The sequence below is a fragment of the Ixodes scapularis genome, unplaced genomic scaffold, assembly GCF_016920785.2.
Source record: "Ixodes scapularis isolate PalLabHiFi unplaced genomic scaffold, ASM1692078v2 PGA_scaffold3__209_contigs__length_174095766, whole genome shotgun sequence".
NCBI classification, from domain to species: domain Eukaryota; kingdom Metazoa; phylum Arthropoda; class Arachnida; order Ixodida; family Ixodidae; genus Ixodes; species Ixodes scapularis.
The window spans coordinates 21,479,516-21,551,127 of record NW_024609868.1 but is presented as its reverse complement, the minus strand read 5'-3'; the positions used below and the strand labels follow the sequence as shown (position 1 = coordinate 21,551,127).

At 46.9% G+C, this 71,612-nt stretch overlaps 2 protein-coding genes across 6 annotated transcripts; both read left to right on the top strand.

Annotated features, from left to right (window-relative positions):
• The first annotated feature begins 11,738 nt into the window (after positions 1–11,738).
• LOC115325720 (indolethylamine N-methyltransferase) lies at positions 11,739–26,158 on the top strand. The gene is made up of 5 exons (XM_040220487.3): positions 11,739–11,766; positions 17,556–17,673; positions 19,660–19,820; positions 22,166–22,367; positions 25,732–26,158. Exons 1-5 carry the CDS (start codon positions 11,739–11,741, stop codon positions 26,156–26,158), a joined length of 936 nt encoding a protein of 311 aa, XP_040076421.1.
• A 12,302-nt stretch (positions 26,159–38,460) lies between these two features.
• Positions 38,461–62,188, top strand: LOC120836046. Of its 5 annotated transcripts, XM_040220481.3 has the most exons (8): positions 38,461–38,675; positions 40,508–40,543; positions 40,627–40,747; positions 41,028–41,186; positions 41,331–41,446; positions 44,415–44,502; positions 60,056–60,145; positions 61,864–61,931. In XM_040220481.3, the coding sequence occupies exons 4-8, from the start codon at positions 41,074–41,076 to the stop codon at positions 61,901–61,903; spliced, it is 447 nt and encodes a 148-aa protein (XP_040076415.1). In that variant the 5' UTR covers positions 38,461–38,675; positions 40,508–40,543; positions 40,627–40,747; positions 41,028–41,073; the 3' UTR covers positions 61,904–61,931. The 5 variants fall into 5 exon arrangements, 4 of the variants coding, with proteins under 4 accessions (XP_040076415.1, XP_040076414.1, XP_040076413.1 ...); XM_040220480.3 differs by lacking the exons at positions 40,508–40,543; positions 61,864–61,931 and adding an exon at positions 62,053–62,107; XM_040220479.3 differs by lacking the exon at positions 40,508–40,543.
• Positions 62,189–71,612: the final 9,424 nt, after the last annotated feature.

The window sequence follows — 71,612 nt, the reverse complement described above, 5'->3', positions numbered from 1 at the left end:
TCGGAGGCCGTGTGAGTGTCACGTGACTTTAGAGAGGGGGCACAGCGACGCGCGGAAAGCGTATCACGGGCCACGTCCACAGAACGGGATTGGCTAAGCTAGCTCGTCCGTCCCTACTCCGCAAGCTACCGTCGCCGTGGCAGCTGGGGCAACAGTAATCTTCACCGGGAACGTATGCGATGAGCGCTACGTGCTTCGCATTGTTTTCAGGAACTCCTTTATCATTCATTATATGGTTAGGATGCTTGTTTTGTGCTTATTCTTTATTGAAACGAATGTTGTGCTGTATGTTGTAGGCGTGGTGTTTGTACTTTTCGCTTCAATCTTCTGAAGTCTTTTTTTCTTTGAGAACGCCGACACGAAAACACACGCGGGGAGAAGGAACGTGCTTCGCATTGTTCGCAGGCACCGTTATCATCCATTAAGCGGTTTGCACTTCACACGAGGGCTTCGAATGAGGTAAAGCTTTTTCGAAGCAGCTGCAAACCTGACGTTTACCGGAACGCGTCGGAGGGTGTTCCCATTGCTCACATTCGCCTTATCATCCATCATGTGGTTTTGATGCTTGTTTTGTGGTTTTGCTTGTTGTTTTCTTTATTAAAACAGATACTGAGCTGTATGCTGTACGCCTGATTTCAAAGGATATATGCTGTTTTGCCTTCAATTGTTCGCCGGGAGTTTTTTTGCTTACAACGCCAACGACACGAAAATTCCCTTGGCTGGTAGAGGTATACAGCTTCGCTGTGAAAATAGGCTCGATGTACACCTAAGCACTTAAGCAACTACGCCACACGAGAGCCAATCGGAGCCTAGTTCCCTGATGCTCCCATTGGCGCCAGCCAATGGGAGCATAGTCCATCAGAAATCGGCTTCACTTGGGAAAGGGGATTTAAGGTGTCGTTTGGCCAACCTTTGGCGTGGTTTCAAAGCTGATGACGTCGGTTCGCTCCATGAAACAGTTAATGCTTTCACACGAAAAAAAAAAACAGAAAAAAAAAACGGAAGCAGCTGGGAGTTTGAGAAAATCGTTTTTGCAACTCGGTACGCTCAAGACGCGGCTCTCTAGTTTTGGGAAATCGCCAACAAATCCGTTCTACTTCTTTCAGAAGCTGGCAGTCACGCTGGCAGTTACGCTGGCGAAAAAAGGTCACAGAGTCAAGCAATACATTTGTTGACAAATTATGCAAGCACCACGAATAATGCTGGAGTATCGGTACAGGCGCCCCACACGCTCGTCTTATCTGAAGGAACTCGCCATTTGTTTTCGATTTTCTTTAGAAAAATTACTGTTGCATACGCCAACACCTTTTAATACTCTTGTAGCATGTATATGCTCTTTTGTCCTTAAGTAATTTAGCAAAATAGGTATGTACCATTCCAGAAAAGAGCTTCTGATGGGTGCAGTTTTTAGCGTACGTGCTTGTGGCGCCAACTTTGCTGGCCCTCCCTAACACATGTAGACCGTGACTGTCGTAAAATGCATAAAAAGGAAAGGGAGGCATTTGTGCAGGCCAGATGGCGTTTTTCTGCTGATGAAGGTCGCGCTATAATGAAAATAAAAAAGAACTCCGCAACTAACAAGCAAACATGAGGTGCAATGAAAGGCGTATAAAATGCACAGATACTATTGATTTTCAAATACAAATGTTTGATTAAAGATACAATAGTGTGTAAAGTACAGAAATGCACGCTAAGATTATTACAAAAGTTAAGCAAAAAATATTTGTCGTCATTTCTTTTTTTATTTTTTTTTTATTTTTTGCTGTTAGTGTAGAATGCAACGCGCTCAAACACACATCCACGAGTCCACATAGAAAGGGGAAAAGGGGTATTTATATAAAGGTTTTATATTAAGCCGAATAAAGTCTTGGTTTTGCACAGCCTCCATCAGCTGTACATTTACGTGCCTTCCCTCAACGACATTAATATTTTCATGATTTTAAAAACTTTACAGCCCTATAAAACATTTCGCCGAAATAAAATTAATAAAGACGTATCCACCACCTCTTCAGGGAGTGAATATTGCAGGCCAACCATTTGACAAGCCGGGCAAGGCTATGTCGTATAATAATGAAGCTAAACACCTGCTCTGTAAACCTCTATAATACCAGACACGAAAAGCAATTAGTCTAAAGTCATATGTCTCAACTTAGACTTGAACTTATTTTATACGTTTCACTTCTCGTCTTCAACAGATCGGCAGCGTGAGGGGAACTCCGAGAGTAGCCCGAGCAACATTCAATATCCGAAACAGATATAGTGTTTATAAAAATAAAATAAAAAAAAAATCAATGAAGCAATTGCGAACAACCAATGTGACTGTGCGAAATTTCGACTATAATTCTAGAATGTGCACTCTTTTTCTCGATATTATTAGCGCTCCTCTTTGGACGGATGTCGTGTGGTCACAGCCGGCTTATGTCTGCGATTGCCGTTCTTGAAGCCGTTCCAGCTGCAGAAGGGTACTCCAACTGGCAGCACGCTGCTATAAAGTATTGCGAGCTTAAATGAGAATGTTTCATGTCATACTACATCTCTCGTCTCGCAGCTCGCGCACAAACACCTTGACGTGGCTGGCCTCCAACGTCGCCGAGGAGTGAATTTTTTTCTCCCAAGAAAACAAGGGTAAAAAAAGCTTTTCCCGTCACTGTTACAGTCTACCCCGGAGCACTAATTGCTTCCCATTGCAAAAGAACTTCCAACCTTGAAGCTGTGAAAAAATAATCTCGATCGCTGGTGCCTGAAAAGCCGTCTCTTGGCTGCCCGGATCGGTCGTCCGCCTGCCCGCCGGTGACGTACACGGGTAGGGAAAAGTAGGGATTTTTCATTGTTGCCAGTAGAGAGACACCTTCCGTAACCCTCGCGGCCGGCGTAACTCGAAAATTCAATAACTTCAAGGAAAAATATCTTTTTTATGAAATATTTTGGCTATCAGCTGTGAGAGGATTATTGATGTGGTCTGCCAACTTTCAGCCAAATCGAAGACTATCGAAAAATTGGCGGAGTTCCCCTTAACTGCAGTAATACACAAGGCCAGGACTGAATACAAGTGCTTCCAGAGGGGGGAAGTTGAAATGTGCAAAACACTTCCGCCCCCCCCCCCCTTTTTTTTTTTTCTCACCGCTCTTAATTTTAGAGATATGGAATTCAAGAGTAGAGTCCGGACATCCGGACTCCGCCTCTTAATTCGCCACTGAAACAGGTGCATGCCTCATGTAGCCCTTGAGAACGTCATGGCGGTGCAGCCTCGTATGTACGCTGAGCTAAAGCGCTGGATAACCTGACTTATCCAAGTACCGCCATCGTCTGATCGCGCCGCGGGTGCTCCTATTTGATGCCGGTGACGCGTCGCTATTTTGGGCTATTGACGTATTCCACATCCAAACGCGCACGCTTTAATTGGTCTGCTCTGGCTGCCGGTGACGCGCCGCACATTTGCAAGCACCCGCCTATTGGTCTACTGTAGATGCCGTCGCCGCGCCGCCTTGAAAAAACTAGATTGGCGGCGACGCTCCGCCATTTTTGGCTCAAGTGCGTCCCAGCATGCACCAGCTTGGCGGTACTTGTACTCTGAGCAAGCGAGGCGCGCTCTTTCTGAAAATGGCACGAAGCTGTACCGGCCGAACGCCAAGGGTTTCTTTCTCGTCCCGAATCCCGTAAGAGACGAGTGCTCTACGTATACTAATATAGACACAGCCGGCTTTTATTTTTCCTCCTCAAAAGTCACATACGTAACGTCTGTGTCCCAACTTTTCCAACTCGTTTGAGAGTTAGTGGGTGAAGGGAAGGACTTCGTGTATCTGCCTGGTTTACTTACTTTCTGTTTAGTGGCTCGGTCAGCTTCCTCCCAGGGTAGTGGGTATGTCCGATTTTCTAACCTTCGTGAACACAGACACATTATGCGTTATTAACTCGATTTTTTTTTGTAGTGGATTACGTAAGATTTTGTTTTTCTGCAAATTTGTTATAATACTTTTTTATTCTCGGGGTGATGTCTGCTTTATTTGTAAGTTCGCAACTAATAGTCTCCTCTACACTAATAAAAAAAATACTGTTTTAAGTAAAAAAAAAAAGTGGAAGCCATTTACAAATCCCTGTAACGCCGAATTGGAGCGCAGCTCTTGAGGAGGAGGAGTGAAGGGTACTGAGGGGAGGGTAGACCCCTCCCCCTTCTCCTCCTCCTCCCCTCATTCTTTAATATGCTCCGGGGGGGGGGGGGTGTCACGTGACTTCGGGGAGGGGGTCACGTGACCTCGGGGAGGCGTGACCTGGGGGTGACCTCAAGGCCACGTGACCCCAAAGGTGACCCCCACGTGACCTTGGGGTCACGTGACCTGGAGGGGTCACGTGACCTCGGGGGGTCACGTGACCTCAGAGGGGTCACGTGACCTGGGGGTCACGTGGGGTCACGTGACCTTGAGATGACCTCGGGGGTCACGTGACCTTGGGGAGGCGACCACGTGACCTCGGGGGTCACGTGACCTCAGAGGGGTCACGTGACTTGGGGGTCACGTGACCTTCAAAGGGTCACGTGGGGTCATCTTGGGGTCACGTGACCTTGAGATGACCTTGGAAGGGGTCACGTGACCTCGAGGGGTCACGTGACCTTCAGGGGGTCACGTGGGGTCACGTGACCTTGAGATGACCTTGGGAGGGGTCACGTGACCTTGGGGGTCACGTGACCTTGGGATGACCTTGGTTACGCCGACGGCGACGCCGACGCCGACGGCGACGCCGCTCAAGCCGGGAACGGGCCCCTAAGAGCTGCGCTCTAAAAACAGCAACGTACTTTTTCTAGATGCTACTGCGTTTAGTCGTGCATCTGATTCCCAATCTCGGGGTTTAGATGGATTCCAATGTTTGCGGTGTACAAGAACGAGATTGCACCGGCCGCTGGTCCTCACAGTCACCTCAGTTGCTTTGTTTGTAGAGCCCCCTTGGCCACGTTACCCATTTCTGTCGCTGGAACTAGGTCACGTGACTCCGGAAAAGCTTATATAGTAAGTCAACGGGCCAATTTCACCGCTCTCATTGGCGCGTTTTTGTGAACGTCATATCGCCAGGTTTACGGGAAGAAAGAAGAACCCTCCCCCCCTCCCTCCTTTTAATTATTCACGCGCCAGCCTTTAACCAGCTCCCACGTTTGGTTACCCGATAACGGTGGTGAAATCTGGGAGCCGGTAAAAGGCTAAAGCGCCGTTCACATATATGCGACCGAGTAAAGGCCCGTTCACACTCTTGCGACCGAGTGCGACTGAGAGAGACGAGAAAACTTCTTAAATGTTTCTAGAATGAGGGAACACACTGGCATGGTGGCGCCATCTATGCAGTGACCCTGGAACTGCATTTCACAAGAGCGAAGGTTTTGCGGGATTTCCGAGGTCAAATGTGCGTAATACCCATAGAAAGACTCGTTTATAACATTGACAAAAGTTTTTCGAGCCAAGAAAGAAAGGAAAATGCGCGAGCAATAAAAAAAAAATATATGCCGGACCGCCGAGTTTACACTGCTTCCCAATAGATGGCGCCAGTGTGTTCTCTGGTTTAAGAAGTTTTAAGGAACCCAGGTTTAAGAGGTCGCAAGAGTGTGAACGGGCCATAAGACCGAGAGAGACCAGACCGGTTTTTAAGCCTTTTGCGACTTGTTAGGACCGGATGCGCTGCAGCGGAGCTGGTCCTAAGAAGTCGCAAGAGGCTTAAAAAGCGATCTGGTCTCTCTCGGTCTTCCTCGGTCACAAGAGTGTGAACCGACCTTAAGGCGCGACTCGAGTTCACTTAACTTTGTCCTCCTCCCCCTTCCCCTCCTCTCTCTTTCCCCATGAGCCAGGCTTCGTGACATCCTCAAGAACGCGTCCGTCAGGCTACCGCAATTTGCCAGTCAACGTACTTTACAAGCTTTTCCGAACACGCCATCCGTTCCTCGTGGATTTCTCCCTGTCTTCCGACACAACTTCCCCGCTTCCCCCACCGAACAGACCTTAAGTGCTTTAAACCTGCAAGGTGTCGCACGCCAAAGTAAAAAAGCAGGGCCGAAGACCCTGACTGCATGCTCCTTAAACCTAAAAAAGCCCCCCGTGCAACAACTATCAAATGAAGAAACATACGCGCTCGTCACACGACCAAGACAAAGAAACCTTCTTCGCGTAAACCCCGCAGCAAGAGTCCTAGCCCTTTTGACCATTGTGACAATCGCGAGTTCGGAGAAGGACGGAGAAAAAGAAGGAATGCGATACTGAGGCCAAGGGACTGCATGACGAACGCCTACCACACAACAGCCACGAACGGGGTAGCCGTCTTCCGGAGCCGACGCAGCAGCAACACGTATTACCCGGTCGACACTTGGCTCTTAATTAACGTTTTGATTAGTGAAACGAAACAAATAGTTGCAATTAGAAATTTGCTGAGCGTCATCGAAAACCGCATGACGCAAGAGCCGCGCCCATTATTTCCACGTGTCTCAAATCTTTCTATAATTAACCAATTTAGCAGACAAATAGTTGCAATTTATAATTGCAACTATTTGTCTCCTTTCACTTATTAAAACGTTAATTAAAATGTATTAGCTCATTATCCTACTTATCATGATAATTAGCCACCACAGAACGTTGCTTATATATTATTCCACATCTGGTACCTGTCTCGCGCGTGATTCGGCACAAAAAAAAAAAAAAGAAAACCACGGGGCTTTTGCATACAGCTTTCCGCCGGATGCAGAAAGAGTATGGCTCCTCGCTGGCTCCGTACAGGTAAAGACGCTGTGCTGCGCCGCCATGGCGTTCCCTAGGGCCGGATGCGGCGCATGCCTCGCGTACTGTCGCAGCTGGCGATTCAACGCAGTGGAATGAGCGACCGAAATCATCCTCGATAAAGCAGGTTCTCTGCGCCCATAAAACGCTAGAATCCAATCCGCGGCGAATCCCATTCCCAGGAGAAGTCAATTAACCCTGCGATCTCCTTTGATCCAATGTGAGCGAATTTCGGTTCTTGTTTCTCATTTGCTCGACCGTTTGGGGTGTTTCCGTTGTGCGCACGATGATGTGTTCACTTTATTTTTAGGGTGTTTGTACGAAGAATCGCTTGTGTAATCTACATATAGAATAGCGATGAACTGACATAAACGATATTTGTTGATTCATCAAGAATACAATGATACAAATCATTAATACAATATTTATACCATAGAAGCAACGCTAAGTATGTTTCAACTTGTGTGTGCAAATATTCATAGCTCTCGATGTCATGTGTTAGCGCACATGATGCACAGGATATCGAAATTTCGACGCATTAAATTCATCCAGTAAGCCGGCCAGACAATCCTGCGTCAAAAACAAAAACAAAAACGAAATCTTTATATACATTTTAGGCGTGCTGCTCTAGACGATTCAAACACTCCAAGGGGAGCCATATAAAAGATAGAGCTCTGTAATTTTATTTCAATTATGCCGGAAATCTCTGGCTTTAAGGAGACCACCCTCGTTGTATAGGAAGCCCTAAAGAGGGCGTGCCGCTCCGCCTTGGCAGCTTGAAACTCCCTTGAAACTTCGTTTTACAAGTAACGACAGCCAATACAAACGACAAAGCACATTCCGCTGGAACAAAACAAAACAATCTTCTGCTGTGCGCCGCCATTCGCTTCCTAAAGGCTCCATCGCCACGGAGTCGGCGCTTCAAAGAATGTCACAACTTGTAGGAAGCTGTTATCTAGGGACTTCATCTTGCCAGCTGTTCGGCAGCATCACCAACGACAGCGTCCGCGTTACGTCACATAGGCTCTGTTCGAAATCACACCCAAATAGATGTGAGTAAACTCCGGTGGGTCTTGTTACATGACAACACAGAACAAGACTGGACGCGGGTAGGATTTCGGACGCCAATGTGCAAAACTTTTACCCTGGAGCATGATCGAGTAAAGTTTGGAACACGGCGACGGTGAAGCCCTGCCCGCATCGATCTCTTCTGATTCGCACATAGAGTTACGACATTGTACCATCGGGTTCGAATGAGAGGCGAAGAGTGACGGAACTTTGAGCCCACTACTGGAGCATGTTTCCAAACTGGGGTTGTGCTCGGCGAAGTTCATGAGCATCCGAGAAGTGCACTGCGAAATTGCGCGTCCTACTCCCATGTGTCTTAACATCGCCAAGCACGACCCAAGCTTAGAAAGGTTCAACTAGCGCTAGTGTCTACGCGACTTCCGGGATGCAAAATGAAGCAAACAGAATCAGTCTACTTTTGCGGTACTCCTCTGCATTCCTATGGGAAGACGCGCGTACATTTTGTCTTTTCGCCGGAAAAGGACATGGATCACGTTTGTTATTTGTGCCATACTGACACAAATCCAAACCTGGGTTCCAAAGAAGGTCTGTAAACACGGGCGACGAATCTATGAAAAATAACAATCGAAAGGAATGTAGAATGTGTTCATGTTTCGCTAGCATTTCGATGACGTTTATACATATATCGCTAACATGCCAGTCCCGTCACACATATTAAATAGACCCTGTCGTGCACCTTTACGAGCGGTTAAAACATTCAAAACGAAATGTACTAAGTACGTGGGATGAGAAAGGTGTTTATTTTTATTATTTTTTATACCGGGTAGCTTTCATCGGGCACTTGTTTTTTTTTTATTCTTTCTATTTTTAAAACACTTGAGTGTGCGGGTTGTATCTTGAACGCAGAAAAAGAATATTCGTACATATGCTCGATCAGAGAGAATAAAGCACTGTGGAGCTCAAGTTCGTCTGCTTCTTTTGCAGAGGTTGTGGTGACGTCAGAACTGCCGAGCTCCGATAGGTTCTGAATGAAGGATAGTGGGTAGACCTCAAGGCAGCCTGCTTTGAGGTCTACCCACTATTCTTCAATCGGAGCCAATCAGAGCTCGGTCTCTTTCTGACGTCACCACAACTCCTGAGCAAGAACCAAACGACTTGCTCTCCACATACTTAATTATGGCAAACTGGACTATATTAACTCGGTCTTCACTTTATTTTGATCGACTGCATGGACAGGGAGTTACTGATGGAGCGTTACTGCGTAGTTCTTGCAATCTCTTAGTTTTCCTCATTATCCTCCATTCGCTTCGTACATAAATCCTCCATGCAGAAAAGCGCCGACACCGTGTCCGCGCTAATACTGCCCACCAGTGCATATAAATGCATCTATAAAGCTGTTTTACCACTGTGTTAATATAAGATGAATATGAGAACAAAAAAAAAAAAAAGCGATGTAACTGACCAATACTTTTATATGCGTTATTGAGAAATGTCCCCAACTATTTACTACGTTATAATTATTCGCAATATTTATTCTTAAAATGAAGCGCAGGGGGAAAATGCACCCGCTTTTCCTCGTACAACTGAATTAACGGAAGTCAAATTTCGACTGGTTGCTGTTTGCTTCAATTTGTATTCCGGGATTCTTAGCAGGACACAACTGGAAAATTGTGAAATGTTTGCATATAAACAAAATATTTCTAAAATTTAATTTTTTAGAACTACTTCGTGATGCGTACGAACGCTCTTTTCCAAGTGGTGAAACTTCCTCCAGCTTTGGGCTGTGCTCGGAGCTAAGCTGAAACCAAGTGCAGCGCCAGTTGAACCTCTAGATTACATTCTAATAACTATACGAGTGGTACCACCGGAGACCATTGCTTGACACCAGCAAATTCATTGAACTTTAAGGGAAAAAGAATAACATGTGAATTTTCTTTCATTTGTATTATAATTTGGAGGACCAAACTTCAATTAATTTTTCTAGGAGTGGTAAGAAATTTTTGGTGTTGTGGTGTTAATACTTCTTACAGTGAAGTTTTAGGGAAAACATACTTTTACATCCTCAGTTGACTCCCACGAGCAGCCAGTGGGAGCCACGCTGGCAATCAAGAGGTCAGAAAGGTTTGCTTCGATACCATGCTTACTGGTTGCAGATTGCGTTTGGGGTATCGTTTTTGTTGCGAAATCGGAGCAGACGATGTCTGATGACGAACAAACTCTTGCTCTTCAAAGTAACTTTCAGTTTGAAAACATTCTCTTAAAAATTTATGTTCGTATTGCCAGTTATTTTAAGCAAAAATTAGGATTTTCAGGCATGACAACAACGATTCGGAACAATCGAGCTGACAAATTCCGTCGATGACAGCAGAAGACGGAGATTGGTACACTGTTTGTGTAATTTACTAACCTTCTCAACAGTTACTGACGACTGCGAATTTTGTCTTACTATTTCTGCGAAACCTCATAAAAGTTTTTGGCGCGCAGCTTGCAAGCATTCGTTTCCGGCTTGAGCGGCGTCGTTGGCGCCGGCGGTAATGCGCCTTGCATTATGGGACATTTCCCATAATGACGTCACAGGTAACTTACGTTTGACGACACGAGTGTTAATTTCGTGATCGTCACGAGGGTTACGAGGGTCACGAGCATAACGTCACGACGTTACCCCCATGACGTCACGCGTGTGAGGTCATTATAGGAAACACGTGACGTGTGACATCACGCGCCTCTAACATTGTCAATATTCCCGCTAAATTTAGCGGGGACATTTTTCCGCTAAATATGGAGGAAAAATATTTCCGCTAAATTTATCGTCGTGGTGTTATGTGCGACGAAACGTGTGACGTCGCACGTGACATCTCGAGTAACGTCACGATGTAAAACTTTCCCTCTAAATATAACAGAAAAATTTCCCCGGGAAGGAAGAGGGACATGCCCTCCCCTCCTCCTCTTCCTCAAGAGCTGCGCTTCAATTCGGCGTTACAGAAAATTATAAACGGCTTTCATTTCTTACAAGACGCTTCACAGAAGCTTCAAAAAGTAAATTTTTATTAATTCCTCCCATAGATTTCCATGTATCGCCTTGTGTCAAGCAAATAGCTACTGGTGGTGCCTCCGTCGGACTCCCGATCCGCGATCCAGCCTACTACAATAGAGATCAGTGGTCCGCCCCTTCAGGCGGCCTTTCGTGTTTCTCGTTCTCGCTCAGGAGGTTTGGCACCTTGCCATTTGAACTCGTGTTCATGTCCAGCGTTTCCCTGTATGTGTTATCGCGGCATTCGACCAGTTGAAGCTGCTCACAGCTCGGGCTCACTCGTGTCCCCCGCAGTCGTAAGGGGCAACAACGTCAACAAACCGCTCGTCTTTTTTTTTTTTTTTTTATTTAACTGCGTTGGAAAATGCCTCTCCGAAGCACTTGTGTATTCGGCGGTCCAAAAATAACTCTGGGGTGACATTTATCAGTGCCACTATTTGAAAGCACCCACATGAAAACAATTTTTCGCTACCTTCATTATCAGATTGCTCTTCGCCGCTGGCGAATCAAGTAGATGTACTGGGATTCAGATAATCGCGGCTGTTTTCGCCAACGCATGTAGGAGATCTGCGTGCTCATTATCCGAGTCTAGTGTAAAAAAAAATTAGCGCCAGCTGTGACTCCGAACGTTCTGTATTGCGCTGTGCTTAGGCAAAGTGATATTCACTCGGAAACTAATTAAGATTGGCTGCTAAACACGAGCCTCATGCGAAAAGGAGCCGTGCTGTGGTGCCACTCTCTTGTCCCACGCATCCTATCAGAGTGTAAGGGCGGTGATAACAAAATGCTACGGACTTCTAAACCGAAATAAATGTAATCTAAATTTTCAAAATGCTTTTAAAGTTATTTACACCAAACTGTTTTTCCCTACTAACGCACTGTTAGCACGGCTTCTGGAAGGAATATAGTCTACAGTACCAGTCGTTTTAATAATGAATGCTATCAAAACAAACAGCGCACGTAAGAAATATACACGTCGATGTTTCTAAATCATTTGGTTAATTGAGCTAATCCCCAGTATTCTTTCCGAAAACAAAATGTAATGTTATGGTAGGCGGGACAATCCACTTAATTATGTTTAGTGTATATACAGTGCGAGAGACGAGACCTAATATAGCGTAAAAAAAAACTACATTCAGAGCACGCATTGTATATATGCGGAATATGTATCATAGTTTAGTTCACTATACTACCGATCCTGACAGCTATCTTCCCATCTAATGTAGCCGAGCCCGGTAAACATTCAATGGAGAGGGCAATGTAGACGGCAGTAGGTTGTATAGAAAAGTGCAACGCTCGAATGCGAGAAAAAAGAATTACACGCAGGCTGAAGCAACATAAATTATGCATAAGCCGTAACAGGCAAAACGCGTAAGCTTCCAGAGCATAGGAGGCATTACGAGTCATAACGATTCAAACACGAGCATAGCTAGGAACACATAATCGAAACCTGAGTTATTCACCATGGAGTTCAGCAGGAATCGAACTCCGGACCATGGCATTCATAGTCCGACATATTTTCTCGGTGTCACGAGTAGGAGATGAACGAGAGCGCAAGCCACCGAACTGTGCATGACTTGCCGCTGGCGGTCGCCTGCAGCAGCAAGCGAGTGTCCGCAGCGAGTGATATCTTTGTCCGGCATACTCAGTTCGCAGTCGACCGTCGGCAGCGACTCACAAGTAGTCTAGAATATTTAATCCAAAGGCTACACACTCTAAAAAAAGCCGATGAGTTTGCTTTCCCGCACAACACTCGGACAGCCAATCACCGCAAGTTACGGAGGCAGCTCAGTGAATGACAATGCCGAAACATATGTTTACACCAAAAAACGCAGTCTGAGTTGTGACATTAAGCAATGCAAAACGTCACGCTTGCATTGCTTAATGTCACAATTCAGACTGCGTTCTTTTCGTATAAACAGATGTTTCGGCATCGTCATTCGCTGAGCTGCCTCTGTAAGTTGCGCTGATTGGTTCTTCGAGTTTTGCGCGTGAAAGTACACGCAGATACTTTTTTTCGAGTGCATACAAGCGCTGATAAGCAATGTTTACTCCACTATACTTAATCCACAGGTAACCGTCGGCGGCAAGTCATACTTTGTCCAACATAATCCAGTCACAGCCGACGCTATAATTCTATGTAGTCAATCAAGCAGTGCAAGGAGTGCTTCTTCACGCCAATCGTTTTCTTTGTGAGCTAACCAACTAAACCAAACGTGTACGAAAAAAAATGAAAGCCGTTTACAACTCCCTGTAACGCCGAATTAGAGCGCAGCTCTTGAGGAGGAGGAGGGAAGGTACTGAGGTTCACGTGTTTTCAGGGGGGGGGGGGGTCAAGTGACCTCGAGGGGGGGTGGTCACGTGACCTTGGTGGGGTCACATCCCCTCCCCAAGGTCACGTGGGGGTCACGTGACCACGGGGGTCACGTGACCTCAGGGGGTCACGTGACCCCCAGAAAAAATTTTCCTCTAGATTTAGCGGGGAAATATTTTCCGCTAAATTTAGCGGGGAAATTTTTTTAGCTAGATTTAGCGGGGAAATTTTTTCCGCTAAATTTAGCGGGGAAATTTTTTCCGCTAGATTTAGCGGGGAAATATTTTCCGCTAGATTTAGCGGGGAAATTTTGTCCGCTAAATTTAGCGGGGAAATTTTTTCCGCTAGATTTAGCTAGAAAATTTTTTCCGCATGATTTAGCGGGGAAATTTTTTCCGCTTGATTTAGCAGGGAAATTTTTTCCGCTAAATTTAGCGGGGAAATTTTTTCCGCTAGATTTAGCGGAGAAATTTTTTCCGCTAAATTTAGCGGAGAAATTTTTCCGCTAGATTTAGCGGGGAAGTTTTTCCGCTAGATCTAGCGAGGAAATTTTTCCGCGATTTAGCGGGGTTTTTCCGCTAGATCTAGCGGGGAAATTTTTCCGCTAAATTTAGCGGAGAAATTTTTCCGCTAGATTTAACGGGGAAATTGACCCATAATGCACCGCGCGGTTATGCCGACGCCGACGGCGACGCCAACGGCGACGCCGACGCCGCTCAAGGCGGGAACGGGCGCCTAAGAGCTGCGCTCTAAAAAATGAAAGCCGTTTACAACTCGCTGTAACGCCGAATTAGAGCGCAGCTCTTGTGGAGGAGGAGGGAAGGGTACTGAGGTTCGCGTGTTATCGGGGGGGAGGGGTGGTCACGTGACCTTGGAGGGGTCACATGACCCCCTCGCCAAGGTCACGTGACCTGAGGGTGTCACGTGACCTCGGGGGGTCGCCTGACAAGAGATTTTTCCGCTAGATTTAGCGGGGAAATTTTTCCGCTAGATTTAGCGGGGAAATTATTCCGCTAGATGTAGCGGGGAAATTTTTCCGCTAGATTTAGCGGGGAAATTATTCCGCTAGATTTAGCGGAGATATTTTTCCGCTAGATTTAACGGGGAAATTTTTCCGCTAGATTTAGCGGGGAAATTTTTCCGCTAAATTTAGCGGAGAACTTTTTCCGCTAAATTTAGCGGGGAAATTTTTCCGCTAGATTTAGCGGGGAAATTTTTCCGCTAAATTTAGCGGGGAGCTTTTTTCGCTAGATTTAGCGGGGAAATTTTTCCGCTAGATTTAGCGGAGATATTTTTCCGCTAGATTTAGCGGGGAAATTTTTCCGCTAGATTTAGCGGGGAAAATTTTCCGCTAGATTTAGCGGGGAAATTTTTCCGCTAGATTTAGCGGGGAAATTTTTCCGCTAGATTTAGCGGGGAACTTTTTCCGCTAAATTTAGCGGGGAGCTTTTTTCGCTAGATTTAGCGGGGAAATTTTTCCGCTAGATTTAGCGGGGAAACTTACCCATAATGGACCGCGCGGTTACGCCGACGGCGACGGCGACGGCGACGCCGTCGCCGCTCAAGCCGGAAACGGGCGCCTAAGAGCTGCGCTCTAAAAAGCGCAGAATCACGGCGTTTGTATTGTGCGTGATGGTTACGTCGATGATAGCAAACGTACAAAACAAGATGAGTGCCATGACGATGCACATTTTGCACTGCTAGAATGGGTCCATCAAATCGTAGCGTCGGATACGGTAGGACTTAAAGCGAAACGGAGTGTAGACTGCAAGTGACTGTTAGCGGCGAGTGATATTGAGTCTTCCCATACTTAGTGCTCAGACGACCGTCGGCGCGCGCAGCTGGTTCCTTATACTGCTCCCCACGAAGACTCACCATCACGGGGTAACTCATAAAACGCCCCAAGGGATAGCGCAGCGGGCGCACGACGTCAATACTTTAGACAAGAGTAAATTTATAAACGGGGCGATAAACATCCTCCCGTCGCGATTACCTCAGTTACAACAAGGAACGCCCTACAATCCAAGATCACTGAGAGTTGAGGTCCTACACACAATCCCCCCACTCAAAAAAAAAAGCAGGACTTGAGAAATTTTTTTAAAAAACATGCTTGTGTTACACCTAATTCCTGAAGACATTTAAACTTGATTCGATCTTTTTGATGAATCCGGATGTCAGGACAGAGTCCTGGGCGAAGATCATCCGAAACGAGCGGCCCGCAACCAAACATAATAAATAATAACGCAGGCATAATACAAGCACGACGCCTTCTATCCTTCCCGGGTTTATCAGAATGATCGAGACAAGCATATATAATTTTTTAGTTTTGTTCGAATTAAAAACAAACACCCTTTTTATCCAGTCTTTTTTTCAGCAGCCAATTCCCTCCCTTACAATTTCTATCTTGGAGCCGCGGTTTGTCATGCTGTACCTGTTGCGGCTTTGTGTACCTGTGACATATATATTTGAACAAGAAAAGTGAAAAACTCATTCAAAATTTCGTTCAATCATTTATAAAAAAAAATCAGTGTGTCGAACCGAAAAAAATACGGGTTCGGTTACGGTTCAGGTTCAGGTAAATTTATTTTGTTCCGGTTCGGGGCCTGAACCGGTTCGCGAACCGGTTCGGAAATTAAAAATGACAAATTGCAACATCAAAATAAATTACAAATAAAACATCTGAAATCAGCACGTTCGAAACGGGATACATCGTAGTGTAAGGCTCAGGGATTTCTACCAGGAATGGTTTCTTTATGTGCACTCAAAGGTTACCTCACCGACGTTTACGCATTCGGACTTCATCTAATTGGGTCCGACGCAGTAGCTGTAAAACCGCGACCTCCTTACAAACCCACTTACAAGTAGAACTCGCTAACTATCCCGCCACCCCGGCGTGTAAGCAACTGAAGGAACGGTGGGGAGAAAATACAGCTTTCTTAATTTGAACTAGCCTTCGGTAACTGAAATTAGACCCTTAAAGAAGTTTTCATTAAAGGGGCGGTGCAACGATATTCAATGGGAATGTTCTTCACTTTACACAAGCTTACTGGCACTAGTGGGACTCAAGGATATTCGCACGCAACGCCACTGACCAAGAAGCTCCTTTGTTGCTCTGTAAGTTCGAGGACAAAACCGAGTGTTTTCATTCAATCTCTCCTTCGAAAAACCTGATGACGTAGCTGGGCGGTAGCAGTACCGCCCAGTGACGATATTTGAATACGGCTCATAGATTGGACCCGAGCATGGCGTGGACACTCGATTTGGGCGCGTGATAATCGATAGCTCGAGAAACATTCGGGTAGTGTCCTGTGTCCAATCGCTGCAATGACGACAACAGCCGAACCATAACAATGTCTTGAACTCGGCGTGTGTCCTGTACCTTGCCAACCCCAGCGCATGGCTGTGATCACCATTGGCGGCATATAATCGGCTCCGGATCACGGGGCCGCTTGTTATGGTTTCGAGTTGAGGGGGTGAACTCTGCTCGTTTTTCTTTATTTTTTTCTGCGACTTCGATTGCGTGTGGTGAAAACGAACGGGTATTTCACAGATCATTAACGCTAGGGATTCGTTCTAAGCGGTATTTGCGCAAAATAAAAATATCAGTGCATCGCCCCTTTAAACAAGATACGAAAATGAAAAACACTTCACCGAACGCAACGCCAGAAGGACGTAATAGGATAAATATTAAAATAGAAGAGTTCGCTGTCTCACAGATATGTTAGCTTCTAAGTGCCTATACGAAACCGGATGCATTATTATCAAACTCCACAGCCTTTTCTTTTCTCATTCCGATGGAAGCAAGCTTCGAGAACTCGCGCGTTTTAGAAACGTGTTATGAAATGAGCACACAGCAGCATTTAGGATTTACGAGATTGTAGAAAAATGAGATCCCGTGACGCGATTTTTTTTTTTTTTTTTTTTGCACAGCCTTTTAATTTTTTTTCTTCCGTGCAAGCCGCGACCAGCGCAATACTGGTTCCTATGTCAAGATTCATGGATGTAACGTTTGTCAAGATTCATGGATGCAGCGTTTATATTCCTAAGACTGAGTGGAGAAGAAAAATATGTAAGCGAGGTGTGTGTCAGTTGACGGCACTTAAAAAACAAATGGCATTGATAGCACATTCATTGTCAACAGCGCGTGGCCGAACCGTTTTGACATGAGCCGGTAACCGTTACTTTTTTTTTTTCGGTTCAGTTCCGGTTCGGGTTCATCGCGATAACAATATAACGGTTCGGGTTCGGGTTCAGTTCCGGAAAAAATACCGGTTCGGTTCCGGTTTTCGGTTCGGTTCGGTTCCGGTTCGACACCCTGAAAAAAATATAAATGTATATCGAGCGAGCGCACGTGTTGATATGCTGGCAGCCAAAATATATACATCTTAGTTGGGTCTGCGAACATCTACTGAACAAAAATTATATTTGTTTCTAGAAAATACGACGTCAAACGTGGTTTCAAGCATCATGGCCTTGAGAGGGGTGCTGAAAGTTACTACTGCCGCCTTGAGACTTGGAAGTCGCCACCTGAAGGATGTTTCATATAAGACGAGGTTAGAACGCTACATTTCTCTTCATTGTTGCAAGTGTGTAGGATTAGTGTGCAAGGCCAAGAAGCAAGTGTGTAAGATAACGGACTAACAAAGGCGTAAGAAACACGTGTTACACTGAGACTCGGGTCAAAAGCGCGTCTCACCGACATTACTCAATTATAAGCATGTTGTTCCTCAAACCTTAGAGCGAACGCAGAGTGCACATGAATCAAACTTACTTTGATAACCTTAAAATCGCACGTGCATTTTCACCCACCGAGTAACGCGCAACGCAAGTGGTCTGGAGACCTTGAGAGGAGCTTCGATTGGAGCACCTGGTTATATATACTGCAGGTTATTTATACGCCTAACTTTCGTCCCAAACAAAGTTTGAGACGAAAGTTAGCGGAGCGCGCCGATTGGTTTTTGGTGACAAAAGCGTGGCGTCATTCTGGTGGGAGTCCGATTGGCTCTCTCCGCAAACTTGGGCCCCAACTTAGCGCTTAACAAGTCTAGGGCCCCGGAAGCACGTTTTCTGTGGGGGCCTTGTTTTTCGAGTGAAGCGCTCGAGCGGACGCATCTCGCGTGCACGCGACAGCTCGTACCGCATGTGCTGACAGCGTTATCTTAATGGGCAACTCCGCTCAATTCCGAAGATTTCGGGATAATGACTGATTTCGATTTAAAAAGCCCTAGTAAAACACACTACGTCGTTTGCTTCGCGAAAAAAGGGATATATATTTTTAAATCTGATTTTAAACACGAGCGGAAATCGAAACCGAAACTTCGGCTCCGCCCGGCAACATTGGCCTCGGGTCGCCAAGTACATGGCCCTGACGTGGTACGAGATGTCACGTGATCCTCGGCCCAACGACGGGCGGGATTGGGGCGGGCGTGTGGCAGGCGCGAGTGTCGTCTGCACCGCACTCTTCGCCACGTTTAGGTGTCTACGGCATTCGACGACGTCTGCACAACTGCGGCATAAGTGTGCGCGCACGTGGTGTCCGTAGTGCGGACGAAACTTCGAGAGACAATAGTCACAATCGGTGAGACGACGACGGCGGTTGTGACGCGGAAGACGGCGGTAACGGCGGGACCACGGCGGGCGGCCGGACGGCAAGACACGCGCTGCGCAGGCGCGTTACGCCAATCACGTGGACACTGCTGAGCGCCGAGAGGCAACGTTGCTGACGTCATGCGCTACGCTCGCCCGGAGAAGTGAAAACAAGCAAAAGGGGGCCATGTAGATGGCGTTTAGCTCAATGTTGGCTCCGCCCATGCCGTAGCCTTGACTGCGCTGTTGGTTGCGCCTGAATTCGCCCGCTCAAGTCAGCCGATTTCGGCAGCTTGGCGAGTTGCAAAGTTTGCGGGACCGTTTAAGAAACATTTAGACAGAACTGCGTCGTAAGATTTCACGTGTAGTCTTCCTAGGCGATACTGAAGAGGACTGCCTTGTTTTTTTCAAAACCAAAAATGAAGCGGAGTTGCCCTTTAAACAGTTTTGGATTCAGCCGCCACCTTTCCCTGACTCTACTTGATTCCGAGTCACCAGAATTGACATCCACGAATACATACAGGTAATAAATTGCAGCAGCCGGTATAGTAACGCGCCAAAAAATTAAGTTGGGTTGAAACTGCTGTCATACAAAGTCGCCTCAAAAAATAACGAAGGTATACCATAAGGAGGATAAACTAAGTATAGGCGTTTGCCACCTTTAAGTATGCGTCTTCACTGGAATTATACATTTTTTGTTATTCTTGCTCCGTTGAGTGGGAATTAACTTTACCTAATTACCTATCCCAGTTTTTGAAATAGTTTTTGCATAAAGCGGTCTGAAGCAAGACTGGGTGAGTTGACGCCGTAATAAAGAACACACGCCACTAAGCGTAAATTGTGTCATACCAGAGCGAAAAAGAAAAGTTTATATCTAATATCCAAAGTGCTCAATATCAATACGGAGCCGAGATTAGTATACTACGTTAATCTCATAACTGCTTCGTTTTCAGGAGTTACAGTTCGGACACCTTGGGAAGCATGGAAACCCAAGCACTGAGAGATGTTTACAAGGACAAATTTCTGCCCCGGACATATATGGACACATATGGTCGTTCACTCGGGATGATTGACACTTTCTACGTAGAAGAACTTCATAGCATACTTCAAACGGGTAAATTACATTTAGCGTTTCTGAATGCTAAGTTTTCTTAGATTCCAGAGTTGTACCTTCCCCAAGATGATCGATTGAAAAACACGCAGGTTTGCTGGTCATTTTTTTTTTTTTTTTGCGCGTAAAAGTATTATATTTTCTACACAATTCGAGGCAAGATTTGAGGCAAGACGCCCGTGCACTCTGGTCCAAGCCAGAGTGCACGCGCGTGGCATACCTTGGCAGTGAAGAGCGGGCACTCTGACGAAGATGAAGACATTCCCTCATTTGGGTTTTAAAGGGTGTCAGTGCATGAAACCAAACTCCGCACACCACCGCGATTCGCATTCACACTACTCCTGCATCACTTCAAAAAAAAGAAAACAATGCGTTTGTTTCAGACACGATGACATAATTATTATCTGCGCCTCATACATGTTCGAAGCACGTTTGCTTCATACACATGCGAACATTTCTGCAGACAGTGTTTCTATGGCCAACGTGACAGGATCCTCCCACAAGTTATAAAAGCCTTAGAAGAGGGTGCCTGCAAACTCTCTTTTGTAGGATTTATTAGCCGAGGCTTAATACATCATACGAAAGACAGTCTGGAGAGACTGTCTGATGCATGTTCCTTCCTTGCATCCCCATTCCGCCACAGTGATCGTGCAAGAAATAAAAAAACGAGGAGTCAAAGTGCGATTGAAAGCGACATACGTGCTGCGTTGTGGAAAGGCATGTTGAAGGAGATGGTTCAATCGGTTTCTTTCACTTTGAGTGGAATTAATGAAGGAGACGGTGCGCGAGGAGATGTGTGCTTTGGTGGAACGATTGTGCGAGATGTTCCGTATGTTTGAAAACGATACAGAGGCGTGTTTTTGTGTTATTGTTTGGCTGAAACGCTCTTTTTTTTTTTTTTTTTAGAACGGGGGACTGCTTGCAGTGGAACAAGCCGAAGTGCGTGCACGACGTGTTTTGTAGTGGCGCGGGAGTGCACGAGAACGGAATCTGGGCGGCGGCAGTGGGGAGGATGGGGAGCGTGTCCGCACAACGCTACCAGGCGGGTATTTCGCAGCGGTGCGACGGCGGCGGAAGAGCGTCGCCGGAGCAAGAAAAGCGGCGGCCTACGGGGGGGAAGGGATGGGGAAGCGAGAGCGAGAGAGAGCCTTGCAGTGGTGGGAGGAACGATGGGGAGAGGCGGAATACTGCATCTGCTGTGAAGTAGAGTTTGGCGTTCGTATACTAGCATTTCTTTTCGGGAACGAGCACTAACACCTACCGCTGTAAAACAGAGGGTCCGAAGAAGGAATCACGAAGCGATCGGCGCGAGTATAATTGGGCACTCCCTGCGTTTCTTAAGGAGTAATTGTAGAAAGGGACGGATGCAGTTTCCAGAGAGGTGGGGTCAACGCACCAGATGTTTGAGAAAACACACGTCCCACCTTTTTTTTCCCTCTCTAACATTTGGCACATGCGGAATTCAAGGGAGGGGTCAGGATATCATGCCCCCCCCCCCCCTCTTTCTAAATCCGCCACTGACTCTAGATAAGAAAGTCGTATAATGTTAAAGTTTCAGAATTTATTAAGAAACACCCTAGCGGACGACCATGCTTGCGCGCGAATGTTGTGTCAACGTTCGACTGAAACTCCCGTTTCCAGCGACGGGACACGAGACGTAGCAGAATGCTGACGTACCGCTCGCGTACAAACTGTGCCCCGCGTTCACCTTCTTTTAGGCGACACCGAAGATGTAGCACTTGGGTATCACACTATATGAGGCGTAGCAACAACGCAGCATACGGAAGGGAAACCAAGCAGCGCGGAAGGAACGTACCCAAAGGGCACACGAGGTGCCCGCCATTCTCGCAAACGCTTCCCGTGTTTCGACTTGTTCCCTCCTCCAAATCTCAGCTTTCTTTCGACCAGTAACGCTATAGTGCCATATCTCTACAGGCTGTAATCGGACAACAGCCTTGACCTCCTATTTGAGTTGAGCGAGGTGTTTATAATTTCCCACTTTAGCAGATACTCTAAAACCCTTCATTTTCGCGGACCCTATTTTTCGCGAATCGGTCAAAGACGACACAACCGCGACCAATAAATTTCGCGAATTCTTGATGCCTTGAGACTCTTAAGGGCCAAAAATTTTGCGCGACCTTAGATTTCGCGAAGTTTTCAATTTGCGAAATTCGCGAAAATTAAGGGCTCGCGAACATTTAGGGTTTCATTGTACATTCATTGTGAGTACGAAATACGACATGCACGTGAACTGGGATATTAAAAATAAAAAAGTAGCAGAAAAATGTTGAATCTCTGTTTGTTGGCTTGGCAAGTATCAAACTTTGGAATACTTTCTATGGGTCTAGCTCAAGGTGAGAGTCTGCTGGACGTGGGCAGTGGCCCGATGATCTTGAATGCGCTCATGGCCTCCAGTCGATTCAAGCATATTGTGCTGAGCGACTTAGCCGAAAGCAACAGGCTCGAACTCAGCAAGTGGCTTAAGAAGGACAAAGATGCCATCGACTGGACCTTCCGTGCTGAGATGATTGCTGCCATGGAAGGTTATGGGTATGTTGGGGTCTATAAATAATTGCGCCATAGTCGTATGTGAATCAGTTTTCGTTTATTCGACCTAGTTCCTTCTTCGGGTCATCTTGGATTATCGCTAAAGCCAATTCACCCACCTGGACCTGAGAACTTATATAATTGGAATAATACTAAGACCGTTTCTAAGCGAGGCAGTCTACATTGTCTTGTTATACGGTAATAAAAGTGTCTTCACCATACTCTGCTATGCAGCTGCTTTCAGAACGCGGTAATACTCAGGAAAAACATTATTTTTGAGGTCACGTTACCAGCTTCGTGGGGAGAAAGTACCGGGTTCGATCAAAAAACTGAAGCCCGGCTTTTAGTAGCAATTCCTCTTCAAACTCGACACCTGATGAGTCATTAGAAAAAAAATTTTTTCCCAATGACCATAAAGTTTGGGCCACGCACCAAGCCCTTCGTGTAGTATAAATTTGGTAAGACACGGCCGCTTTAAGGCAGCACTTCCAATCACCAAGAAAACATCAACCCATCTCGATCAGACATGTACACATTACCAAAAATAGTAAGTAAATACCGGTACTCGTTTCTCCCCCAAAAACTAGCTAAATACGTTATTCATTACTAATTTTCAAGAGGAACGCGTTGCTTTACCCCAATGGTAGCCAGTTACGTTTCTGATTACCTTGACGACCAAATACACAACTGCTCTTGTTTTATGGTTTATTGTTTTCTTTTCACTAGTCGTTGCATTTGAGCAGTAGCTGCGTCTCAAAATTTTTAGCAGTTATATTTTACCCCCTTATACAGAATACATCTGCGGCGACGCTGAATGGGGTTCTTCTGACGCGCTCGAAGAAACGGCAGTGTTGTGCTTCAGAAAGAGCTGGTGAATCAGGGATTCCCCTTTCTATTTTGTTATCTCTGCTTCTAAAGTTCTGAGCTGACAATAAGTTCTGTGCATTCTCGCGTTGGCAACCACCTGGTTTACATTCGGCGTGTACACGATTCTAAAAGGTTCAACCATCAAACCTTCTTGTGTTCTCCGGGTGAAGGACGTTCCCAGCTGTAGAGTTCGACCGACGTGTTCAGCAATAAACGTACTGTCATACGGTTTAGCTGTTTTTTCGAGTTGCCCATCTGCCTTTGTCGTAATAGACGCCTACTCAGTTTAGAGTTAAAACGAGGCTGCTTTACAAGTTGTTGTGCACGTTGCTCCTCAAAATTACCGAAATACCGTTGCTCGTTACTTGGCCTTACAAGTAACTAAGCACGTTACTTGTTCCTTTTTCTAAAAAAGTAACTTAATACGTTACTGGTTACCCAAAAAAGTAGCTGAGTAGAAGTAACTCGTTGCCAGTAACGAGTTACTCTGACTCAGTTACTAGTAACGCGTTATGTACACTGTACACGCCTGATATTGATGTATTGATCAATGGTCTCGACACGCTCGCTGAGCCAAACCCTTAGTTGTAAGCTGACATGTAGCAGAGAACTCGAGTGAAATACCCTGCTGTGCCATTGTTCAGGCTTCCTACTTCCTAGGAATGGTCCATCGTCGAATTTGACGACCTTAAAAGAACGCTGACACACACAAATTTGTATTTTCACTGCCTTAAACGCTTTCCTAAAATCGTTTTTTCTAATCATCTGCCGCGACGTCACCAATGGTTGAATATGCAGAAATATGAAGGTTGCAAAAGTTTCATTTTTATAACATTCAATATTTGCGCGAAGAAAAAATATTTTATAGAACGTGACTTGCGCATGACGATTTGGGATTCGAAATGCCAAAATCAAATTCCGGAATGACTCCGTCGTGACGTCAATGCGTAGACGTCCTGTAGTATATCTGCCTCATTTGCTTTGATCTCTAAAAGTAGTGCCGTTCTATAGTAGTGATGCAAGCGAGCGCGATGTTGGCGACGGCTCAAAAAATCGTGTGACTTTTTTTGGTACCAGACGCCTTTTCGAACTTTGAGAAGAAATTAGTTGAAGGTTTGCAGAGGTCGGTTAGAGTACCGTACGAGATGTTTGATCGAGAGCCAAAAAATCCCGATGAGAACGTCGCCGAGTTGTCGGGACTTTCGCCTGCTTCAGATTTGTGGCGCCGCGATTATTTAGAATAGTAAGATCGCGTTTCATGCACCGTGCCGTTGTCCTGTAGAAATTTGCTCCAGCCACGCCTTCTTCTCCGCTTCATTATTTTGAAGCTGGAAGCAGCAAAAAAGAAGAAAAAAAATAACGCAAATAATGCGTTAGATCTCTCTTGACGTCACCGAGGAGTGCGGGAATTTCAAATTCACCCTTCTTAAATTAATATTTTTTTCCTGCAAATACACTGTCTTCAAGCTTCATATTTTGAGGGTGATGTCTAAGCTTTATGTCCACTTTTTTGTTAAATAAAAAAATGCATTTGGGTGTGCCAGTGCCCCTTTAATGTACTTGGATATTTAACGGATGAGTGGAGTTACACTGTTTGCATCATCTCTCCCTGCTCGTATCGCCACCATTCTGGTGCCTCCCTTTTTTTGTGGTTTACTTAAACCAATCCTTGTGAAGTTCACATTTATGATAGGGAACGCACAAGACGCCAACCGAGTGGTTCACATGGCAAAGCACGAAGCAGCCTGCTACCTATATTAAGTCATATGATATGACTTAATATAGCTAGCAGACTGCTTCGTGTTTTGCCATGTGAACCTCTTGGTTTACGTTCTGTGCGTTCGCCTGGAGCCATCGTGCATCTCCCTATTCTGGGCTGTCATAACGTTCTTGAAAATCTGTAGAAACCACTAAAGTTAAAACACTGGAAACGTTCCGCCGTAAAAAAAAAAAGAGATGTTCAGCGTTTTGCAGTTTTGTTCGGTTTGCCATTTTTTGGTTGTTGTCATGAAGAAGAAACTGGGCGAAGGTGGCGACATGCCTTTTGCCGAATTACCCAAGCACCAAGGAGCATGCTGCGTGTAATAAGATGCGCTGCACGTGCTGAGTGTCTGCAGTACTTACTGTTCTAGAACAAAAGCCTTAAACAAATTTCATCTTCCTTGCGAGTTCGTGAAAGCATTTATTTGATTATTTACTTCCAATGTTTTATACGGGAAGGCGAGCGCGAACGGCGCGTAGAATTACATTTCCAGCATTCTCCTTTATGTTTCGATAATTTAGTGACAGGTCTATTGAGCCTTAGGGTCTGCAGTGAAAGCTTTCGATTCACCTGCTTTTAGCTACACACGTCACATGTCTGAGGACAGGTCTAAAAAGTATAACCCCCAAACCCCAAAACCCTGATACAGTTTTTCTTAAATTTTTCTTCACATATCTCTACACAGTGTCAGCAATAATACCTGCATAAAAGTAACATGCACTTCGTTCTGCTTTTCAGCGACGTCAAAAAGGGAGCGCTGGAAATACTTGAGCGCACGCGCTCGGCCATCCATAAAGTGGTTCCCTGCGATGTACTCAAGCCCGGAGTGCTCCCTGAGGAACACAGGGAAACCTTCGACGTCATTGTTTCCTCGGGATGCCTGGAATCGGCCACGGCAGACCACGAATCGTTCCGCAGAGTGGTCTGCAACGTGGGAACACTGGCGAAACCCGGCGGCCTTCTTATCCTTGTGGGCGCGGGACGTGTAAAGAGCTATCCCGTGGGAACAGTGGACTTTGTCCACGCGAATGTCACAGAAGATGTGCTGAAGGAAGCCATTACAGACGCCGGCTTTGAGATGAAGGTGTTCCTTTCCAAAGGATTTGAAAAGGTTCTGGAAACTACTGATGAATTCTTGTTTGTTCTTGCGGCCCGTAAAGTATGACTTAGCTCATGAAACTGTACTTTACTTCGTGCGAGATATTTCTCTTTGCCCGGTCCTGCTCTCTTTAACTCGTGGCATGCGTATTTCAACGAATAAAAGTGCCGTGATTCTTCCTGTCAATTCCAAATGCATTAAAGTTATATCAAATGTGATATTGTTTATGTTTGAAGTCATGTTCAGGTATTTAAAGGCCATAAGATGCAATACACGTGCTGCTTCTTAGGTTTCTAACTTATTTAGCCTTCCACTGACGTGTAAAAATGCAAATTTTAGTCAACTGTTTTGATTATCTTGAATTATTGTAATGAAGTAATACAAACGATAGTATTACTCATGTAGGAACATGATAAAATAACACATTTATATATTGCGTTCTAATGCGGCTTCGTATCACGAGACGAACAATTTTGTTCAAACAAAGGCACATGACGGGGTACTTGTAAAATGACTTGAAAGTGTATAGCATTCATTTTCCCGCGCCACATTCTCGGGTGTTACATTATTACGCACATGATGCGTGATGCTTGTAAAAATCGGTAGATTGATTTCAAATAAGAGAATACAGAGTGCTGGCTGGTCGGCATGACAATTTTTAATAAACCGATCTCACCGAGTGTTCGACGCATGCATGACGGCGTTATAACTTTAGTTCGCAGGAGACAGGTGCCAGTGCACGAGACAGCTCCTGACGACTCGTGTTCCACGCGCGCAGAGCTTCCGCGTATATGAAGCTATGTTCAGCGTAATCGTTAGACGTGCAAAAAACAAACAAAGAACTAAGTCTCTCTTATGCATTTCGGCAGCAGTGGTGTAGGAAAACTCATGAGTTCGGCATACTAATTCGACATATTTCTTTCCACATTGCCTAATCTATAGTATAAATGAATCCACAAATATCTTTCCGGAGAAAACTTACTTGGAACATAAAATGGTGTCGGTCATAGATACTAGGGCAATAGCACGTACGCGCACCGTAGATCTGCATAAGTGCACCTGCGTTTCGCGAAAGTGTCATGTTTAGGAGTTTTTATAAAATATACGTAACGCAAATAATAACGCGTCACATACCTTTCGGCAGCCTAGCTGCAACTCCGAAGCGCACCATGACCCTCTTCAGTCACGGATCATTTAAGGAGGCTAGGATATTAAGACGATGGAACAGGCTGATCGGCCCACTACTCATCTTCTTCCTTTGTTTACCTGCGCACAAACTCTGGTGGGTTAGGAGCCCCCAAAAACGTGTTCCAGCATTATATTTGTATTGGTAGGTAACACCTACGGTATTATAAATTTAACAGAAAGTCACATATTCGACCATGCATGCACTGTATTTGTTCATGGCAGAATGGTGTGAAACGAGGTATGCACATCAAAAACGACACCTTGACCCTTGGGTTCTCAAGATGTGTTTCACGCGACCACGCCGCTATGATCGCTTCAGTTTTGCAAGAGGTCTATTATTAAGGCGAAAACCTTATATGTCTCATCGTTCAATCGACCCTCAGAAAACACGTCGGCGACAAAAAACGTACCAATACGAAAGGTATCAATGAAACGGCGCCAAAAGTGCATCGTCAGAGAGCGCGCTGTCTTCGGGGGTCTGCTATCACCGGGGCCACAGCCGACGCCACGATCCGAGTGAGCCAATGAAACGGTGCCAAAAGTGTGTCGCCAGAGAGCGCGCCGTTTTCGGAGGTCTGCTATCACCGGGCCACAGCCGACGCCACGATCCGAGTGAGCCAATGAAACGGTGCCAAAAGTGCGTTCTCAGAGAGCGCGCCGTTTACGGAGGTTTGCTATCACCGGGACTACAGCCGACGCCACGATCCGAGTGAGCCAATGAAACTGTGCCAAAAGTGCGTCCTTAGAGAGCGCGCCGTTTTCGGAGGTCTGCTATCACCGGGGCCACAGCCGACGCCACGATCCGAGTAAGACAATGAAACGGTGCTAAAAGTGCGTCCTCAGAGAGCGCGCCGCCTTCGGAGGTCTGCTATCACCGGGGCCACAGCCGACGCCACGATCCGAGTGAGACAATGAAACGGTGCTAAAAGTGCGTCTTCGGAAAGCGCGCTGTCTTCGGAGGTCTGCTATCACCGGGGCCAGAGCCGACGCCACGATCCGAGTGAGCCGATAAAACGGTGCCAAAAGTGCGTTCTCAGAGAGCGCGCCGTTTCCGGAGGTTTGCTATCACCGGGGCCACAGCCGACGCCACGATCCGAGTGAGCCAATGAAACGGTGCCAAAAGTGCGTCCTCAGAGAGCGCGCTGTCTTCGGGGGTCTGGTATCACCGGGGTCACAGCCGACGCCACGATCCGAGTGAGCCAATGAAACGGTGCCAAAAGTGCGTTCTCAGAGAGCGCACCGTTTTCGGAGGTCTGCTATCACCGGGACTACAGCCGACGCCACGATCCGAGTGAGCCAATGAAACTGTGCCAAAAGTGCGTCCTTAGAGAGCGCGCCGTTTTCGGAGGTCTGCTATCACCGGGGCCACAGCCGACGCCACGATCCGAGTGAGACAATGAAACGGTGCTAAAAGTGCGTCCTCAGAGAGCGCGCCGTCTTCGGAGGTCTGCTATCACCGGGGCCACAGCCGACGCCACGATCCGAGTGAGACAATGAAACGGTGCTAAAAGTGCGTTCTCAGAGAGCGCGCCGTTTACGGAGGTTTGCTATCACCGGGACTACAGCCGACGCCACGATCCGAGTGAGCCAATGAAACTGTGCCAAAAGTGCGTTCTCAGGGAGCGCGCCGTTTCCGGAGGTTTGCTATCACCGGGGCCACAGCCGACGCCACGATCCGAGTGAGCCAATGAAACGGTGCCAAAAGTGCGTCCTCAGAGAGCGCGCCGTCTTCGGAGGTCTGCTATCACCGGGGCCACAGCCGACGCCACGATCCGAGTGAGACAATGAAACGGTGCTAAAAGTGCGTCCTCAGAGAGCGCGCCGTCTTCGGAGGTCTGCTATCACCGGGGCAACAGCCGACGCCACGATCCGAGTGAGCCAATGAAACTGTGCTAAAAGTGCGTTCTCAGAGAGCGCGCCGTTTTCGGAGGTCTGCTATCACCGGGACTACAGCCGACGCCACGATCCGAGTGAGACAATGAAACGGTGCTAAAAGTGCGTCTTCGGAAAGCGCGCTGTCTTCGGAGGTCTGCTATCACCGGGGCCAGAGCCGACGCCACGATCCGAGTGAGCCGATAAAACGGTGCCAAAAGTGCGTTCTCAGAGAGCGCGCCGTTTCCGGAGGTTTGCTATCACCGGGGCCACAGCCGACGCCACGATCCGAGTGAGCCAATGAAACGGTGCCAAAAGTGCGTCCTCAGAGAGCGCGCTGTCTTCGGGGGTCTGGTATCACCGGGGTCACAGCCGACGCCACGATCCGAGTGAGCCAATGAAACGGTGCCAAAAGTGCGTTCTCAGAGAGCGCGCCGTTTTCGGAGGTCTGCTATCACCGGGACTACAGCCGACGCCACGATCCGAGTGAGCCAATGAAACTGTGCCAAAAGTGCGTCCTTAGAGAGCGCGCCGTTTTCGGAGGTCTGCTATCACCGGGGCCACAGCCGACGCCACGATCCGAGTGAGACAATGAAACGGTGCTAAAAGTGCGTCCTCAGAGAGCGCGCCGTCTTCGGAGGTCTGCTATCACCGGGGCCACAGCCGACGCCACGATCCGAGTGAGACAATGAAACGGTGCTAAAAGTGCGTTCTCAGAGAGCGCGCCGTTTACGGAGGTTTGCTATCACCGGGACTACAGCCGACGCCACGATCCGAGTGAGCCAATGAAACTGTGCCAAAAGTGCGTTCTCAGAGAGCGCGCCGTTTCCGGAGGTTTGCTATCACCGGGGCCACAGCCGACGCCACGATCCGAGTGAGCCAATGAAACGGTGCCAAAAGTGCGTCCTTAGAGAGAGCGCCGTTTACGGAGGTTTGCTATCACCGGGACTACAGCCGACGCCACGATCCGAGTGAGACAATGAAACGGTGCTAAAAGTGCGTCCTCAGAGAGCGCGCCGTCTTCGGAGGTCTGCTATCACCGGGGCCACAGCCGACGCCACGATCCGAGTGAGACAATGAAACGGTGCTAAAAGTGCGTTCTCAGAGAGCGCGCCGTTTTCGGAGGTCTGCTATCACCGGGACTACAGCCGACGCCACGATCCGAGTGAGCCAATGAAACTGTGCCAAAAGTGCGTTCTCAGAGAGCGCGCCGTTTCCGGAGGTTTGCTATCACCGGGGCCACAGCCGACGCCACGATCCGAGTGAGCCAATGAAACGGTGCCAAAAGTGCGTCCTCAGAGAGCGCGCTGTCTTCGGGGGTCTGGTATCACCGGGGTCACAGCCGACGCCACGATCCGAGTGAGCCAATGAAACGGTGCCAAAAGTGCGTTCTCAGAGAGCGCGCCGTTTACGGAGGTTTGCTATCACCGGGACTACAGCCGACGCCACGATCCGAGTGAGCCAATGAAACTGTGCCAAAAGTGCGTCCTTAGAGAGCGCGCTGTCTTCGGAGGTCTGCTATCACCGGGGCCACAGCCGACGCCACGATCCGAGTGAGCCAATGAAACGGTGCCAAAAGTGCGTCCTCAGAGAGCGCGCTGTCTTCGGAGGTCTGCTATCACCGGGGCCACAGCCGACGCCACGATCCGAGTGAGACAATGAAACGGTGCTAAAAGTGCGTCCTCAGAGAGCGCGCCGTCTTCGGAGGTCTGCTATCACCGGGGCCACAGCCGACGCCACGATCCGAGTGAGACAATGAAACGGTGCTAAAAGTGCGTCCTCAGAGAGCGCGCCGTCTTCGGAGGTCTGCTATCACCGGGGCCACAGCCGACGCCACGATCCGAGTGAGCCAATGAAACGGTGCCAAAAGTGCGTCCTCAGAGAGCGCGCTGTCTTCGGAGGTCTGCTATCACCGGGGCCACAGCCGACGCCACGATCCGAGTGAGACAATGAAACGGTGCTAAAAGTGCGTCCTCAGAGAGCGCGCCGTCTTCGGAGGTCTGCTATCACCGGGGCCACAGCCGACGCCACGATCCGAGTGAGACAATGAAACGGTGCTAAAAGTGCGTTCTCAGAGAGCGCGCCGTTTACGGAGGTTTGCTATCACCGGGACTACAGCCGACGCCACGATCCGAGTGAGCCAATGAAACTGTGCCAAAAGTGCGTTCTCAGAGAGCGCGCCGTTTCCGGAGGTTTGCTATCACCGGGGCCACAGCCGACGCCACGATCCGAGTGAGCCAATGAAACGGTGCCAAAAGTGCGTCCTTAGAGAGAGCGCCGTTTACGGAGGTTTGCTATCACCGGGACTACAGCCGACGCCACGATCCGAGTGAGACAATGAAACGGTGCTAAAAGTGCGTCCTCAGAGAGCGCGCCGTCTTCGGAGGTCTGCTATCACCGGGGCCACAGCCGACGCCACGATCCGAGTGAGACAATGAAACGGTGCTAAAAGTGCGTTCTCAGAGAGCGCGCCGTTTTCGGAGGTCTGCTATCACCGGGACTACAGCCGACGCCACGATCCGAGTGAGCCAATGAAACTGTGCCAAAAGTGCGTTCTCAGAGAGCGCGCCGTTTCCGGAGGTTTGCTATCACCGGGGCCACAGCCGACGCCACGATCCGAGTGAGCCAATGAAACGGTGCCAAAAGTGCGTCCTCAGAGAGCGCGCTGTCTTCGGGGGTCTGGTATCACCGGGGTCACAGCCGACGCCACGATCCGAGTGAGCCAATGAAACGGTGCCAAAAGTGCGTTCTCAGAGAGCGCGCCGTTTACGGAGGTTTGCTATCACCGGGACTACAGCCGACGCCACGATCCGAGTGAGCCAATGAAACTGTGCCAAAAGTGCGTCCTTAGAGAGCGCGCTGTCTTCGGAGGTCTGCTATCACCGGGGCCACAGCCGACGCCACGATCCGAGTGAGCCAATGAAACGGTGCCAAAAGTGCGTCCTCAGAGAGCGCGCTGTCTTCGGAGGTCTGCTATCACCGGGGCCACAGCCGACGCCACGATCCGAGTGAGACAATGAAACGGTGCTAAAAGTGCGTCCTCAGAGAGCGCGCCGTCTTCGGAGGTCTGCTATCACCGGGGCCACAGCCGACGCCACGATCCGAGTGAGACAATGAAACGGTGCTAAAAGTGCGTCCTCAGAGAGCGCGCCGTCTTCGGAGGTCTGCTATCACCGGGGCCACAGCCGACGCCACGATCCGAGTGAGCCAATGAAACGGTGCCAAAAGTGCGTCCTCAGAGAGCGCGCTGTCTTCGGAGGTCTGCTATCACCGGGGCCACAGCCGACGCCACGATCCGAGTGAGACAATGAAACGGTGCTAAAAGTGCGTCCTCAGAGAGCGCGCCGTCTTCGGAGGTCTGCTATCACCGGGGCCACAGCCGACGCCACGATCCGAGTGAGACAATGAAACGGTGCTAAAAGTGCGTCCTCAGAGAGCGCGCCGTCTTCGGAGGTCTGCTATCACCGGGGCCACAGCCGACGCCACGATCCGAGTGAGCCAATGAAACGGTGCCAAAAGTGCGTTCTCAGAGAGCGCGCCGTTTTCGGAGGTCTGCTATCACCGGGGCCAGAGCCGACGCCACGATCCGAGTGAGCCGATGAAACGGTGCCAAAAGTACGTTCTCAGAGAGCGCGCCGTTTTCGGAGGTTTGCTATCACCGGGACCACAGCCGACGCCACGATCCGAGTGAGCCAATGAAACTGTGCCAAAAGTGTGTCCTCAGAGAGCGCGCCGTTTTCGGAGGTCTGCTATCACCGGGGCCACAGCCGACGGCACGATCCGAGTGAGACAATGAAACGGTGCTAAAAGTGCGTCCTCAGAAAGCGCGCTGTCTTCGGAGGTCTGCTATCACCGGGGCCACAGCCGACGCCACGATCCGAGTGAGCCAATGAAACGGTGCCAAAAGTGCGTTCTCAGAGAGCGCGCCGTTTTCGGAGGTCTGCTATCACCGGGGTCAGAGCCGACGCCACGATCCGAGTGAGCCAATGAAACGGTGAAAAAAAAAGCGTCCTCATGGAGCGCGCAGTCTTCGAAGGTCTGCTATCACCGGGGCCACAGCCGACGCCGCGATCCGAGTGAGCCAATGAAACGGTGCTAAAAGTGTGTCCTCAGAGAGCGCGCTGTCTTCGGAGGTCTGCTCTCAACGGGGCCACAGCCGACGCCACGATCCGAGTGAGCCAATGAAGCGGTGCCAAAAGTGAGTCCTCAGAGAGCGCGCTGTCTTCGGAGGTCTGCTATCACCGGGGCCACAGCCGACGCCACGATCCGAGTGAGCCAATGAAACGGTGAAAAAAAAGGCGTCCTCAGAGAGCGCGCTGTCTTCGGAGGCCTGCTATCACTGGGGCCACAGCCGACGCCACGATCCGAGTGAGCCAATGAAACGGTGCCAAAAGTGCGTCCTCAGAGAGCGCGCTGTCTTCGGAGGTCTGCTATCACCGGGGCCACAGCCGACGCCACGATCCGAGTGAGCCAATGAAACGGTGCCAAAAGTGCGTCCTCAGGGAGCGCGCTGTCTTCGGAGGTCTGCTATCACCGGGGCCACAGCCGACGCCACGATCCGAGTGAGCCAATGAAACGGTGCCAAAAGTGCGTCCTCAGAGAGCGCGCCGTTTTCGGAGGTCTGCTATCACCGGGGCCAGAGCCGACGCCACGATCCGAGTGAGCCGATGAAACGGTGCCAAAAGTGCGTCCTCAGAGAGCGCGCCGTTTTCGGAGGTCTGCTATCACCGGGGCCACAGCCGACGCCAGGATACGAGTGAGCCAATGAAACGGTGCCAAAAGTGCGTTCTCAGAGAGCGCGCTGTCTTCGGAGGTCTGCTATCACCGAAGCCACAGCCGACGCCACGATCCGAGTGAGCCAATGAAACGGTGCCAAAAGTGCGTCCTCAGAGATCGCGCCGTTCTCGGAGGTCTGCTATCACCGGGGCCACAGCCGACGCCACGATCCGAGTGAGCCAATGAAACGGTGCCAAAAGTGTTGTAGGGCGCCGAGCGCCAAGAAGAGAAGAAGAGGAGCGCAAGGTCGGGGAGCGCACGACATTGGACAGAGCGTGCAGTACGGACGACGATCTCGGTGGGGTACCAAAGCAACGCCTCCGAACATATCGCTCATACCGTTAGATATTGCAAAGTGTAAATAGTGTAAATAAATGTGTAGGACCTACACTTGGTCCCTACATATTTGGTGACCCGATACGCACGCATTCTTCCGCGTTTTCGCCCCCCTCGTCCGTGACATGGCCACTGGACAACCCAGCGGAGAAGTCGGTGCGGTTCGTCTTCGACTCCCACCGCTTAGGCCATCTGACCCCCTCCTATGGTTCGCTCAAGTGGAGGCCCAGTTTTCCACAGCCAAGATCACGGGACAACTGACGAAATTCCACCAAGTCATTGCAGTTTTGTCACCAGAAGTCGCAACAGAGGTCCGGGACCTCATTCTCACGCCACCACATCAGAACCCGTACGACACCCTCAAAGCGGAACTGGTAAGAAGAACCTCCATTTCCGAACGACGAAGACTACAGCAACTGCTGACCACAGAGGAACTTGGCGATAAAACGCCATCCCAAATGCTTCGACGCCTCCAGCAACTGCTTGGTGACTTTCCTCCGACATTTGACCCTTCGCTTCTTCGAGAGCTTTTTCTTCAGCGGCTACCGGCGACTGTCAGGATGGTGCTGGCACGAACAACGAACATCACCATCGAAGCTTTGGCACAGCTCGCGGACAGAGTCGTTGAGGTAGCCTCACCGGCTATATCAACGGTTGCTACAGACTCTCTGGCTGTTAACAGGTCGCAGCAAGAGAACAGCAACAAAGGAAAACCTCTGGTCACAGATGTCATCGAGGACATGCGGATGCAGATAAACCAGTTGACAACGCAAGTGGCCGCACTCATGACCGCTGCTCCATCTAGATCCCACCAGCGTTCAAGGTCTCGTTCTTCACAGTTCGGCCGTTCTCCACCACGACCCGGATCCCCTCCACCAGGTATCTGCTGGTACCACTGGAAGTTTGGGAACAAAGCACAAAAATGTCGAGCTCCATGTACAGCGTCGGACAATGGCCAAGCTCGCCACTAGAGGCGGCTAGTCGGAGCGCTCACTCTACCTCCCGCCTGTTTTTTGTCACAGACAAAAACTCTAAACTTCGATTTCTGGTAGACACGGGTGCCGAAGTGAGCATTCTCCCCGCACCGCCCAGCATATCCCCCAGCAAGAGACAGCCATGTACGCTACAGGCAGCCAACAAGACACCAATTCCAACTTATGGCGAATCTTCCCTCACCCTCGACATAGGGCTTCTCCGAACCTTCCGTTGGATATTTCTCGTCGCGGCTGTCTCTTACCCGATACTTGGCGCAGACTTCCTTCGTCACTACGATCTCCTGGTAGACGTGCTTCACCTTCACCTAATAGATGATACCACTCGCTTGACTGTGCTAGACATTGAAATGAAGTCGCCACTTCTTCCACCGATCATCCCTGATCCTCCTCTTTCACCTTACGACCACCTTCTCAAGGAATTCAAGTGCCTCACATGTCCGAACAACTTCTCCCGACCCGTACCACATGACGTAACCCACCATATTGTAACGACGGGTGCTCCCACCTATGCTCGACCACGACGACTTGCTCCAGAACGTCTGAAGATCGCCAAGGCAGAGTTCGAACACATGCTGGAATTGGGCATCATTCGTCCTTCTTCGAGTCCATGGGCCTCGCCTCTGCATATGGTACCTAAAAAGAATCCTGGAGACTGGAGACCTTGCAGCGACTACCGTGCCCTAAACAACGCCACAATACCAGACAGGTATCCGATACTACACATCCAGGACTTTTCACTATCCCTTCACGGCTCAACCATTTTTTCGAAGATAGATCTCGTTAAGGCCTACCACCAGATACCGGTAGAACCTGCCGATGTTGCTAAGACGGCCATCACGACACCGTTTGGGCTGTTTGGGTACATTCGAATGCCCTTCGGACTCAGAAATGCAGACCATAAACCTTCCAAAGGTTCATCGACACCGTCCTCAGAGGATTGCCTTTCTGCTTTGCATATGTCGATGATCTCCTAATCTTCAGTCGAAACGAGACTGAACACATCCAACATCTGCGACTACTTTTCCAGCACCTCGCCGATTATGGTGTTAACATCAACAAAGAAAAATGCCAACTCGGGACATCACATCTAGAATTCCTAGGCCATGAAGTGGATCAGTACGGCGTACCCCCTATAAAAATGGCTTCTGCCATTCAATATACATCTGACTGACATTCTATTGCCCCTATCGCCATTCGATTGCTCTCGCTTGAAATTTATGGACACGGTATTACCCCTTTATTGAAGTTTGGCACTGACGTGGTAGGCGCTACAATGGCAATCAAATGGCGAAAGAACCCTTTAGCGTCTTTTTATTGGCAGGTGTCAATACAGAATTCGGTTATCGTCTTTTTATACTCATCCTATTGTCAATCAAGCGCCCCCGGTGGCAGTGCAATACCGGCCAGTTTCTGCTGCAAGTAAATCAAACTTTAGGTACAAACCATAGTTATAATATACGCTAGAGGTTCATTTGGCTCTTGTGTTCCGCGGCAAATTGAAGAAAACCATACATGGTAAATTTCTTCCAAAATGTAATTTAATTACAATTACAATCATTTCGCTCCAAAAGTAGTTTAACCATAATTACAACTACTACTACTATTACAAATTACATAAAAAAGTAATGCAATTACTTTACAATTACTTATTTCTGGGAGCGACCATTTTCGTCTATATAGCTTCAAACAACATGTTAAGGATGCAACGCATTTCTTCATTCCTTGCCCAAATGTTTGAATCGCCGAATATATGTCACCAATTGTACATTTTTTTTGTAAATTTTCTTAAATTAATGAGAGAAGTTAACAATTTGGGATAATGAAATCCTACGTTCTTATATTTTCAATAAATAATAATAAATTAGTTTATATACACGAAGACACCAGATCACTAAAATAAAATTGGTTGACACACTTTTGTTAGCAAGGCAAATAAAAATGTGACAATTAGCCATATCTGAATATTTTAATTGTGTTAATATATGACTACAATCTACATCCACACGCGCTAATACAACCATATTTACAGACAAACGTTTCATTTTTTCCTAAATTATTTACAGTGAGTTGAAATTACAATGGCTCAAAATTTATAAGACCCGAATATGGGCTCCCGAATCCATCATGACAATATCCACAGGTGCGAAGTCAGCTCAATAATGCTTATGCAAATAATATCCGAAGTAAAACCAACGAAAAATAAACGTGAAAATAATACAAAAAAATGCGACAGTACTCAAAGAGGGGCGCAAAAAAACTGGCAAGCAAATAAATAAAAAAAATTACTTCATAGACCCTAAAAACCTCAACCTCGGCCGCTTTTTTTTTTCGCACATTTTGTTTTGTTGGGACATTTGACGATATTTACGACATTTCTTTTTTATGACTAACACTGAAAAAAAGAAAAGAAAAATGCTGTCGACGACAGTGCTAAAAGCGCGAGCTCGTTGCTTTGGATCGCGCGCCACGAGCGCTCCAGCATCGGGTGCAGTCATGCCAGTCAAGGCTACTCGCTCGCTGCTTGCACGGCCTTCGCAGCTATTCTATGCAAGGGTGATAATCCGTCGTACTGCACACAAGTACAGCTCCAGAAAAATGCGTACGAAATTACTGCGGCTGGGCTCTGTCGCCTCCGGTACACGTAATCTTCATTTGCAACAGGAGTGACGGACGGCACCGGGCGAAGTTTGAAAATGGAGAACGCTTATTTTTATGTTCCTAAGAACGCCACGAGTACAGGCGGCAATGTTGACAACACGCACCAGCGCGGACACCGCCGAGCCGCCGAGCCGAGCACCCGGCCACACACACGCCGAGCTAGCGACATTTCACAATGCAGTCAGCGGCATCCAAAGAAAACGTGTTGTTGACGTAAAAATAACTAAGATGTCAAAATAAAAGCTGCTATTTTTACGTCCATGACGCCATTGTCCACGCCCCCTGGATATCCAATCGGTGTCGAAAATACGCAGCCTCCGAATCCAAACCGAAACTAAAATCCCGTCGTAGTTGTGTGGCTAAGCGCAGTTTCGTATCGCGTATAAAACTTTTATTTTAATACATTTCTTTTAGTTTTTTGAGTTTGTTAAAACGTTTTATTGTTTCGGTTCGCCACTGTTTTACGAATAATGTTACGTTAACTTTTTTTATTTTCGCATTTATTATGCACCTCGAAACAAAGTTTTTTACAAGCCAATCCAATCCACCCTAAACTTCATTTGCGTCGAAGCTTCCGAAGCTTTGTTGCGGTTTGGTGTGTCTTTTATTTTTACGTAGAACTCATATCGATCCGATATGCCGCGTCCGAGAATGGATTTTGTGACTAATAAGTGGCGAGGCACCACGCGAGCAAGAATGAACAGCCCTGGAGGTTATGGGCACTGCTCAATTGGCTCATTCCTCGGTGCTTCTCGAAGGTAAGCCTTTTTTCTCTGTGTCCTCCTAAGCTTCCGTTCAAGCATCTCCTTGGTTTGTTTCCTTGCCCTGCCTTTGCCTAATCGCGCCCGAGAAGTGTATTCTGACAGGTATTTTCCTTAGGCGAGCATCTCCTCGCGCTTTTCGTCAAACCGTCCGACCGGTTGCGAGTTCTAATCGCGAAGCCATGATTCGGTCACCCAACACGTCGGTCGACCTGTCAAACGTTTTATCGCACGTGGGTCGTCACTTCGCGTCGGCACGCATCGCTGCCTACCCATATCTGTACTGGCCAGGTTTCTTTGTCGGCCCGCGCGTCTTATCGCTGTGGGTGATCTCAAGCGACGCGAGCGAAACGCGTAAAAAAAGAAAACATTGTGGTTGGAGCCGTTTGATCTACTGCGCTATATATGTATAGAGAGAGAGAGTAAAGCTATACGCACTCCGGAGTGCACTTCGGACGGAAATGGCTATACGCACTCCGAGAGATCATGCCGCTCGGGCCACCCTTTTAGAACGGCGCGTGTATCACTGGGGAGCTCGTTAACACAGCCCCCCGCCTGCGTTCACGCCGCTTCGCGGCGACAGTATCGGCTGCTAATTACAAATCGTAACCAGTACACGCCGCTTCGCGGCGTCCAGCCGGCAATCCAAGCCCCGCTGTCCCCGATCGCACCTCGAAAGGGAGTCCCATACCATTTAGTTTTGCGAGTTTCTCAACAACATTCGATTTTTTTTTTTTTTTTACTGTTTATCGCAAAAAAAAGAAATGTCCTAAATATCGCCAAATGCGTCGACAAAACAAAATGTTTGAGAAAAAAAAAAGAAAAAAAGCAGGCCCACTGCGGATGGAACCCGCGTCCACTTGCCATGCCTATGCCATGCCTCTGCTTAGAAAATTCGTTGTGACCACTCGTTTTATGCGAGAAAAGCGGAGTGCGTATAGCCATTTCCGTCCGAAGTGCATTCCGGAGTGCGTCTAGCTTTACTCATATATATATATATATATATATATATATATATATATATATATATTTATTTATTTATTTATTTATTTGGACACACAAAGTAGACGGGCACTAATTAACTTCACTAACATGCTCACATACTCTCCACTTGTCATGATTTTTGTGTGGGCTTTGCCCGATGATGCTAGTGAGTCATTCTCGTTTCAAGTGGAGTGTCCAAACCATTTTGCACGCATGTTCGGACTCTCGGGATTTGCAGAAACTGGGAGTCTGCAACGCCTGCTGTCCTTGTCTTTTTTTCTCCAGTTCATCTTTTTTTCTTGTGCAACAGCAGACTGTCGCACAAGAGCGACATTTTTTTCATCCGTGGTGTCACCTAAACCGTAGAATGCTCGCTTCATAGTGTGGCCCGTGAGGCTGTGCGCTTTCCGCTGTCTGCTTTCATGAACACAAATACGGTGATGTACCCAGAGTGCACCGCTCGCTAGCCTTGCGTGAGTACACTCTATATGGTATATGTTGTTCAAAGTACCTTTATGCATAGCTGATCCAACCTGCATTCTCTTTTGCCATTGCCGGTAGCAAATTGTGTCTGTTTAGTATTGCACACCTGCCAACTTCCCCGTATTACCCAGAAGTCTCTTAAATTTTGATCAGTTTGTATGATTGACAGAAAAACCTCCCGAAAAGAGAAATTACCCTCCCCCTCTCTTTTGTACTAAAGAAGAGTTTTTGCCATCACTGTGGACGGCTGCAATCCCATGAGCATAGGCAGTGCAATATATAAATATAATGAAGTTGTCTTCATGCAAATTTGTTCTCAATATTTCTTTTTAAAACACCCCCCCCCCCCCTCCCCTGCTTAGAAATTATCCCGAATTTGGTGTCCCCAAACTTGGAAGGTATGGTACTGTCTGTGCCTTTTCTATCTTGTGTCATTTATGTAACGTAATATATCTGTTCTTCATATTTATAATCGCTGCAGGCCTGGTCAAGGAGGAGTTGCTCAGTGAACTACTAGTTTGAGTTCCCTGAGACGGACACCACTGACATCACCTACAGTGCCGAGGTACAGGCTTAATGGCAGATATCAATAGGAGATGATGGTAAGCTGTCCTATTTATTTAGCAGTGTCGGAGTAACTCACTTGAGTTTTCATCACTGTTTTCGCTGGCAGTTTGTTGCCTGCACACAAAAATGGTCCATTAATTGTCCATGTTTATTAAAATTGATGCAGCCTTCACACTTCTGCGGTTTAGAGCGATTTGCAGACATATGTCGATCATAGTCGAAACAGCGTGGCTCATCATTAGAGTTGAATGCTGAGTTTCGCTTGGCAACTTTTTGGCCACTTCGATCACTACAAAACATTATTTGCCTTCTCAGGTACGCGTCACGTCTGTTTGATTGGACAGCCACCAAGTTGACTTGGATGTCAGCGCCTGTTGTCATCAGAACCTGGTTCTTGTGCTGCCACATCATTTTTGGTGGTGGCGCTGTCGTCACCTCCCAACGCTTGCGCTCCCCGAGTTCCCATTCAAGATGGTGAGTGGTATACTTGTGGGGGCCTCGCTGCTGCAGGTGCTGCCATGTAGCTCTGGCTCGTGGTGGCTCCACCGCCATCATTTGTGCTCCCTGTGATCCCAGCCGGAGTGGTGACAGGGATTATGCAAGGGCTCTTTGTCGCAGGTGCTGCCACGGACTTTGGCTCGTGGGGGTGCCGTCGCTACTGACAAAGCCTGTGCTCCCCGTCGTCCCTGTTGAAATGGTGGCTGGAACTTGGAGAGGGTTTGCTGCCACAGCCGGTCAGTTCAAGTTCCGCACATTCTGCCGTAGCCCTTGGGAATTCGTTCCTTCCATGTTGAGGTTCTAGTAGGAGAAGTCCACCGCTGTTGAGCTACATGTCACCACAGCAGTCAATCTGCAGAGGGGCATGGCCACGTGACCACACTTCTGAAATGTTAGAGCCTTGTTGTGGACATGGAGGCCGGTGTGAGAGATTTAATATGCGTCTGGCACATCTGCCCGGCGAAAGAACTCATGGGTGTGCCACATGGAAAGTGAGCAAACTGTGCAAGTCTCTTTTACAAAATGGCGCGAACAATAGGTAGTGTCTGAATCATTCTTGTCTTACGTAGGTGATACTTTCTAGGCGTAATGTGTTAGTAGATAGCTGTGGTGTTATTGCTTAACTCTGAGCAAGATACAAAGTATGAGAGATTTTCAGGCCAAGTAAAAAATTTCTGCTCACTTTAATCTTGAAGATCTTCCAGAGTTTCACATCATCCAGCAATCCTGAAGGCGATGCACCACATGTAATTATAATTAATATTCCTGCTCTTAGTTTACCACGAAGGTGTTAAAAAAATTGTAAGTAGTGTTAGTTGCTTAGGAGAGCGATGTGTTGCACCTTGGCGTTCCATTCACTTTGGGATGAGGTGCTTCATTCTTGTGCGTCCTTGGTTGTTTCCTTAGCCCCTAAAGATGTTGGAGATTTATATGTTTTATTTTTGGGGAAACCATGTTATGTTAGTATCTGGCATGCTTTTTTTTTTATTGCTGAAAGCTGTTTGAAGTGAGCCTTTTGTCCACCTAAGAGCATAATGATTGGGAGCTTCACTCAGGTGTGTTTTCTGGCCACACCGCAGAGCATGATTGTAAGCATCGATGCATGCTATTGGTACCAAGATCGGGACTTCAGAGAGGATCAGTCAAGTCTTCCTATTTTTATTTCCATTGATTCTTTGGCATTCTAGATATCTTTTTGTAAGCGTGTTCACGTAAGCTTGTTCAACTTTCTGGGTCATAGTATCGGGTCGTTCTGTAATCATATGCTTTTTGCATTTGTCATTAGTCTCATCTGAAGTTGTCATGGGCACATGGCTGACACATTTGGTGCTGCTTTGATTTGGAGGGTAAATATTGTCCGCCATAGGTCTAGCAAACTTCATATATTCTACACTTCAAAATTTTCTCGTAGACCTGATTACTAGGCAATAAGCTCCTTCTCAATATGTGCATTTACTTAAATTGAAAAGCCAAAAGGCTTTTAATAATCAGCCACATGCAGAATAAGAACAGTGTTTCTGCCACCTAGTGTAGGAGAAAATGGGTGGGGGGGGGGGGGGTGGAGGCCAAAGCAAACGCAAGCAGTGTAAGTACAACTCTAGGACTTATATGCGGGGTAAGTGAGGAATTTGAACTGTCTACCAAGACCATGTAGCTCACACATTTAGCAGAGGATAATTGGGTTTGATTTAACAAGCTATTGGGGTGGTTGTAAAGCTCCTATACAGCCCCACATGGAGTCACCCTGCATGCACTGATCTAGACTGCTCGTTTCACATAGATTTTTGTGACCTATTGATCTAACTGCTTCTTTTATTTGCAAATTTTTGTGTTATTCAGGATAATTGGGAACCCAGCAAAAGGTTGGCATGTCATGGAGTAAACATGCCATTGTACAGTGTGCTTCACTCTAAAATGTAATGCATGAGCAGTGGCCAAAGCTGATGGCACTTGTCTAATGAGGAAATCAATGATACTGCACAAACTGAAGCATATCTTCCTGGGACCGTTGCCATTGCCCTATACAATTATTGCATGACCTCCTTGTTTTTTTTTTATTGCCCTCAGTTAATTTGACGAGGACTGGATTGCTGTTATCCTTAATAGGTTGGCGTGTCACGTTTATCTTGAGGTCCAATTAACGGGAAATTTGTTTTGATAAGTTAAATAAGGGGAACAACAAAATATTCAGAGCAATATCTTTTTTTTTCTTTCTATTTTTTTGCATCACCGAAACATTTATTGGTCACCGCATTGAAACTGGGAGTGTAACGCACGAAGAGAACTGCAGTGTGACCCTCCTGTCTCTGCTGTCAGACGATGCACACATTCTGCAACATAAGTGCAGGATCAGCTTTTTTTTTTGGGGGGGGGGGGGGGCGATTTTTCTGAGATGACATGAAAATGTTGTGGTCATCACCATCAAAGTGATTTGTTGTCTGCATGTTCCCTGCTTTAGTGACAAGGCCACTGACAAGCCGCTTCACGGGTACTAAATTGAACCGCTTGACAAGTTGCTCAAACAATAGTGATACACAAATGGCAGTACGAGGACAAGTTGGAGAACCACAAGTAGCGCTTGTCCTATCACTTCTTCAACTTGCCGTTGTCCATAGCACTATTTGTGTTTTGCTCCTCTTCATCTGCTTCATAAAGAGCAAATATATAAGGCTGCTTAATAAAATGACAGCGTCCGTCAAATCGGTAAACATTTCTCTGTAAAACATATTGCCCTGGCCAAGTCCAAGTCTTGTTTTCACGATGAGTCACATAGTGAATCGGCTAACAATGGTTGATGAATATGATGTAGTTCTACTGAATCAGTAGCATACTTCAATCTCTCTTCTGCACAAAACCTATGTTTCGGAGCGGTTGACATAGTGTTTTCTCGACAGCCGAGGGGCTTGAAGCAGGTGCTTAATGTCTGTGAGCCTCCACCATTGAAATTTTAACTTGTCACTTGCTCTAGAACTTAATAATGGAGCATTGGCAGATTTTATGAAGTTTGCGAAACCGACGTCGGAGACCTTCGAATGGGAAAGGTTTACAGGGCTAGAAAAATAATGACAGCACGTCTTCACTCACAATTATCTGTAATAAAAAGACGGTGCCCAAAGAACTGTAGCTAGTTTTAAGTGTCACTCGCTGAAGCGGTTTGTATATTGTGTTAATTCCTGCATTTTGCTGTTTTTTTTTCTGTTTCAGGATCCAGTGTTACATTCCTGTGGCTTTTTGGTTGTTTCCCAATTATTGAAGGGAGTTGCAGGCTTATCATGGGCGACACAGTGCTTTGGTGAGTGTACCTTTTATTTACTGCTTGGCCAATCAAATCGAGTGGCTTTGCAGGAAACTCTCTACAGTTTCAGGATGTTTGAGGGTGTGTTCTCCTTCAGACATTCTGAAATGGCACAAATTTTTTTGTGCTGCATCACTATACTCTGTTGAATGACCAGCTGAAATCGTAGTAGAAGCTACATGCTCGTTGGACCAGTCATATGTCTACCTTTCGCCATGTGTTACACTCCCGCCGATAACCATGTGCAGAAGGCGGGGTCCGGTAACGAGAGGGAGGTGGTTGATTGATCCGGTGAGTGCGTAGTTACCACCACAGTCAGCTTAGAGGTGAATGTTAATTACTCAAGCTTTAAATAGGTCACAGTACTCAAAGCTTGAGGAACACCTGAGAAGTTTTTAGAATGTTTTTATTTACCGTGTCTACTCGCTCCGTGAGTCTCAAACTACATCCAACTCGGCTAGCCATCAAGCCAATTTTCTTTCGCCGCCAAGCGGCCAGGCCACTTCAAACCAGGCAAAGCATAGCGGTACATGCTTTCATGGCTGCTAGTGTGTAGTTGTGGATGTGATCAAGAGCGAAATCGAGCGGCGCATACACGTAACAAAGCTGGGGTCGAGGAATTGCCCAGCTTTGGACATGTTTCGCCCACCGAATGCATTGATGTCAACAAACACGCGGTCATCTGTAGCGTGCTTTCGGACAGTGAAATCGTGAAAGTGGTTAGGCCTAAGGACGGTCGCGTCACTCACCATGCTGAGTGAGCTTCCCTAATAAAAAAATCTTAAATGTATAAAAAAATTTTATGTCCAACAAACGCGTATGATCCAATAAGATCATATAAGAAAATACAAGAACCTTATAAAAACATATAAGAACAATATAAAATTATATTTGAAGTTATAAGAAACTTCTTTTTAGTTTCTTAAGACTTCTTATATAATCTTATATATTTCCTATATTGTTCTTATACGTTTTTATAAGGTTTTTATATGATCTTATTTGGTCATATGCTTTTATTGGACACCTAAATTTCTTACATGCAAGATTTTTTTACTCTTCACTAGGAGGGCGCTTTTCCTTTGACAGAAGGCACACCGAAAGCACCCTAAAAAAAGGTTTTCAAATTGTAGAACATGGTTATTGTAGCGCGCCCACGACCAGCCGTCGATGCGCCTCCGTCAGTGGAGACATGCCACAGTACCTTGCCGTGTCATACTGCCACCTAAAATTACATTTTCGCGAAGTGTGTAAATGCAGAAATTTACCCTCCATAATGAACGCACCCCTGAAATATATGTCAATTTCAGAATAAAGAGGTGTGTTCATTCCCTATTGGAAAAACGTACAAGAAACAAACCTGCTGCTTGTACAGTTCTGGTATGACACCAGTATAATTTCTTGTTATTATGTATGCAGCTAGTTTGGTTTGGCTGTCTGCATAACTGGAGATACCGGCACCGCTATGGCTCCGGGTCTGTCTATACTGGCAGCCAGTTTGCTTGCCGATATGATTCGGTGTGCTGGTATCATTTTGCGGCCGATGACGTAGGCGACCGCCATCTTTCCAACAAAAAACGCTTATACCACACCACCACCGTTATATCCAAATCATACATGCAGAGAGACGACCGCCATCTTCCAACAAAACGTCCATCGTTTACCACCGGTATCGTTACATACACCATACATGTCGAAAAAGAACATAAGCCGAGTTTACATGAATGCGACTTAGTCGTATTGAATCCAGTTGCCGCATTCCATATGCGGTCATGTAAACGGCATAATGCGCAAAGCGCATCGCATTAAAGTCGCTAGACAGAGGTGGATCGAGATGTCGAGTGCGCATTCTTTCAGCCCATGTAAACGGAGATCGCATCGCATTTTGGAACGGGGAGGATTATCGGAAGGCGCTCGCTGCGGGAGCGAGTGAACAGCTGAGAACATGGAGGCGGCCAATCTCGTCGGCGGCGCGGAGAGCGGTCCCGCAATTTTTTTCCCGAGAACAAACGCAAGCTTTTATTGTGATCATAACTAAGCGGAATATAGCGGAGCTGCTCGGTGTGGGCGGCCCCGTCCAAACCTTTGCGAAGTACGACTTGCGTGTCCGAAGGGGTCACAAAGACATCGGTGCAAGCACGAACGACACCGAGAGCCCCGAGCACTGTTGAGCACTGCATGGTAGCGCAGAACGAGCAGCTCCTACCTCGGTGCCGTTCCCGGCTGCGCAAGAGCCTCTCGGACTCGGGGTACGGTCGCGATCGGCGAGTTCTGGCGCGGCGAAACGCGGAGGCTTCCTCAAAGCGTGCGCACACATGTCGCCTCTCGTTCAGAGTGAACCGGCGGCCCGGCCTGGAGTCCTAAACGCCTTGGTTTCGATGCTTCTTCCGTCTCGCAACTTCTTCTACAGCACCGAAGACAGCGGGCACCATCTTTACGGTCACTAAATGCGTCGAAAGGCCTCCACGTGCGATGCACCGGAAAACGTGGTGCGGCTGGTGCCGGAATGGAACTGCGTAACTTCGAGCTTTGAGTCAACGTGCACGGCAACGAACCGATCGTGACACCAAGCCGCGGATACCGCATCGCCGGTCGACAGCGGCAAACGGCCCGTTGCTCGTATCGTGGGCCGTGACTCGTACTCTGCCAACTCGGCGTCTTTTCGTGGCCCCTCGCGTCGTCGCTACCAGCCGCAAACCCGGCGTCGGAGAAAAGCGAAACCGAAACGTAAAGCTTCCGCCCAGTGGCTTCCGCTGTCGCGCCTTTTCTGACTTCCCGGCTTCCACGCTTCCGGTTGTCGCGGAGATGGCGACGTAGTGGTTTTGGCGGTTTTGGCATCGCTGGCTCGTTCTTCGTTTTGGGGGACAGATGTTTTACGGTCCGTTTCTACTGCGTCTCTGGCTCTCAACTCGACGGCGCCTCTCATAGTTCAACCAGGCGTGGTCAACCTGTGTCAGGCCGGCTCGACTCGTCCGATCGCCGGACCGCAGGCGACTTCCCAGTTCGGCTGTGAGGCCTAGGATCCGAAGACGTCTGTCTCCGTGAAGCGGTTAGCGAATCTCGTCCCGTTTTCGTTCTACTTTTAAATTACGTTAGGTGCGCTACAGTGTAAGCATGCGTGCCAGTGTTCGTAACAATTTTGAACTAGAATAATTGTGCTTCATTGCGGTTTGTCATTTACGGAAAATATAAATCGAGCAATGAACGAGGAGCCATGCTTGAAAAGGATGCATGTACGATGTTAACTTCTACCTCGGCGGCTTTAAAAAAAAGTCAAGACTGGTTACGGTTGGATGCGAGGCTGGTCCCAATGCAATGGTAAGCACTTAGAGCGCCTTTCTGAACGGCATGTAAGCAATATAGCGATCAACGAGACGAGCGACGGCGAGAAGCTACGAGTGCCGGTGCCGAGCGACGAAGATTTCTCACTCGCTGCTTGCGCCACTCGGTTCTTGGGCTTCTCAAAACGTCGCTCATCGCCTTGGTCGCTCGCACCAATCGCTTTCATAATGTGTGTCTCGTCGCGCGGCTGACTACCGTGTTCATTCAAGTATAAATCGACCTTTTTTTTTTTTTTTTTTTCGGAAATTGCGATTAAAGACTTTTGACCTACATTCGCGACCAAATTTTGCGACCCTACCGGAGGCATGGAGCTATCGAGTCACCGAGCCGGAGTTGCCGTAGAGCCGCGCCGCTTCTTGTTTCAAAACGCTTTTGGTGCACGAAAACAACCGCGGTGGCAGGTGGTTGTTTCGCCATCGCGTTGTTTCGCCTGGTTTCGCCATCGCGCCTCTAGCCACTACCGTTCCCCTTGCTGGGCATCGGGGAAGGAAAGAAACGCGATGCGCCATGCACTTTGCCCTCCATCCTCGCAAACGCGCACAAAAAAAAAAAAAAAAGTTAGTTTTGTTTGTTGTTTGAGGCGGCTCGGCTCGCGTGTTGGCGGCTTTGCTTGCGTCTTTGTAGTTCGTCTTTCGTCGCTTCGCACTTTGTTTCGTTTCTTGTCGCCATTTTACCACGGTGTCAGTGAAGTATTGTTGCGAATTTGCGAGGATGTCTACCAAGCTGACGAAGCTTCGGACGACGATGACATGTCCAGAAGTTCTGACGGTGATTAAGTTTTTGGCATCGCCCCGTGATTTAGCTGAGAGTGATGTAAATAAAGGTTTGTTTCTTTTGCCCAAAATTTCCCCCGTTTTTTAAAATAAAAATAAGGTCGACATATCTTTGAACTATTTATTTTTTTATTTTCGGTGGGTCCAAGAAATAGGCTTCGACCTATTTTCGAGTAAATATGTTAACTTTAATTTTTATTTTGGGTTACGTCGGACGTAACTCGAATGCTTGACAGTTTGCGTTGGGCGTAACTTTAATTTTTATTTCGGGTTCCGTCGGACGTAACATTAGACACTGCGTTACACTTAAGCAAAATAGGGGCTGCTGGTTCATCATATAAACCAACCATTTGTGTATGATTAAAGCGCATCACTGGCCTAAAAGAAATACTGCCATCCTATAGGAATGTAGCGCTTCATATAAAATTTGTTAATTTTTACTTTTAGTCCCTGCCCCACCAGATACAACATCTGACCTAAAGCAGTGTTCCGGATCTCCTTCCAAGACCTCAGGCGGGTCGTCATTCAATCCAGGAGTCGGCGGCGTCTCATTGGCGTGTTGCTGGTGCTTCTTACTGGATGGTGCTACCGAGGGAAAAGTGGTCGTGCTTGGGAAAGGCAAGTATGGCCGCCGTAAGTATAGATATTGTTTTTACCTTTGCTCGAATCCACCTTTAAGTAATGCACAGTTCGCATGTGTGCATCTCTCAATGCTTCTACAGTCGGCTGTTAATATTTGGAGTGCTCCAACTCTGTCAGCGCTAGTGTCTCTAGATCATGCAAATGGGATGCAGCAATAAACCACATATGCTCTCGCAACAAACAGCGCTGTCCCGAAACACTGTGGAATTTACTCTAGCTTAATAATGCAGCACAAAATAGTTGACGCCAAGTATAACTGCTTTTGTGACTCCGTTTTACCAAAAGCTCTGCCGAAACAAACTTGCCGCCTTATAGGTAGTGCAAAAGAACCTCGGTGTGCCTAACCTGGAGAAGGGCATTTTTTTTCATAGGTCAATTTTTTCTTAAAGCAATACCTTCAGCCTCCTTGAAATGTTCACATCATGTGACACTCAGAAGAACAGTAAACCCCTTAATGTTGGCGACCCTTTAATTTTCGTGGCCTGTAATTTTGCGGAATTCAGTGGCTGTGATTATGTCCTCTGTGACCGATTCGAGAAGAAATAGGGGCCACCAAGATAAGGGGGTTTTACTGTACATCGGAGGAGAGAGGAAGTCACTTTTGTTTGTATGCAAGAGTAAAACCAACAACAACAATCATGGTGTCGACACTTTGTGAGCCTATCTGTGTCTATTGAATGATATCAATTTTGTTTTAGTTCGTTAAACATTGTTGCCTGTACACTGTGGGATGTCGTCTTCAACAGGAGCAGTGGTTTTCCTCTGAAGCAGGCAGCATGGACGCGTGCCGCAGCACAACATAGTTCATTTGCAGGTGGTACCGCAGTTTGAAGGATGGTTCGCACAATATGGGGGAATCGCAATTCAATGTTCTACCTCGGGCGTAGACAAGATTTGCTCATTCTAAATCATTTTGTCTACAAATCGGGAACTTGCAACGAATGTACCCGCATGGTTGGAAGGGCCAGACAAGCCTTGTGAGTGCTTCGTTTTCTAGCCTCTCAGTCCTGAACCTACTCACGTACCATATGTGTAGATGTTACGATAGGTGGGAGCACTTATTTGGAAAATGGTGAATGGCAACTGTTGTTATCTTTAAGGTGGACTGCATATTTGCAGTACTTTTCCTCACTTAAAAATATGTCTTACTAAAAATATGTAGTATAGCCGATGACAAAAAGAGAATGGCTGGGCGTCCTCCAGCACGTGCTTGTGCTTTTCTCCCCGCTTTGGACAGATGTGCTCGCTCCAGGCTCATCAGGCGCTGAAACGTCATCGAAGGCAGCAGACGGGCTGGAGGTGGAACAACGGAGACTTCTCCCTGCCTTTCTGATGGTGTCAGTGAGCGTGTACTTCTATACTCTAACTTAGCTTAACCTGCACAGAGCTGAGTAGAATAGGCTTGGCAAGTGCCCTTATTGCATATGCATTTGTACAGCTGAGGCACTTTCTAAATCAAGAACATTGTGTACCTTACCTTCAAAAACACATCATTATGGGGGTGCAAAAGGAATTCTAAGGCATATTTTTGTTTGTATTGTCCTATTACGCATCGACTCCTTCAACTGAATGCAGAGTCGACCCAGCCTCTTGAAAAATTTAATGCTTGCCAGGTAATTGTTTTGCATTTAGTTGATATATCAGTATTCAGTTAGGTATCCCAAGTCATTAGTCGTTGAGGTGGAGTCTCTCTGTAAGTCAATCATGTTTAACATTCATAGAAATGTTTGTCAAATAATGGCACTGTCGAGGATATCTATTCAGCTCGGAACAATCGCTGGGCACAAGCTGATCGTGTGGTTACAGGCAGCAAACATCCCGGTTGGAACGTCCTATTTCGCAATGTAGCTGCAGACTAGGTGAGGGCCCCACTCATAAACGTCTATACTTTTAGTCTCTTTAAGCTGGACCACTTTTGACACTACAAGCCATTGCAGCTAAAACAGCATGACACATGATTATAAGCTAGACGTACCATGGCGTCCAACTAGAAGGTCACATGGCTTGCTTTGTGCACTGAATTTGCAAGGATGGCTTGAAGCTTCTGTCGTGGTTAACTTTAAGCTGAGATACTTTAAAATAATGCTCTCAGTTTTTAGTGTTGCCCGGCATGGTTAACAAGTTGGTGATATAGCGCTGCATTGAAAAGTCTGTGCATTCATGACTGTATCACCTTATGAATGCATACGAGCTATTAAACTCTTCGTTTTTCAGAGAAATGAAATGCACTTTGCTTCCAATTGCACCCGCTTCTGTAACTTCATGGTATGAAGCACCTTACGGCTGCAAGCTCTGATTGATCTTGTTCTCTGGTCTGCGCAGGCCCATATCAGGGAGTCGCTCCGAGAGCCTCACCAAAGTTTCCTGCCCGTGGTCGTTCTAAATTTTTTTTTGTTGTAGGTATGCATCCTTTCTGTCTTTCCCTTAATTGTACTCAAACGTCTTCTTTTCATTGTCGCCGATTTGCCTCAAAATTGGTTAAGCACACAAATGGACGCTGTACAACTGTATTATACATATTTTGTTCAAGGTAACTTTTCTTTGCCACAGTTACAGATTTTTTTATGAAGGTTAGTCTTTTTTGTTTTTATTTACAAATTTATGTGAGTTTCCATGGGCAACACTAAAACGTTATGCCAGGAGCAAGGAGTTCACTGCTGTAATTTGTTCTCAACTGATTGCAAGAAATTTCGTTAACGTCGTGAAACCTCCTTCCAGCGCTTGCTTTGCAGCATAAAAAAAAATTATACGTAGGACATACTCTGTTTTTTAAACTGCTTGCTCAATCTGCAGGTCTGCCTGCCATAGATGTCGTGCTACTGGAGAGCAGGCAAATTCGATTGCTGGTTTTGCCATTGCTTTTTTTTTTTTTTTAGCCGTTGTCTTAGTAGTTTTTGTAAATTTAGAGATTTTCCTAAAAAGCAAGCCGGGAAGAATATTTAGTTTAGTTAGGTAGCTGAAAGTAATGATTTAGTACCCCTTTGTCAGTAAAATAGATACTGTGTGCCGCTGTTAGTGTCAAGCCGAGATCCACGCTTTTTTGGCATTTTGCTCAGAGTAGTACCCATTCTTATTCGTTAGCCTCTTGGTGTGCCAACTAAACTCTTTGTATACAGACACCTGCCCTCTGCTGGTACACTCTACCCTCGTGTTCAGCGAGTGTATGAACTGGAGTTGTATCCACAGTCGACACTCGCTGAGCACGAGGGTAGGAAAATCTTTCCATTGCAGCAGAGCCATATATGGGGAGAGTCTGGCAGTCTATGATTTCGCTGCCGTAACGTCTTCCTTCCGAGTGAGCTGATCAGCCCGCGGCACAGAGCAAGAGGCGTGAGCTCATGCGCGTGAACTCTAGGCTGCTCCCAGCTGAGCGGGGAGGGCCGCCATTTTCATTCATTCGCCCGGCATGGGATCGATATTCAAATTTCGGTTCTTTCCTTTTATTTGGCAGGCTCTGGCAATAAAATGATATAGTGTTATTCCTCGGTGGCTTAAAAACCTAAAAAAAGAAGTTCCTCTATGTTTGAACGCACTTTTATTTAGACAAAAAAAAAAAAATAAGCCCGTAGCAGACGACTCATAGCCTCAACAGTGCTCCGTGCCGACAGCTTTGCGTCAAAATGGCGGTCATCTCTTTGCCTCTTTGCTGCCTTCTCTATCCCTCCTTCGGCGTTCTCCTCCCTTTCCTCCTCTCCGGCGCCTTCGTTGCCACACCCGCTGGCTAAACTCTCCCACTATACGGCTTTGCATTGCAGTAGTAGTTTTATTTGTAGTCTTTACAGTTGAATGTGAATATTTGACAGAAGTCTCTCAGGTTGGGGCAAAAGGGGGTTAAATGAATGCATTTGATCATTCGCCTAAATTCGGTACCCATCATTTTAACGCCTACGTAGCCTTGTCCTGGTGGGTGACTATGACTAAAATAAGAGGATCTATGTGCTGATCACAAAAGAATATGCTAGCCATTCTAATGTAGCTCTGCCAAGTACTTGATTGTGATTTGTTTTTATTTTCAGCTACTTGGGTGCCTCGAGATCTGGAGATCCTAGTGGCCACAAGCTTGGACTCAATCTTTTTCTGTGGTCTGGCCAGGACCATGGGGGAGGTAATCCCAGCAACGAGAGCATCGCAGTATCTCCCTGCCTGTGACTTTCGATCAGCGTCACGACAGGGGAGTCCTCGTGCCACCAGGTGTTAGGTATGCCACTTGAAATAAGCATTTTTCTTACCTATTAATAGAACAGCAAAAGCACTACTAAGCCTAAAATGCAAAAAAATCATATTCAAATCTTGGGTTGGATGAAATTCCAATTACAAAAAGGAGTCTGCAGACATGATTATCATGTGAACTTAAAGCCCGCAGATGTAGGTTCGACGGTGTCACAGAAATAACTTCTCGCAGATCGCCTTGCTCGTGCTATACCCAAACAAATTCTTAAAATAATCATTGTGTTTCGTTGGTGTCATCAATCTTATGTCCCTACCACACCCACCAGTCGGGACATGTGAAATATAGAAAAACAGGAACTTGCACATTGTCAGCTCTGCAAAGATTTATATAGTAAACAGAGCATAGCACGTTCAGCTTAAGAAAAAAAATTTAGTGCAGGCCTATATTCATGGTTCAGATATGTGTGATTGCTCTTTATAATGAAGTGAAAACTGCTTAAGTTGTGGCCCACTACAGGCTTTCTATTAGTGTTAAAAAGTGCGGTAGAAAACATGATTGTGCTTGGAAGACGGGGACATAGGAAGGACAGACACAACAGAGCGCTAACTTTCAACTGATTTAATTCAAGAACCTCAGCGTAGAAACGGACTGTGTCACCGCACCACATCTCAACCAATCCGTGGCCCTGCCACGGACCGCAAGTACGCCAACTCCTTATCCGCCAAGTCAATTGACGCCACACTGGCACAACTTGTGCCGGAACTATTTATAGTGTCAGCCTCCATAATCTCGCTAACAGTCCTATCTTTGTGCCTCTCAAGAGCAGTAGACGAAGCAAATAATGGTTTGCACCCGCAGTCATGACAGTGACACGACAGATCATGACTGCGAGTGCAAACCATTTGCTCAGTCTACTGTTCTTGCTAGGCACAAAGGTATGACTGTTAGAGAGATTATGGAGGCTGATGCTATAAATAGTTCCGGCATGTGTTGTGTCAGTGTGGCGTCAATTGACGTGGCGGATAAGGAGTTGGCGTACTTGCGATCCGTGGCAGGGCCACGGATTGGTTGAGATGTGGTGCGGTGACGCATTGTGTTTCTACGCTGAGGTTCTTGAATTAAATCAGTTGAAAGTTAGCACTCTGTGGTGTCTGTCCTTCCTATGTCCCCGTCTTCAAAGCACAATCATGTTTTCTAACGTAGTCAGCACTTGTTAAAAAGTGCTATTGTGTTTTAAGCAGCTCGTACCAAATATTTTCTTGAAATACATTGGTTCATGGAAATTATTATGTAGATGTTGGCAGACAGTCATGGTGAGGTCAATCTTTAATGCCAAGTGGTCCACTTATTCAGAGTTAATTGAGTTTGTAAATATTGTAGGTCGCAAATTAAATTTTTATGGTACGCAATGGGCACAATCATCCGTAATGACTAGCTCTACCTAGGGGAACTTCATACGTTTACTACGGCAAGATGGTTTCGAAAAACAAAGTATTTAGTTTATTCAACTCCTGCACTAACCTTGTCTTTAGAAACTTTTTATATTCTTTGCGATGCTGAGATAAGATTCTGGAAATAGTTTTTCTAGAACTACTCTAGATATTTCCAGTTCATCATTTTTCTCGCAAAGCATTCGAGAGAGCCAAACCCTCTAATGTATGGAGGGAACTCACAGAATGATGCGACTGACAGTTTGGAACATTCGGCACTGTAACAGTAATTATGACATGTCACTTATGTAATGCTCATTATCGCAGATCAAACTGCTTTTTCCGTCTACACTCATTTTCAGTAGACTCATTCAGCGAACTCCCACCTGAGACTGCAGCGCTGGGTTCTGCAAAGTAATTTGAATGAATATAGATGCAACAGGTTTCTTTGAGCGTGCATCTAACACACATTCTTCATATTGAATCTGCTAACTGTATTCATGACCATGTCCATAATTGTATCCACATTCCAGCTTATTTTTATTTTGACATTTGAGTTTTCTTCAGTACTTTTCTCAACATCTGTGCTTGCTGAGCCGTACTCAAGTCCATACATCTTGTCTTTCGCTATTACATTAATATATAAAACTGTTGATGATAAGTGAGAATTCAAGGTACCGAATCTGTCGTGAAAGCTAAATAAGAACCAATAAAAAGCTCTACAAAGGAAATTTGGTTAAAGGATGCTGTATGAGCATTAGAATAGTACATGCCATGCTAAAAAAGAAAATACAAATTCTTGTTAGGTATGCGAGGATGACAGTGCTATGCTGTTTCTGATGTGTCACAAAAAAAAAAAAGAAATCAGTGCCATACAGTGTTCCTTATGGAAGTACAAACTGTTGAATTCGAAGCCCAGAAGTTTTATTCAAGAATGTTCCTCAATACAAATGTATTTAGAGATCTGAGCTACTGACTCATACATGACTATGTGGCAAACATTCATTTTCATGTGGATTATAGTTTACAAGGTCTAGTCTGCATTGATTTATTGCATTCATGCTGAAACTGGGAGGGGTTCTCTGGGTATGAATAAAGAGATAAACATTTCTTGAAATCAAAACATTTGAGAACGGACAAACGGAAGGATCTGAGAACGGTATCTTAGATTCTCTTCTTTTTCTTACAGTATCTCTAATGTTCACTTTATTTCACCTGATGCATTTAGTTTTTAGCGCAGCTCTTAGCACCCGTTTCCGCGTTTTGCGGCGTCGCTGTCGGCGTAACCGCCCAATTAAACTTGGCAGGAAATTGAATTAATGTTGTGGTCATGTGACGTTAATATTTCCGCTAAGTCTAGCTGAGAAACTGAATTTTTTTATGGATGACGTGACACGGTCATGCGACGTCATTTTCCCCGCTACTTTTAGCGGAAAAACTGCATTTGTGTTGAGGTCATGTGACATCAATTTCTGCGCTAAATTTAGGGGGAAACTTAACCAGCTAAATTTAGGGGGGAAATTTTCCCGCTAAATTCAGGGAAATTTCCCGCTAAATGGGAGGGAGCAGAAGAGGAGGAGGGGCATACCCTCCCATCCTCCTCTTCAAGATCTGTGCTCTAATTTCACGTTACAGAGAATTGTAAACGTCTCATATTTCATCTCATGTTTATTCAACTTTTATATTGCAGGTGCGCTCGCAGCACAAATCTGGGTTGTGCTGATCCTCTACGCACAAGTTAGGAACTCCTGAGTGGCAAGAGTGGGAGTTTGGTCTGACAGCTCAAGGGACACCATTGTTCAGTATTGAATTTTTAATAATCTTCTTTTGAGCAAAGTTAAGCTTTGCTGCATGCAGTTCTTGTAAAAATAAATACCTGCAACCAAATTTACCAGGTCACGACATTTCGCCTCTGCTCTTAGTGCTCCTGGTGAGCCTCGGATAAGAGCTTACTGGTGTGCAAACATCATGCTTGTTTGAAACCACTCACTGATGTAGAGACTCGCTGACATCCAGCATTCCAATGAAATGCTGGATGTCCACAAGTCTTTCTTGAACAATGCAAGCGGGGAAGGAACCATACAATCGTATCGTATTGGGGGACATTCTACAGAGTGTTTTTTTCTATGTTTTACAGATTTTTTTAAAAAAAGCCGTAAAAGCTACATTTACACGGTCTGTGCACGTGAGTTATATGGCCAGGGCGGCATAGTATAAAAGGCTAATTTGTAATGATCCGTCGGCTTATTACAGAGATGTGCCAGACTTCTTTCAGAAAACTAGATGGAGGTTCATTCTAGCGTAGTTTTATCCCGCAAATCTGAATATCCCGTTCGTTTTCCTCAAAGATATAACTGAACGTCAGAAAACACACAAAAACATCCTACCAACAGTGACATCGTAAGGAGACCTTTCGGCCGCCAAGCGTGTGTCGCTTAAGGGCCGCTCGTCCAATCGCAAGTTTTCTAGGTATATTCTCCGGCATTGGCACCAGTCGTGACACATTTTTCTGCCCTTTTAAAAAATAGCATGTGCGTGCATAGCTTTGATAGGCGCTGAAGATGCGTGAACAAAGATTTTGAAAGCTGCTCTTGTGACGTCGCTCTCTAGGGAAGTGCTTTCACAGCGCTTTAAAAATGACTATGCAGCCTCGATTAATTAAATTAGCAAATAATTTTGATATTTGAGATTCTGGAGGTCGAATGAAGAAGATTTAAGTGTTTTCTCAAATAGAAAACTGCTTCAGCCTCTCTCTAAGTATAGTATGTTCGTGAAATTTTTAATCAGTTAAAATAGACCCATGGTTCCAATTAGAAACTTGCTAAGCATCATCAAAACACACTAAATCAATTTTCTTTGTAAAGATATAAGACAAGAGTAGCATTTTATGGCGTTCTAAAAAAAATGGTCAATTTGGACGCGTTTCCAGACTTCGGTTTCTTACCAGAGCGCATCTTTGCACCTGCGGTCCAGCTGCCCAGTGGCCACAGTGCGAAGCCGCCCCCTCGCCTCCCTCGTAGGATGAAGGGAAGCAAGGCGCACGTGTGTTGCGTGTCTAAGCCCCTGGGGAACAGGACCGTGGGCGCAGAGATGAGCTCTGATAAGAAACTGAAACCTAGAAACTCATCCAAATAAAGCTTTTTACAGAACGCATAAAACGCTACCCCTGCATTATATCCTTCTAAAAAAACTTGATTTTGTGGTTTTCAATGACTCAGCAAGTTTCTAATTGAAACCGTATTTTCATTTTCACTAATTAAAAAGTTGATTAACAAATTGTATTTAATTATCTGACTTATCGTTACGACTAGGTCCCTATACTACGTACGCCTGGCCGTATAACTCGCCTGCACAAACCGCATTAATTTAGCTTTCACGACCTTTCTAAACATATATGTAAAGCTTAAAACTAAATCGCCCTGTACAACAGTGAAAAGGCGAAACCAACATGCTGGAGCCATATGGCTCCACCATGCTGGTATCGCCTTTTTGCTGGTATAGGATGTCCCATATTACGTTATGCATGTATGGTTCCGTCCACCTCCATGGTTCCGCCTTAATCCACTACGCTGGTATAGGATGTCCCATAATACGACACGCTTGTATGGTTCCGCCCACCTGTATCGTTCCGCCTTATTCCACTATACTGGAGCCGCCTTTTTCGCTTGTATAGGATGTCCCATATTACGGTTACGCTTGTATGAGCCTTTTCCGTCATCTTTCCATCATCGATATTTTCCAACAGGGTTATGCGGGTAAATATGGTAAAAAAGTGAATGATGACTCAAACAAATGCTAAACTCATACATTGGAATTTGAAAAAAATCACCAACCATATCCTACAACAAGGTCCCAACGTTTCAAAAACAGCTTGTTTTTTTCTTCAGGGGTGACTGCTTCCAGATAGGGGACAACGGCTTCGTTTTCTTCTACGATAGTCTCTTTTTTTTTCACTTCGTTAGGTGGCTGAGTCCGTTCACGTAGCATGATGGCAATGTGCCAGTGGACCTATTGATGTTTCCTGGTGTTGTTTGGATATGCCATGACTATAAAAAGCTGATGGCAGAAGTTTGTCTCAACATTTATGAGGGTGTTGGCAGAGTTGATGCGATATTCATTGTCCTCACAGCTCTCTGCAACAGCGCTGCGCTCGTGGTCGAATTTGCAGTTGTTTTTGTGTTGTTGAATTCTTTCTGGGAAGGTCTTTGTTTTTCCAATGTAGGTGGCATGGAATTGAATATACAATGCCCTGCGCTCTTTGTTTAGAGGGATGACCTTTAATTCGCAGCATCATACGTGAAAGTGTTGATACCGGTTTGTTGGACACCTGAATACTTTCTTTTACCAGCATACATGACAGCGCTTCGCTAGTCCCCTTTATGTAGGGAACACAGATGCGGGTGTGTGGACGGATGTTTTTGAGTTTTTAAGCTTTCTCCCGACCAGGCAGGCCTCTGCCAAAATGTTTACCCTCAAAACTTGGACTGCATGTAGTAATGGCTCTTGGTCTGCGAGAATTTTTGTTTTAGTTTTGTGTTTGTTGAGCATTATTGGGCAAATGACAAAGGCTATGCCACCTCATTATGACCACAGTAAAAAGAGCTATACACTTGATAACATAGTCCTGTCATGTTTTTGCTTTGAAAAAAATGTTAACACACAAGATTAATCTATTTCTTGACCTTGTAACTGGGGACCCATGACCAAAAAAAAATTTTTTTGTCCCTATTTTGCCTATATTTTTTTGTACGAAACTTTTCTTGTGCTACCATCATAGCTTTAATTTCTAAAGGAAAATTATTTCCGATGTTAGGGGATAGATGGTGCTTCCTCCCGTACGATAAAAAGAGTGAGCGTTTAAAGACGCACTCCCCAAACTGATTGAAGAGTGGTGCATCTATGAGTGCGCCCCGCAGGCTGCTGTTAAAATTGCCAAGCATCCAAAGATCTTATCAAAAGTAATAGATAAATCTTTGTCTAAGGTGAAGTGAATATTTACATTAAATTCAAGTAATGACGCAATAACCACATGGCAGTGCCCACAAGCTGCATGCGCATGAACGAATTTCACCATCCAAATGGATGAATGACCGTTTTGGCAGAACTGGACAATGAGGAAAAGGGTGCCAATACTTGAGTGCAGCTTTCTAGGGGCTATCATCATTTTAAATTGCAATTCTCATTTGCTCTTTCAGCTCGCACCTTCACGGAGTACAGCAATGTGGGGAAGCAAGTCGAGGACAGCCTCTCTCGATTTCTGTCCCGGGGGCGCTATGCTCTTCCAGGTAAGCTGCTTCCCTCTCTTAAAGGGCAACTCCGCTTCGTTTTCGATGCTGAAAAAACAACGCAGTTCTCTTTAGTATCACCTAGAAAGACTACACGTCAAGTATTACGACGTAATTAAGCCTAAAAGTTTGTTAAACTGGTAAACAAAGTTTGAGATGCCTCAAGTCTCCGAAATCTGCTAATTCTAGCGGCCGATGTGCGGCGCAGAGAACAGCGCAGTCAATACCGCGTGTGGGGGCAGCCAACACTGCGCCGCACGTCATAGTCTGGGACCGCTTTTTTTCTTGTTTTTTACTTTATTGAGGCGCAGCCTACAGGCGGCGCCAGCAGCGTGCATACCGATGTCCACGTGATCCAAAACGCGCATGCGCTGATGAGTGTCTGAGCGAGCGCTCCGCGCTCGTCGTCGGGAAGACCGAACCTGCTGCGTCTCGGAGCAACGTTTTGTGCTGCGATGCCTGGCATATTACGAGTGGTTTACTTAACTTCAACTACTAATGGTTCCAAAACATAACTTTAAAACAACTTGCCTTTTTCTGCGTCAAAACACTCTGCGGCCGCGGTAGTGCACACGTCGTTGGATAGCAGAGACCGTGGAGCAGACGACACGGCGCTACGACGCTTGTTCCGCCGATCCGTCCGTCCGCGCAGTCGGCGAGGTCGTGCGGTGACGTTCGTACCACGTGGGTTGACCCAGACTATGACGACGCGGGGCCAATGTTGCCAGGCGCGGGCGCAGTTTCGGTTTCGGTTCGTGATCAGGAGTAAAGAAGGATTACGAAAATTATATTTCCTTTTTTGAGAAACAAACGACGTCGAGCCGTTTATTAGTATACCTTAGTGTATAATCACCAAAAACCCCGAAATTCCTGGAATTGAGAGGAGTTGTCCTTTAAGAGACACGAGTAGACCCTTTTATTCAAGACAAGAATGACAATAATAATCACATCAAATAAAATGGGGAACAAGGGGACAAAGGAGATTCCTCTTTGACCTTTCTCCCCCTTGTACCCCTTTTCCAGGGATTATTATTGTATTCATACTTATTACATTATTGTGGAGTTGACATTTTGACAACCTGTGGTTGGCTGATGTGTTGTGGAAGTTAAAGCTATTGCACATTCAAACATTGTGTGAAATACAGTAGAACCCTGCTGCTGCATCTTTATGCAGTCACAATAAAGGATCATGACATGAGCGAAGATGTAACAACTGATAATGCCCTTGGGATAGCTATAGATGTTTCAGGAAGCTGTATTCTCTGTTTATCTTACCTTAGCTTTTGTGGCTGTAAAAAAGATTGCCTTATTTTATATGTTGACAATTTTTTCAACACTTCTTAAAATTGTGGTTGAACTATAAGTAACACACTGTTTACAGACAAGCTTGTGTTTGCCCACAGCAGCTATGGGCACTGCATACGCAGGAACTAGATTCGTGTGAGCAGACATGTGTGTACATGTGCTGTGCCGACAGCCGCGCCATCGCAGTGATGCATTGTCTATCGTTGCAGTTAAAAAAATATTGAAATATAAGGATGCAAAAATTCTGAGCCCATCGAGCTAAACCACGGCTGCCTCAAACAAATCACTGCACCCTGCATGCCACATCAAAGCAGTGGGGCTTGATGCAATCAGCACTGCTTGAACATGGTGGCATGGAGGTGGTAAAGCAAAATGGGGTGTCGTGAGAGCCTGAATCTCTTATTGTCATACAGGACCAAGCAAGAAACACAGTGCAGAGAGGCAAGGAGGTAAAATAAAGGGAGTAAAACAAAAGGAACAGGGTATGTGTTCCTAGTAGTCATGCCAGCCACCTTGAGTGGCAGTGTTTGGGCATAAGAACCAAGAAGGAAATTCATGAAGCCTGTAATTCTAACACATATATACTTTTGGACGTTCAATAGGACCGGTTTCCGTGAACATAACAGCCGAGAAAACATCTGAGCAAGGTTCTTCTGTGCATATTTTTGAATGTGCTGCAAGAATATTTCTGGTTATATGCCCACTTAATTTATAATGTTTTTCTTCTTTCAGCTGATACCTTACAGATATGTCAGGAAGCAAGGAAAGGTTATTTTTTCACTTATCGTTTACATTTGGGTGATTAACTTAGTCTTGATAAAAAACACGTCATTTTAATGACATTGTGATAAATAAATTTTGGGTCTTTAAATTGTCCTTCAATCTTTGTTTTCTTCCCATATTGCAAGCCGGCACTATGTGTATCAGGCATGGAATCAATGGTAGGCCATGTAAACTATTGCAGTTTTTCGGCTGGCCAGCTTAAAGTTTACGAGGGGTTGACTATGGCGAAATGGTCACGAAATTCGATCAAATGACGTCTATGTGATAATTATGCCCTTATAAAAATGGTTGATGCCATTTTGTATTATTGCCAAATGGCAACAGGTGTTTAAGAGCAGTCAATCAGCAGGCAACAGATGTGAATCGTCATTGAGATGTCATCTTGTTGACCCGGATAGCCATTTCGCCACCGTCAACTTTTTGCCGTTCTATTGGTTATTGTCGGTGCATTGCCAGTGTATCTACATGCTAATGCTAATTGGCTATTGGAGGCAGTCAAAAGACTATAAAATGTATAGTCCTTTGATTGCCTCCTTTAGCCATTTAACGTTAACATGTAGATACACTGATGATACACCGACAATAACCAATAGAACGGCAAAAAGTTGACGGTGGCGAAATGGCTATCCGGGTCAGCAGGGTGACGTCTCAATGACGATTAACATCTGTTGCCTGCTGATTGACTATTTGTAAACAGCTGTTGCCATTTGGCAATAATATGACTTTCAAATGGCATTAACCATTTTCATAGGGGAACCAAAGTCGTAGGTCATCGAAGGCAATCATTATTAATAATAATATCAATCAATATTAAAAATAAAAAAAGAATTATGATACCCATTTTTAGGGCTTTTAAAAAGCTGCAAATGCGTTGTTGAGGGAAAAAAAGTATCACAGCCACGTGACTTCCGCCACCTCTTTCCTCCTCTCTATTTCTTCTTCCTTCCCAGTCCAGTTTCGGCTTGTTTCGGGCAGTTGCGTGTTTTTACTTTATTAAAACTATACGTGACGCTGTAGCAAAATATCGACTGGGTAATCTTCTGACACCATAACTAATCGCCTGGCAAAAAAATAAAAAACAAAGTTTGGCGGGTGTCAGTGCCCCTTTGAGCGCGCCTTCTCCGCGCAATACAGGTGTGCTCCGGCGAAGCAAAAATCGAGTCGTCAGCGCGCGGCGCCCTCGGCCTATCCCGGCGCCCTGGGTGCAGAGCTCAGGGGGGTGTCGCGGAGGGCCACGAGAAGGGGGGGCGGGGGGGGGGGGTTGTTTTGGTGGAGGCGGGCAGTGACAGGCGAGCCGGAAGGTGGTTAGGGGGGGGGGGGGGTGGGGGGGGGGTCGTTGCGGGCCACCGCCCCAGGTGTCGCTGACCCTAGTGACGCCACTGGTTGTATGCTTAGAGAAATCCCCCCCCCCTGCCACCGCAAACAACCGTAATGTTTTTAATTATTTTGTTTAGTTTGTTTTTTCTAAAACAATTGTAATAATTATAATAACGATTTCCTACTTTTTTTCTAGAACGTCAGATAAGAAAGATGCACCAAGCGTTGCACCAAGGAATTCGTAACACGAATGTCATTTTAATGTTTTATTCATTTCTTACTTCCGTTAACAGAAGTCACCACACTTAGCAGTAAACACGGCAATAAGAGCGAATATAACGATACACAATTAAAATATACGACACCTCCAGACATCTGCGCTAATTTATCGTGAAAACAATGGTGCCACTGTAGAAAAACAAAGTGCCCTTCTTGGCAAATGGCGCTATATGTTACAGTATAAACAACCTTTGATAAAGTGAATTCATCTGTTCCGAACGCCAGTCTTTCCGAAGCGAATTCACAAGAGAAAGTCAAGGCGATGTAATGATGATAGTGAAAACTGGCAAATCACCTAATCAACCTCGAAAGTCACGTCTTGGTTCGAGCAGAGAATGGCAGCAGGTTGTCCAGGTGTTCCAGGAAAGCCACGCATATGTGAATACGGTAGGACTTCTATGGGTCGGTTGAGGCAGTCATGTTACCCCTTTGTCATGGCAGTTGCATTTCTACGTCAAGAATGTTCACCGCTTTTGTGGCTTTATCACTAGATACTTCAAAACTCTTCTTGTACGTTCTGACGCATCTACCTCAGTGCTGCTGTACTTCTTTCACAGAAAGGAGATCAGAAGGCGGATCCATAGACACAACCTGCAGCGCTTTTGAGGGGGGCAGTTTCAGTGCAAGAGGTTTTGCCTACTGATCACGCTCGATAAAGCTGACATCAGAAACATGTGTGCCCGACAAGTGCTTCTGATGTTCCATCAGATACTCGTCCACGCGAAATAACGACCACCGATCAAGACAATAACTGTGCTCTTACCTTTGTTCAAAATTTGGTGTCACGTCTGTGTCGAGGGCTAAACAGCTTCGCTGGTCATCCGCCTTCAAAGAGTGACTGGCTCATGATTTTATTTTTCTCTAATTTGTTTTGCGACTTATATTGCGTGTGGTGAAGAACGAACGCGTGTTTTATCGGTCATTAACACCAGATTCCTACTAAGTGATATTTGCGCAAGATACAAAACTTGTTGCATCGCCCCTTTCAAGCGAGCACGAAAGTAATTCTCGGCCGGGATACTTTGGAATTTTACTAATCGCATATTGTTTAGTGCGCCAGCATAAAACTGGTGCATGAGCGTAGAACGTTTAAAGCTTGCTTTTCGGCACAAAAATTTGAAAATATGGCGAATTATTTTGTACCTCCTGTAAGGTTCCGGAACCTTTTCTTTTGTTGTGTTACTTTGTCTAGAGGCCCTGCGCGAACAATTATGGGGGAGACGTGTGGGGTTCACTAGGGGATGTTGACTTTGTGCGCGGGGCGGCGAGCCCCCCTTTCCGGTGCGGGTGTCCCCTTACTCGGGAACTGGCCGAGGCGCGGCGGGCTGGGTCGCCTTCCGCGCCCCGCTCGGCTGCCTGCAGCTGGGAAGGCACCGCGGTTAAGTGTTTTTTCTCTGGTAGTCGACCCGTGCCACCACTTGGGGTTGTGTTTGCTTAAAGAGTCTTTTGTCGCTTCCAATTGACAAGTGTCGGTCGCTCTCCTAGAAATGTCTCGGCGCTGTGCTTCGTCTGTCGGAACCTGTCCCTCCAGCCGGTGTTCGGAGTGCCAGGGGTGATTTGTCGTGTCTGAGGACCAGACTCGTCTGCGCCTCCTATGCCTGGCGCCGTCTGGCCCTGGGCTCAGAGCGCCAGATGAGAATGTTGGCACCCACGGGAAAATGGGAAAAAGGGACAGGCTGCTCTCAATTAGAGCACAGACGAGACAAAGGGAGGGGAGGGGGTCTTTGGTTCGGTACCGCTAGAGAGAAAGGAGCCACGCTGTAACGGCGGCCAAGTCCAGGGGTGCTATGTCGCGCTTTTTGGACTCCCAGGAGACTAGGGAGAAGGAAGTGACGTCAACGACACAGCAAATGCAGGTTGGATGTTGAAACAAGAAAACAAAATCAACATCCAATCTGCATTTGCTGCGTTCTTGACGTCACTTCCTTCTCTCTAGTCTCCTGGGAGTCCGAAAAGCGCAGCATACCACCCCTGGGCTCGGGTTGTCGATGTTTGTATTCCTTTATCTCGTATGCTAACTTGTACTTTATTCTGTTGCAAAGCAGTACCTGCGTAAACAGTTGTCTGGCCCGAACTGTTACACCACTGCCACCATCCAACGCAAGCCATCCTCCTCCACACCATCGAGGAGGAACCACGTCTATATAACATATCAACACCCTACCCCTCCTTTCCTTCGAAAGTACTCCTCCTTTTCACTGTCATGCATTCGCGGTGCTCAAGCACGTCAGCCGACCCAAGTCCACGCATCGGACACGAGCACTGCGTCACCCGGACGTATGCGCTCGTCAACGATCAATCCGTCGACGAATATTTGAACTCGCGTTCGTGACGAATGAGCACCGTGACGGCACTTATCATCACTTGAGAAATTGCAAGAGCCGTTCGAAACTCGGATCTGATGCACTGTCGCATTTGAAGCTACTTGAAAGACAAACGGAAACACGTTGAGGGCCTTTATTTTAGCCTTACCAGCCCTCTCAATCGACATAATACTTAGAAGAGGTGAACAGTTGGATGCATATGGCCTGCGCTAAACAAAGTTTGCACAAAAAAAGCGTCGTTCAAAAACAGTCCTATTTGGCTGCCCGTGGGAACGGTGACGCTGGTGACGCTATAGGATCGCTCCCGTACCTACTTGCGTGCAGGCAACAAAGAACAGTTCTCGAACGACTCCCTTCCGTGGTGCTTGTCAACCGATACATCTAAGAAAGTTTGTTCAATCCATGTTAGCCTTGGCAACGATGATACCCCGACAAAATAAATAAACAAATATATCTCTATTTATTCTTGGCCTTCTACCTCGTTGGCCGTGCACCGATGGCATTGTCGCGTTCTAGTTCCCTTTTGTCTTGCTCTCGCGCAAAGCCGATGAAGATCTGTTCCAGTGTGCATTCGGAAACCAAGACGTGCTCGAACGAGAACAACAGCTCCAGCTCTTCAATTTTGGCGAACAGGACACTCCAGGGCAGTTTCTCCTCCATGTGAAAGTCGAAGACAGCCTGCGCATTAAGATCGGGTTAAAAGGCCCGGATCCCCGGAGCGAAAGAAAAGAAAGCTACGAATTTCACCCCCGCAGCATGCGCTGTGCTCATGGCGTCATAAGAATTCGTGGCTCCTGAGCCGCGCTCAAAGCGAACGGGCAGTCGGGCCAAGTTCGCCGGTTGTTCACCACATATTCGGTCCATCAAGTTAACCTTTGGAGAGTGAACATCAGGTGGGATGAGCTTCATTCGCTTCAATAGAGCGACGAGTAAAGATACTAATAATATAAACTGGTTGTAGACACGTCAAATCCCAATGTGCCCGAGGGCGTTATAGACCGACTCAACTCTCTGACGTCACGCATGCAAAGACGCTTCTCTTCAAGCGAATCTGGTTTCAGCGCACGCGCAGTACTCACACCCGGTGTGGGCAAACGCGGGCTTGTCTATAAGCAGTACGTTGGTCTATAGCAGGCGGATTATAGCCAATTAGGTTGATGTATTAGCTGATACGAACACCGAAAAACGAAGCAGAGACACGAACAAAATAAGCCACGCTCTGCGCTCTTAAAGGCCGACGACCAGACTCGAGATTCTCCAAAGCAGAATATCCCCTCACCATGGGGGAGGAGGAAGCAGGCAACGGTGGACAGGGTAGAAGGGGGGAGAGGAGGAAGCGAGCGAAAAGTGGAAAGCGCGAACTGGTCGTCGGCCTTTAAGCTGACAGTGGCAGTGCACACTTGCGCATAAGGCGTGCTAACTACATTGATCTCGCGGCTGTGTATGTAACGAACATTTTAGGAGTCAATTTTTTGTAACGACGGTGACGAAAACGAAAGATGTGATGAAATCAAAAATTAATATAATTGTGTTTAAAAAAACAAAATCCAGTTGTTTTGAATGGTGACGATCAGGGTAATTGATAGTAAAGTGAGTAGACAGGCGAGCTGATTTATGTTACACACTTCTGAAAAACAGGAGACGACGGACGAAAAAAGGGGTCAAGCACAAAACACCTCCATTGAAAGAACAGCTGCGTTAGAGACGTTTTGTGTTTGTCCCCTTTTTCGTTTGTCGTCTCTATTCAAAAGAAGAAAAAAAGATGATTAGGCTGGCGAAGCATTTACCTCACGATGACTCTTTAGCTCGATGCCGGGAAAAGTTTTCTCCACTTTCGCCCTGAAGTCGTCCACGTTCAAGGTGGACACGCTCTTGAGGTGGACGTTGAGGGTGTAGCCCTTGCCGAACTTGCCTTTGAGGTGCTGTAGCGTGCCCAGGCACTTGAACTGGCCGGCAACCATGATGCCGATGCGGTCGCAGACAAGCTCGCACTCGTCCATGCTGAGGCGTTGGCGAGATGAGCGAGAACAACAAGCGCGTCCACAATGAGCTTAACATACTCAGAACGCTTGATATATCACTCGGAGACAGGACAAAATAAGAACTGGACACCACAGTGTGCGCTATAAGTGTCCGTGCTGTGCTCGAACTTGAGCACAGCCTGCACACTCAGCCAGACTCTTAGCGCACAGCGGTGTCCAGTTCTCCTCCTGTTTGTCCTTGTCTTCGAGCCCTACCATGTATTCTTCAACCCAGCACCTACTCGCCGAACAACCACCACTGTTCATTATCTTACTGCAAATTACTGAATCTGCAGTACTTACACTTGTTCGACGTAAGTTCGTAATAATGACGCGCCGGGAGTATCACTCAAAACACATCGTACGACTCAGTTTTTTCGTCATAAGCATGCAGAATAATTTCAAATATCTCTGGTCCAAATTCACTGACTTTGACGCAGAATTGATGCTCGGCTTTTCGCTCTGCACTCGTGCACGTGGTCAAAAAGGCTCACGTAGCGCCGCACCAAATGTTCACAGAACGGGTCACGACTCCCTCTGGCATAATGCCACAGAAAAGTCCCTGCCTTCAACAGATGCACGCGCATTACCGTGCTGCCCCCTCTTTCTACGCCACAAGGCTGTAGTCCTGAAATGTTACGGGTGCATTCGGTACTGGGGACATTGTAGGTGTCGAAGATCCAATCCTCGAGGGACGGAGTCCCTGAGAGATGATGCTTACCGGAATATTTTAGCCCGAAGTTGTTCTTTCACAATTCTGCCGCATTTACTGAAATGAAGCCTTTCGTGTGAGGCGCGGAAGGTGATGTGCCCACCTGTGAGAGGTCAGGACGAGGGAATTCCCGGACGCGGTTCGAATTGCCTTCAGAGCTGAGAAGATCTTGCTGCGGGCCACCACGTCCACTCCTGCCGTAGGCTCGTCCAGGAAAACCACCCTGGGTAGGCCGATGTACGCCACGGCCATGCAGAGCTTGCGCTTGTTTCCGCCGCTGAAATGGACAACCGTGTACGCCGACGCTATGTTTCTGGCGCATTTGTGCTCGGCTGTAACCGATGCAATTTGCATTTGCAATTCAATGGCGAACACCTCCCGCGGCGATCGGTCTCAAGTGCGCATGCGCTGCTTTTTCTTGTGGCGAGGAGGAAAGCAGGGGAAAAGGCAAAGACGCTTGCAGTCGGTGAACGCTTTGGTCACCTCCTCCTCGCAGCTTGTCTTGCACACGCGGCCCATGAACCACGTGACCCTGATCAAGCAGTTGGAAACACTGTGCATTATTGGCACACCACTTGGCGCCATCTATCGGATAGCCCTAGAGTACCTCAGTCCTCCGTGTATGTATGTATATATATATATATATATATATATATATATATATATATATATATATATATATATATATATATATATATTGTGAGGGTGTTTAATGAGATTACTACAATGGTAATGAATGGCCAAAAGGGAACTGTTCCGCCGGTTGAGTGTAGTCCAAATTTCCCTCGGTCGACCAGGCGCCAGCCCCGCGCCCGTGCCCGACACTTCTTCTTTGTCTTCCTCACAATACCCCCGGGGGGCTGGAGTGCCGGTCATCCGGCACGTTGGTGTTGGTTGTTGGGTTTAGGTTTGGCGGTGGTAGCGCTTCATACGGGCCACATGGACAATGTCCGTGAACCTGGAGCGATGGTCGCGGGGAGGCTGGACTGGGGCGACCTCGTAGTTGGTTGCAGAAAGGCGGCGGACTACCCGATATGGTCCGACAAACTTGCGCATTAGTTTCGCCGATCGGCCCAGTTGGCGGAGAGGGGTTGCCAGTAAAATCTCGTCACCGATGTTGTACGAGACGTTAGGATGGCTCTCTGCATGACGGAGTTGATGGTGGTGCTGTGATCTTAGAGTCTGGAAGTGGGCGATTCGACGGGCATCTTGAGCTCGACCACTGACATCTGAAGTGTAGGCATGCTGGGAGAGGTCGGGTGCAGACGGCAAAATTGTGTCCAAAGTTGTCAGGGGGTCACGGGCGTACAAAAGGTAATATGGTGAGAATCCTGTGGTTGCCTGGCGTGCGGTATTGTACGCGTAAGTGACGAATGGTAAGACCGTGTCCCAGTTGGTGTGCCTCTCGGCAACGTACATTGAAAGCATGGTAACTAATGTGTGGTTTAGACGCTCCGTCAGTCCGTTAGATTGAGGATGGTAGGCGCTCGTTATGTTGTGAATAGTGGTAGCCAGGTGAAGAACCTCCGCGAGAACCTTGGAAAGGAACGGGGTGCCCCGGTCACTGATGATAGTCTGTGGAGCGCCATGGTGTAGAACAATAAAGTGGAGAAAAAAGTCGGCCACTTCTTGTGAACTTGCGGTGGGCACAGCTTTCGTTTCTGCATAACGAGTGAGATGATCGATGGCCACAATTATCCAGCGGTTTTTCGTGGCGGAGGCAGGAAAAGGTCCCAAAAAGTCAATACCGATACGTTGAAAAGGGGTTTCGGGTGGTGGTATGGGTCGTAGAGGGTCGGGTGGTGCGGTGGTAGGGCTTTTGCTCCTCTGGCAGAGGTGGCATGCGCGTACGTATTTGCTGATGGATCGGTGCATCCCATTCCAAAAGAAACGGTCGCGAACTCTAAAGTAAGTCTTCGAAAAGCCAAGGTGGCCAGCAGTAGGGTCATCATGGTTGGCCCTCAGCACGTCTTGTTGTAGATTGCGGGGAACAACGAGAAGCCATGGGCGTCCATGAGGTTCGTAATTACGTCGATATAGGATTTCGTTAAGGAGAGTGAAAAGGCGTGCGCGCTGTTCCACCCGTCGAGCGGGGTGGGGGAGCGTAACTTTTAAGTAGCGGATGATGGGCTCTAATGTCGGATCGGACTGTTGAGCCTCGGCGATGTCGACCTGGTCGAGGGTGGCTGTGGTGTTTAGGTGGTGTATGGGATGCTCAAGGGCAGACACAGCGGGGAGGGGACATCGTGAGAGCCCATCTGCGTCTAGGTGTCGTTTGCCCGATTTATAGATGACAGTAAAGTCGTGTTCCTGTAGCTTTAACGACCAACGTCCGAGACGGCCTGATGGATCTTTAAGCGTAGTAAGCCAACAGAAGGCATGATGGTCAGTGACAATGCGGAAGTGGATACCATATAGGTAGGGGCGAAATTTGGCGATCGCCCACACGACCGCAAGGCATTCACGTTCTGTGATAGTATAGTGGCGTTCCGCTTTTGTAAGGGTACGGCTTGCGTAAGCGACGACGTGTTCTTTACCGTGGACGTTTTGAGCAAGAACTGCGCCAAGGCCGTGCCCACTTGCATCTGTGCGAAACTCGGTGCTGGCACCCTGGACGAAGTGGCCAAGGACAGGAACAGACGTCAGCGCAGACTTAAGAGAGTGAAAGGCTCTGGCTTGGGAAGAGCTTTATTTAAACTTAGCATTGCTGCGAAGCAGCATGTTGA

Coding starts and splice junctions, on each gene's coding strand:
- LOC115325720 (XM_040220487.3), top strand. CDS start 11,739: ATGAATGCTATCAAAACAAACAGCGCAC. Junction 11,767..17,555: donor TATCAAAACAAACAGCGCAC/GTAAGAAATATA, acceptor ATTTGTTTCTAG/AAAATACGACGTCAAACGTG. Junction 22,368..25,731: donor GCTGCCATGGAAGGTTATGG/GTATGTTGGGGT, acceptor TCTGCTTTTCAG/CGACGTCAAAAAGGGAGCGC.
- LOC120836046 (XM_040220480.3), top strand. CDS start 41,074: ATGTCAGCGCCTGTTGTCATCAGAACCTGGTTCTTGTGCTGCCACATC. Junction 41,447..44,414: donor AGGGTTTGCTGCCACAGCCG/GTCAGTTCAAGT, acceptor TTTCTGTTTCAG/GATCCAGTGTTACATTCCTG. Junction 60,146..62,052: donor GGGGCGCTATGCTCTTCCAG/GTAAGCTGCTTC, acceptor GACGTTCAATAG/GACCGGTTTCCGTGAACATA.